Source organism: Diadema antillarum, unplaced genomic scaffold (assembly GCF_040938485.1).
Source record: "Diadema antillarum isolate AM-2024a unplaced genomic scaffold, OU_Dant_1.0 scf00000064, whole genome shotgun sequence".
Classification (NCBI taxonomy): Eukaryota; Metazoa; Echinodermata; class Echinoidea; order Diadematoida; family Diadematidae; genus Diadema; species Diadema antillarum.
The window spans coordinates 296,194-368,282 of NW_027270953.1; the positions used below are offsets into that span (position 1 = coordinate 296,194).

Genomic DNA, 72,089 nt, shown 5'->3' on the forward strand with positions numbered 1-72,089 from the left:
ACTTTCTATGAAATAGGTCCCAGACAGCCTGGCCTTTCTGTCGTGAGTGCTCTATTTTCCAGCGCGCCCTACCTCGTATTGCAGTTCACCGTGATACACTTCCTGCTCCCGATCTCACAATAGCTTATTTGCTCTGTGGCCTGAAATTGATTTTCCACAGACAGACGTGTTAAAAAAAAATATGCAAAATTCGGTGTCTTGCGTGTTTCATGATGTAGGTTTTCTCGTTCAGTTTCATCAGATTTGCGCTCAATTTAACTATGCGATTATAAACGTCTGAAAAGGGCGTTCAAATTAAACATGCACGTGCCACGCATTCGATTTCCCATCGGCTCGGTCGTGCATGATAAAGCACACATTTATAACATATATGGGCAGTCTTTTTCGTTGTTGCTTATATTCGTTGTAGTTACTCATCTGTTTGATTACGCAAACTCAATGTATATTGAAATGGAACTTTTCCCTGATAACAGATTTTAGGTCGTATAACTCCACTTTCAAACACATATATACACATTTTATTCATACACGACGTATATATCCTTAGCACAAGATATTCATGTACTCTGCTAGAGCAGAGGATACATAAATATCTCGAATATGGACAGAGTAAGTGAATGAAGGATTTGGCAACCAGCACGACTATCATCGGCGATAAAACCCTTATTGGGTGAAACAGGTCTGCTGCTGAGCCGATTGTGGTAACTCATGACATGGACACGGGAAGGCAGGAAAGGAATGCAAAGTTTGAATATAGATGTGGACATACATGAAATACAATATAGCCATTTCCTATAAATGTTACATCCATACTGTCAGGGGATAGATTGAAAGTGGAATAAAGGTCGACAGGAAAGAAACGCATTCAATGCAATTAAACTGAAAGATTAAATGAAACTTTGATGTGAAAATGAAATTATTCAATGCAATATACATGACAGGGAAAAGGGACCCGTAGAAACGCGTTTAAACTTGTGTATGCGAATTGAATTTGAACGTTCAAAATGCAAGTTGTGTTTTTGTTAATGAAATTGGTAGGCCTACTCGGGATGAAACTGAACGTGTACCCAGATGGCGGGAAATTGCATGGCAACTTTGAGTCGTTGAATTGAAAATACACCCACTTTATCTAAACTGAATGAAAAAGAATCTAAAAAGAATGACATGAAACGATAGTGAATGCTCAAAGAATGAAAATGAACCATATTTTAGATCATTTTTTTTTCCAGATTTAGCACTTTTGGTACGAAAAGTGATGGGACTCGGCCGGTTGGTCCGCTTTATTTACAGGTGTGAGACCAAACAACTTTTTTTCCCCTGTTTTTTCGGGGGGGGGGGGGGGTCATGTATGTCAGCAACCGTGATTGATAAATACCTGAGTTGTAGAGACGGGGTGTAAAGGTCTTCTTACCAAAGGTAGCCTTTTCAGTGTCGTTACTGGTCTACCAGAGAGCCCTTCCATTTATGTTGCCAGGTACCAGTTTATACAACTGGGTCGATAGTGCAAGGTAAACGCCTTGCATGAACCTTTACATGAACTCCAGCCTTAAAATTGTCAGAAACAATGCTGTTTATGACATTAGAATATAATGGTATTATTATCATCCTTATCATACGGAAGGAAGCACACTGTTAGGGTGCTGCCGCCCCCAAGGTTGCTGCACGGATAGCTGGATTTAAGTTATTTTATATTATTATATTATTGTCTTTACCTTTGCACTCAGTTGGTATATTCTAACTGATGATGAGTCGTGTGTGCGCTTTGCCATTCATGCACTCTACAATGTTGATGCGGCATTTCGTCGCACACAATTGATAACTTGATCGAAGACCAATGAGTTCAATTCAGCGTTTAAACACAGAAACATGTAGGTCTGTAGCATGTACGTCTTAGTTATTCCGTTTTTAGTTTATCTGTTGACATCAACAATATTTACATGCGTGTTCTGTAACTAATAGTAACGTTGTCCTGGTCGTTTATATTACTGAGGGACCTACAAATAGGTCAAAACACGGTATCCAATTTGTAACGTTGAAATAGAATGCATGCAGGTTTTGCTCGAGTTATACAAAACAATGTTGCAATAATAGCACTTTGTACAGATTCATCGAAGCAGAACGGTTACTCTCGTACCTCTCCTCGTCATCTGCGTCTCTGCAACTCATGCAGGTATTTATCAATCACGGTTGCTGATCTAAATGACCCAAAAGTTGTTTGGTCTCACACCTGTAGATAAAGGGGATCAACCCAAGTCCCATCACTTTTTCGTACCAAAAGATCTAAATGTGGAAAAGTTGATCCAAAACACGGTTCATTTTCATTCTTTGAGCATTCATGTCATTCTTTTTGAATTCTATTTCATTCAATTTATTCAATTTAACGACTCAAAGTTGCCATTCAATTTCCCACCATCTGGGTAGACGTTCACTTTCATCCCGAGTAGGCCTACCAATTTCATTTATAGAAACACAACTTGCATTTTGAACATTCAAATTAAATTTGCATAAACAAGTTTAAACGCGTGTATACGGGTCCTTTTTCCCTGTCATATATATTGCATTAAATAATTTCATCTTCACTTCAAAGTTTCATTTAATCTTTGAATCTAATTGCATTGTATGTATTTCTTTTCTGTCGACCTTTATTCCACTTTGAATCTATCTCCTAACAGTCAGGATGTAACATTCATAGGGAATGGTCATATCTTAGAATTTCTCGTATAAGATTATGTCCGTATCACCATTCAAATTTTGAATTCCCCGTGGCCATATCAAAAGTTACCACAATCGACTCAGCAGCAGACCTGTTTCACCCAATAAGGGTTTATCGCCGGTGATAGTCTTGCTGGTTGCCAAATACCTCTGTCCATATTCGAGATGAAAATGTATCCTCTGCTCTAGCAAAGTACATGAATATCTTGTGCTATGGATATATACGTCGTGTATGAATAAAATGTGTATATGTGTTTAAAAGTGGAGTTATACGAGTTATTATAGCTGTTATCAGGCAAAAGCCCCATTTCAATATACATTGACTTCGCATATTCATACAGATGAGTAGCTGCAAAGAATATAACCAACAACGAAAAAGAAAACTGCCTCTGCATTTTACAAAATTGTACCTTATCGTGAATTTGAATCCTTAACGTTTTTCACGGCCGAGCTGATGGGAAATCGAAAGCGTTGCACGTGCATGTTTAGGATGAATGCCTTTTTTGCACGTTTATTCGAGAAACTCATGAAATCGCATGCTGATGAAATTAAGCTGAATAAACTAATTACCTTTTGAATGTTGATATTGGTGATCATTCAAATTCACTCGAACTTGAATTGAATGATCGCATAGTTAAATTGAATGCAAATCTGATATATCTGAATGAGAAAACCTACATTATGAAACACGCAAAACACTGAATCTTTCGTGTACGTACGCATTAATTTACCCTAACACGTCTGTCTGTGGAAAATCAATTTCAGGCCTCAGAGCAAATAAGCTATTATGAGTTCGGGAGCAGGAAGTGTATCACGGTGAACTGCAATACGAAGTAGGGCGCGCTGGAAAATAGAGCACTCACGACAGAAAGGCCAGGCTGTCTGGGACCTATTTCATAGAAAGGTTATATGATAGCAAATCTTGCTGGAGTGGCAATTGTTACGGTAATGACAAGAATTCGGCTTCCTGATTGGTTGTCGCTATGGGAAGTTGCCATTCCAGCAATAATTGCTATTCTTAAATCTTTTATGATATGGGTCGCGGTGTGCACGCATCGCCACTTCTTCGATATCGATAATGATACCTGCAGAGATATATTATATTTGGTCAGTGGTGTAAAGCAGAGCTCAGTCGTACAAGAAGAGACAAAGGAAAGGTCACCGCCCTGTTCACTTCATAACTCGCACAGAAATTCAGAGCAAATCGTCATGGCGGAATCTATCATCAAGTCCAGCCCATATAAAATCGACACTGTAGAAATGCATTCTGGCGGGGATCCATTCCGCATCATAGGCCTACATTCTGGATTCCCAAAGGTCTTGGGCAATACGGTTGTAGCAAAATTTGTCCTCGTTCGAGACCACTTAGATCATTGAGACGGGCGCTAATACTTGAACCCCGAGGAAATAATATTTACGGGTTGCTAACCGTAGAACCAGACCAACATGAGGCAGATTTGGCAGTAATGTCAATGTACAACGACGGTGTGGGGCTGGTAATATTGTTCTTGGCCGCTATGCCCTGGAGTACGGGATCGTCAAAGCGGTGGCGCCTGAAACGCAAGTCAACATACAATGGCCCTGCGGATTGGTCAAAACTTTCGTAGAGTATAATGGTCAAACCAAGAGATCTGGAAGAACAAGATTCCTCAGCGTTCCCGCGTTTGCATTCAAAACTGGTAAGGAATATGGCATCTCAGTATGTTATAATAAGATTTTACTGCGATGTAGATACGAGTTGCATCCCCTTTATTAAGCTTTCGGGCTAATCGCCTCCGTCAGAAAATTTACAATGACAATATTCAACGACAATATCCATCCACAATTAACCACGGTGTAAAATAAACCTTACTCAAAATAACCCTAATTAGAAAAATTAGAAATTACTTAAACATCCTAACGATAACTTGAGAGGGCCAAATAAGCTAAAGTTGTATATCAAAGTGACAGCAATTGCACTTTCAAGCGATCAAAACCTGACCCGCTATTCCAAACAAGTTCTTTCGACAGCGATAAGATAACATGTCACATAATCGCATGGGCCTATAGTATGTTTCCCATGGTGACAACTTTGTCGGCAAAGGAAATGGAACATTTTCATTTTATTTTTATTTCTTGTTGCAGGGCAGTTCATAATACCGATGACAATGCACGTGGGTGGAATGAGGAAGCAGAATAAAAGTGGTGAAACAAACACAATGAAGATAGAATGATGCTCATGAAATGTTAATCGTGCAAAATTCTTTCAGGAGTTGCGTGCAAAGTAACTCTCACGTGCTACTATTCTGTTTGCCTGGGACATATGAATACTTTACTTGTCCCAAATCGCAAACGCGTCAAGGGCATGCCTTTGTTGTGTGTCCTATCCTATTATAACTTCGGCCAAAATAACGAACAATGATGTGGTCATAAAACCGTCTGGGAGGAGGGGTGGGGGGGGGGGGGGGTGGGGAGAGTTAGGGGAAGAAGTTTTGACCCTTGCTAACAGTGAGAGCTACCAGAGCAGCAACCGCGGCTAAGTCCTTAAATGAAGACCTAGTATAATAACCGTGAAGTACAAAACCCTCCTCAAGTTCTTTTCTACGCTGAACAATTGAGGGTCAATTCATTTTTTTTTCTATTTATTTCGTTCTTGGAATGTTGTTTAGATATTGAAGTCGACGTGCCTGGATATGGGGCGGTAACAGTAGACATCGGTTTCGGAGGAGCATATTATGCTTACGTCAGCGCAGACCAGTTGGGACTCGACGTTTGCAAATCACCTATGCCAGACATCCAATCGGCAGCGGTCGCAGTGGCTAAGGTAGTAGGATCAGCGGTGAACCTGATTCATCCCACTGATCCGGATCTGGACTTCCTGTACGGGACCATAGTTACGGCTGGAAAGGACGAGTGGAGTACGGAGCCCTCTGCAAACTTATGCGTGGCGACTGGTGCACAGGTATGCGATGTGTAGTGGCTAGAACTTTCGGGTGCACGTCACGAGTTTGACACCCAGGAGTCATACAGCCAAGGAGTCATACAGACTAAGAGCTATAAGCATTAAGTGAATTGAAGCCCCATGGGCTCGACATCAAGTAACATAGGTCCACTAGCTATACGGTCCACCAGCTTGACTCTTAAAGCAAATTATAAGGCCTATGAGCGAGACACTTGGCAAAAAAGGCCCACGAAACTGACATGGCATCACGGGACTTAATGTTGAGCTCTTGGGCCTTTTTTGCGTAGTGTAGAGCTCTAGGGCTGTATGTCTGGTGGGAAGACCTCGAACTTTATGCGTTGTGATGTGTACTATTAAAACAAGTTGTCATTCAGTACGAGACCTTGGCACATACAAATGGCCCTAAAACCAACCCAAACTCCAAACCTTCCTCTGTACCCTATGGAGGGTCGGCGTAACCCTACCGGAAATAAACAGGCTCCGTATAAGTACCAGTACCAAAACGATCACACAGACAAACACAAACACACACACACACACACACACACACACACAAATAGCTCAACACTTGCTTAAGATTCAGCAATATGGAAACAAACACATATCTACACAAAATAACTTCCAAAAGCTATAATGACAATATGAATATAGAATCTAAAGCAGCGTAAATCATCCCTAATCGAGAAGAGAGAGAGAGAGGAAAAAAAAAGCTCTTGAAAGTCTATTCTGATATTTTTCCTTGAAAATCATCATCATTCCAGTTGGCGCGAAGCCCGTGCGGATCGGGAGTGACCGGTCGAATTGCGGTGCAGTTGCACAAAGGGCTCATTGACCTGAATCAAGTATGGCGATTCCAAAGTGGACTCAACGATTCGGAGTTCACGGGGAAGGCGGTGGAGAGGACCAAAGTAGGGAACTACGATGCGGTGGTGGTGGAGGTTGCTGGAAAGGGCCACTTCATCGGGAGAAGCACTTTCTTTACTGAAGAAGGAGATGCACTTGGTGAAGGGTTCGTGGCGCAGTGAAGTGACAAGCTGCGTACTTACAGGAACGTTTTTGGTTTTCATAGTTAAGTAGTCCAGCTAAATTCTGAGAGTTCAAGAGAGATGAAGTCTTATTAAAAAAAAAAAGGTTTAGCTACTCCAATTTGACGTAGGAACTTAAAGTCATATCTACTATAATCATATCTTAAAGTAATTTTAATGACACGTTGTATCGATCTGTCGATAAACATTCACTACTATTGATCACAGGTGAATGTTGACCCGGACACTTAAATGGTAAGACGCACAAAATCATGATATATTCCTATTCACACTTTTATGGGCTATTTAAGATTTTTGAATTACATAAATTGCAATGACTTATTAGCGTTCAATATGATGTACCTTGTTTTTCTTTTAAAGTCCTTTATGAGTAAGTATATATTCACTGAATGTTAAAAAGGCAAATAACATTACTGTCAGAAAGAGTCTAAGAATTAAATCGCAACTTTTTCAGTTCATTAGTGGAAAAATGAGCAAAGTTTGCGTTTATCAATTCGTGTTAGAAAATGCATTTTGCATACAAAAATCCATATCAAGAAGGACGAGTGAACTTCATCAGCCAAACTATTTTTATCCTATTATCTAACCAAGATTATTTTCTTATAATTCTTAAATACAATCGCACTTCTTGTTTTCCTATATTGCTTTGATAAATTGCATCAATTTCATACTCAAGATTACGAAACAAAAGGACATTAATGCCAAAGTCACCTCGCACAATTAAAATTTTTCTAAGTTTGGCAACTCAACTGTCATATGTTCGCTGTATTGAATTCGAAATCCCTTTTATCACGTTATCAAATTTTCAATGGGCATTAATACAGCTATGTAGGTGCAGACTTCCCACCGCCTTAAGCACGTTTTTACATTATCTTGCCCTGCCACATATGCCCATGTTGTCATTTGTTTTTTACCCTTTTCCTTTAAATTTTAGTGCAACGTTTATATGCAATTCCTCTACTTTGCTGTGTGTTATGGTATTGGCGTTAATGGGTATACTTGTTGCATGACTAATGAATATTCCAGAAATATCAAATCTTATATCTTTGCTATTTCGCATACTTTTGTATTTCATCTGTCGATGAACGTAGCTAAAGAAAAATTATGTATACAAATAGAAATAAAACCGAAAGAAAGCAAAGTAGAAGGTTGTTTATCATTTCTGTCTTATAAGACCTTTACTGTCATTTTGAATCTTTTTTATTTTCATATCTTCAGTATACGTCGCAATGAAAACAAAGGGAATGATACAAGTTTATCTTATATGGAGAAAGAAAAACCAAAGGTCACTATCATACACAATGTCATAAGTAAGGCCTAATACTTTTGGGATAGCCTCAGCATTAAAGTTGATATGTGTTGATTTACGATACCCTTAACATCCCTTTTGCGATGAAACGAATATCTAGAAATATTCCATATAATTATTTTCAACTATTTTTCCCTCTATTCTTCTTCAAATTACTGGGATACGCCTACACACACACACACACACACACACAAACAAAAAAATCCTTCCAAACCAATATTCGTGTTGTGACCTCATCTGTCAATCATAGCTAAAGTACTGATGTGTGTGACCAAAGACATTTGAATGCACCTTCCCCTAGACTCAGCATAACTTCCATGTTTCTATGACATCAATGCGACTAACAAAATACATGACATTTTGATTTGGATTTGACGGAAGATTCTTCATTTTCTTCTGTTATTTTTTCAGCCTTTCTTTAATCTTTGTGGCTACGAAGACATTTTATAAATCATAGGTTCATTTTTGCAAAAAAAAAATCACATTTCTTGTTGTGATAAATTTGTCTGCTGTTGTCATTGTTATAATAATTATGAACGATCACTTACCCATAAATGACACCTTGTACATTCTTGCAACGTTTACTTTTGTGCCCTGGAAGAGAAAAAGAGAATGTGTTCACTCATGGTATACGTAAATTTTCAGGTTGATAGCCAATTAAATTGCCTTCAATATGGCATATAATACATTGATTTTGAGCCAAACATTTTATGAGAAATATTAAGTTCAAAAAGTATTTACTTTCTGTGCTGAATATAATATATATATATATATGCAGTGTATATATATATGCACAGCTGCAGGAGTTGCCGGAAGGTAACGCAATACGTTGCTCGACCGCCTTAGGGACTCCACTCCGGATTTCTGTAGGGTTTACTCCTTAGCCTTTTCTTCTCCCGAAGATAACCACAAGGCAGTGGGACCACGCGGCAGGTTGTACTAGGTTACGTGGTACTAGTAGCAGGGTTGATTATTCCTGACCTGACCTATACTAAACACTACTCTCTGCTAGCCGTTTCGCACGTAAGTGTCAACATAATCCCGCGATAGAAGCGATGGAATTCACACGTTGTTTTACGTTTCTTTGACTCCAATAACGTCACAATTAAAGATTGCGTTGATTCCTTCAAATCCAATGATGTCACAATGGAGGTGCGTCACTGCACACTGGTAAAGTGCGTTATACTGAGATCGCGCAACAAGCTGACTGCGTTTCCAATGATCCAGAGAGTGCGCACGCTTGAACTACTAGTAGAGGGCTTAAACAGTGAAAAACAGTGATGAAAACAGTGATGAAAACTCCTTCCAAAAGTGCTGGTGCCAAATTGTATTGGTTCATCCTTTCCTTTGGACTACATCAGCAACGCCGAGAGGGGGAACTTGACGTATGGGCAGCACAAGTTCTCCATTTCACATCAGCCCAGGCTCGTAGCACTCTGGAGAAGACACTCCAGCGACATCTCAAGACGTCGACACAATGTAAGAAGGAGAAGTTAAGAAGTGAAAATGAAGACTCCAACTCTTCGGCTAGCAACCTGGAACGTTCGAACCATGTGCCCTGGTTTTAATAACGACATCGAACAGAATAATGATGCCCGAAAGACTGCGGTTATCGACAAGGAACTATCAAGACTAAATGTTGACATTGCCTGTCTACAGGAGACCCGTCTGGCAGACAGTGGTTCTATCAAGGAAGCCAATTACACCTTCTTTTGGAAGGGTCTGTCACAGGACGACCCAAGACAGCACGGGGTGGGCTTCGCAGTGAAGAACTCTCTGGTTTCCACCATTGAACCACCAACTGGCGGGACAGAGAGAATACTCACTCTGCGTTTGTCTACAACAGTGGGCTTCATCAACATCTTCAGCATTTACACACCGACACTCTGCTCCACCTCAGAGACTAAAGACCAGTTCTATGAAGAATTGGATGAGATGATATCCAGGATCCCCAGCACTGAAAGACTTTATCTTCTAGGAGATTTTAATGCTAGAGTGGGAGCTGACTACAACACCTGGTCTTCCTGCCTCGACCACAAAAAAAAATCAAATCCAAAAAAATTTTCACCAGCCTTAACAAATTCAGAAGCATCAAAATTTCTAAAACTCCTAAGTTTAGAAACCAAAGGCTTACATTTGACTCGTAGTCCTTTGAGGTTGACATACACAAGTGAGTGGTCGCTTAAGCCTATTGATGCTATGCCATAATCTACCTCTTTCAGTAATGTTGATACAAAAATCAAATCAATACAGCTACTACTATGTGGAGTACAACGAGTTGCACCTTGTATCAACTGCTTCAGATTAAACATGGAACACATTGCCTTCAGCTTAGAGTGTAACGGATTATCACTCAAAACATTACAATTGAAATCACCGATTAAAATAAAATTCTGAGTTATCTCACTACCTTTCTCAATATTGTTTTCCATACTTGTGAAAAAATCAGCCTTGGAAGATGGTGGTCGATACACAATACCAATCAACCGAGATGATGAATTCGGTACCCTAATTTCAATCCACATGACCTCAAGCTCACCACATTCAAGGTCACTTCTACGTGAATAAGAAATAGATGATTTAATGTAACAACCTATACCACCACCTTGACAGTTTCTGTCTTTTCTCTCAAAAGAGTACCCACTGACCACTAAACTCAGACTGACACTTTCATCCACCCAAGTTTCGGACACAGAAAATATATCTATCTCGTTGACAGCCAAATACTGTGTGATCTGATCGACCTTATTCCTCAAACTTCTCACATTCAAATGAGATATTATAAAACCATTTTTCATCCCTATTCTAACAGTACTATTTAACTCTTCCAACGATTTTTGATTATCATCATTAAGATCAGATCGGACTTCGTTTCTGGGAGAGACCGTTTCATGGTCGATATCAAACAGAGCTAATAAATGTGAGTCACTATCATAATAATCCAAACTGTTATGAAATGGCAGTTCAGTGAATGTACATAATTTTATGGCAAATCCAGTCCACGTCACTTTCAAAGTCAGTAATGGGGACTCCACATTTGACGTGACACCACATTTGACACCCTGCACAGAGGGCAGCCTTCTGATTCTTTCTAACTGAAAGGTTACACATTAAACAAGGATATTAAATATTTGCCTCTTGAGAAATATTTGATTTGTGTGCAATCATTAAAAAAATATTCTATATATTACTACACATTTAACATACAAACGATACATAACGATCAGTCTCACATATTTTCGATGTCCTGTGCAGATGAGATTCTGACTCGCTTGGCGTCTTTGTTGAGGGCGAAAATGATGTCGTCTTGTGTCCAGCAGGTCTTCGCCTTTCTGCTACTGACAAGCTTCCTGTAAAGTGCGGCTCAGCTAGCAGTTAGGTCCTCTTAGGCTGCGTTTATCAACTTTCCCCAGTTTAAACGACTTTCGAAAGCCCTTTCCATAGCCCTTTCCATAGCCCTTTCGAAAGCCCTTTCCATAGCCCTTTCGAAAGCCCTGTCCACTCCCTGTACTATTAATGTGCCGCTTTTTTTCGTCGGCTGCGTTTATCAACTTTCGATAGCCCTTTCGATAGCCCTTTCCATAGCCCTTTCGAGAGCCCTTTCCAAAGCCCTGACTGCCTGTACTATTAATGTGCCGCTTGTTTTCTAAGAAGGGACGGCGAAAAGCAATTACCATCATAAAGACATAATCTTCCTTTGAGAGTGACGAGTCATGATACAATGCCACATGAATCATTGTCTTCCTATCTGTGAGGCAGCTCCAGTTTAGCACATACTTCAAATATTTCTGAGTGGCGGCATGAGACATGGGATCAAAGGGAATGAGACTGTTGTTACTCTATTTCTCAAACCTTGTTGGTGAAAGAAACACCTCCTTGTTCCAAGCATATGCGTGCATTACACACAGCTGTATGTATACACCTGTGTACACGTACTCGTGTGCACTTTACGTGGCGCGCGTCTTTTCAGAAACTGGAAACGCATGGTTGCGTAACCGCAGTAAGGCGACCTAAAGGGCTTTCAAAACAGCTTTGCGTTTATCAACTCGTGAAAATTCCTTGAAAACTGTTTGGATAACCTGTTTCTGCCGAGAAAGGAGAGTTGATAAACGCACCCTTTCGTAAAAGGCTTTCCTAAAGGGCTTTCAAAACAGCTTTGCGTTTATCAACTCGTAAAAATTCCTTGAAAGCTGTTTGGATAACCTGTTTCTGCCGAGAAAAGGAGTTGATAAACACAGCCTCTGATGAAGATCTTGGGTCCTTGTATGTCCTTCAGTCGAGTGCGGGCTTTGTAGACATCGCTTCTCGCGTTGTAGCGGCTGAACTTGATGATAATCGCTCGAGGTCCCTTCCTTCTGGTTGCATCTGCGTACGATGGGGTTGGATCGTAAGGCGCGCGTTGCGATCATCGGCGGTGTCGTCCTGCCATGGCCTTGGAGTTATACGATGGCTGCGGTCGATCGCATCAGGAAGTATTTGTAGGCCCATTTTGGAGTTGAAGAGATCAAGCAGCAGTTTATCAGTGCGTTCATTTGGGTCCTCTCTGACGCCGTATACTCGCAAGCAATTCCGCCTGCTGTACTGCTCGGCATCGTCACTCTCGTCGTTGAGTTTTTGGATGTCTCTCTGCATAATTATCTGAGATTTTCTTTTTCATGGCATTAAGCTCGTCAGCGTGCTTCTGAAGGTCCAAGGACACAGCATCATACACTTTGGACGTTACACGCTCTTCAAGCTTCGCAGCAATTACCTCAAAAACTTCGTTGGCAATCTGTTTGACAAACTCCGATGAGCGCAGAGAATGCCCAATTTGGCGTTCAATGGCGTCTTTCAGCGTGCTGTCGAAGCTATGGCTGCTTGACTGACAAGCCGGAGTTGACTCCTCGTCTGAGCTCAAGTTCGATTCATCGGCCCCGGGCTCACCGGCGGGGGTCTTGTCCCTTCGCCGGTCATTCTCTGACAACTTGCCCCTTTTGGTCTTCCGAGACTTTTCTTGAGTTTTTCCACCTGCAGGCATATCGGTTTTATGAAGAACCTATATTTCGAAGAAATGTGTCCTCATCCTTAGTATTCACGACAAAAATTTCCAGTTGAAATGTCCTCAGAAAGGTATAATTTATACTTGAACAAGACTTGACACACAACCGCACTCAACAGCAGCAGATGTCGTTTATGTTCACTGATAGTATCGATGTAAAACATTCATAAGGTATGAACATCTTATAGGTCTGACATTGTGCAAGGTATCATGGCTGTATGGAGAAACCAGCGAACGTGTTTTTTGTTGCCGTATACTACAAAGAGTCATGTGTGAACGTATGTGTGCTTGGGTGTGTGTGCGTGTGTGTGTGTGTGTGTGTGTACGTGTTCTATTGTGCCTGGTCAATTTTTGTGCCTGCAATCTACCCTGGGTTCCAAGGTATAACGGGTAGTTTGCAGGCACAACCCTTTTTGGGTGTAAGGGAGTATGCGCCAATACTACCACATTCACTAACTGGTAGTGTCCCCTCGGGTGCTGTTCGTTATTCTGAAGGTTCGTTATTCCGAGGGTTCGTTGATCCCAAGGTTCGTTGATCCGAAACACGCAAATTCCCTATACCTAGAAGTTCGTTAATCCGAAAATGAAAAAGGGTTCGTTATTCCGAACATTTGTGGCGTTAATCCGAAGGTTTGTTATTTCGAAGGTTCGTTAATCCGAAAATGAAATAGGGTTCGCTATTCTGAAGGCTCGTTTATCTGAAAATGAAATAGGGTTCGTTATTCCGAAGGTTCGTTCATCCGAAAATGAAATGGGATTCGTTATTCCGTAGGTTCGTTGATCCGAAATGATATAGGGTCCGTAACGAACCATCGGAGTAAAGAGCTTCGTTTCATTTTCGGATTAACGAACCTTCGGAATAACGAACCTTATTTCATTTCGGATTAATGAACCTTCGGGATAATAAACCTCATCACATTTTCGGATTAACGAATCTTCGGAATAACGAATCTTCGGAATAACGAATCTTCGGAATAACGAACCTTCGAAATAACGAATCTTCGGAATAACGAACCTTCGAACTAAAGAACCTTCGAACTAAAGAACCTCCGGAATAACGAGCTGTAACCCTGTCCCTAAGACTGTTGGGAGACGCTACACTACAGGGCCTATGGGACAGTGTAGTCTTGGCGCAGACTCCTTGATCCAAAACAAGGTTCTGTGCCTGCAAACAAGCGGTCTGGCAACCCCTTTCCCGACCAGATATTTTGTCAGTTTTTATGTTTTGATTATGAACACCCATAGGACATTCACTTAGGCCAAGTTTGGTCCATGGGCTCCATGGGGTACACCGGAGGGCCTTTTCGGGGGGTCCCTGGGGCCGAACCCGCCCTATGGGACCAGGCTGACGCGCATTTTGTTAATGAGGAGGGTGGCCCCAGCAACTGTGAGGGGTCAAACCTTTTTGGCTTGATGGGGTAAATTGACCAGCAGCCAGCTCTCAGACTACGAGGTTTCCATGATTACCGGCGGCGTGCCTGAGGTTGCCCCGAATGCAGAATTCTGTTTGTTGTTATAATGTGTTGTTGTACGTCGGGTTCAAATTGACTGGATGACTTGTTGCCGGGGGGGGGGGGGGGGGGAGGGGGTGATCCATGGGTTTATTGACTTGACGTCGATGCTAGACCAGAGTGTACTTACATTGATTTCTCGTTGCAATTTTGAATTAGGTTTCAAACTTTATTCCTAAAATATCTAAACATTCTCTCTCTCTCTCTCTCTTTACCAATCGCGGGTTTTGCCGGTATTCAGTGGTAAAATTTACGTGAAACTTTGCTGTTCATGTGTGTCACTCTCAGTACCGAAATCATAGTATGTTGACTTACGTTTCAGGCGCCACCGCTTTGACGATCCTGTGTTCTAAGGCATAGCGGCCAAGAACAATATTACCAGCCCTACACATCGTACCACAACCGTTGTTGTACATTGACATTACTGCCAAATCTGCCTCATCGTGGTCGGATTCTACGGTTAGCAATCCGTAGCCTACTTATTCCCTCGGGGTTCAAGGACTAGCGCCCGTCTCAAGTGGTCTCGAACGTGGACAAAGTTTGTTATAACCGTATTGCCCAAGACCATTGGGAATCCAGAATGTAAGCCTGTGATGCGGAATGGATCCCCGCCAGAATGTTTTTCTACAGTGTCGATTTTATATGGGCTGGTCTTGCTGATAGATTCCGCCATGACGATTTGCTCCAAATTTCTATGCGAGTTATGAAAATCTCAACGAGAAGTGAACAGGGTGACAATTCCTCTACTTGTACGACTGAGCACTGCTTTGTACAACTGACCAAATCATATACCTCTGCAGGTATTAATAATGATATCGCAAGAGTGGTGATGCATGCACATCGGGGCCCCAATTCATAAAAGACGTTAGGATAGCAACTCTTGCTGGAATGGCAACTTCCCATAGCGACAGCCAATCAGGAAGCCGAATTCTTGACATTACCATAACAATTGCCACTCCAATAAGATTTGCTATCATATCAACTTTCTATGAAATAGGGCCCAGATAGCCTGGTCTTTTTGTCGTGAGTGCTCTATTTTCCAGCGCCCCTTATATCTCGTATTGCAGTTCATCGTGATACACTTCCTGCTTCCGACCTCATAATAGCTTATTTGCTCTGTGGCCTGAAATTGATTTTCCACAGACAGACGTGTTAAAAAATATGCAAAATTCGGTGTCTTGCGTGTTTCATGATGTAGGTTTTCTCGTTCAGTTTCATCAGATTTGCGCTCAATTTAACTATGCGATTATAAACGTCTGAAAAGGGCGTTCAAATTAAACATGCACGTGCCACGCATTCGATTTCCCATCGGCTCGGTCGTGCATGATAAAGCACACATTTATAACATATATGGGCAGTCTTTTTCGTTGTTGCTTATATTCGTTGTAGTTACTCATCTGTTTGATTACGCAAACTCAATGTATATTGAAATGGAACTTTTCCCTGATAACAGATTTTAGGTCGTATAACTCCACTTTCAAACACATATATACACATTTTATTCATACATGACGTATATATCCTTAGCACAAGATATTCATGTACTCTGCTAGAGCAGAGGATACATAAATATCTCGAATATGGACAGAGTAAGTGAATGAAGGATTTGGCAACCAGCACGACTATCATCGGCGATAAAACCCTTATTGGGTGAAACAGGTCTGCTGCTGAGCCGATTGTGGTTACTCATGACATGGACACGGGAAGGCAGGAAAGGAATGCAAAGTTTGAATATAGATGTGGACATACATGAAATACAATATAGCCATTTCCTATAAATGTTACATCCATGCTGTCAGGGGATAGATTGAAAGTGGAATAAAGGTCGACAGGAAAGAAATGCATTCAATGCAATTAAACTCAAAGATTAAATGAAACTTTGAGGTGAAAATGAAATTATTCAATGCAATATACATGACAGGGAAAAGGGACCCGTAGAAACGCGTTTAAACTTGTGTATGCGAATTGAATTTGAATGTTCAAAATGCAAGTTGTGTTTTTGTTAATGAAATTGGTAGGCCTACTCGGGATGAAACTGAACGTGTACCCAGATGGCGGAATATTGCATGGCAACTTTGAGTCGTTGAATTGAAAATACACCCACTTTATCTAAACTGAATGAAAACGAATCTAAAAAGAATGACATGAAAAGATAGTGAATGCTCAAAGAATGAAAATGAACCATATTTTAGATCATTTTTTTCCAGATTTAGCACTTTTGGTACGAAAAGTGATGGGACTCGGCCGGTTGGTCCGCTTTATTTACAGGTGTGAGACCAAACACCTTTTTTCCCCCTGTTTTTTCAGGGGGGGGGGGGTCATGTATGTCAGCAACCGTGATTGATAAATACCTGAGTTGCAGAGACGGGGTGTAAAGGTCTTCTTACCAAAGGTAGCCTTTTCAGTGTCGTTACTGGTCTACCAGAGAGCCCTTCCATTTATGTTGCCAGGTGCCAGTTTATACAACTGGGTCGATAGTGCAAGGTAAACGCCTTGCATGAACCTTTACATGAACTCCAGCCTTAAAAATGTCAGAAACAATGCTGTTTATGACATTAGAATATAATGGTATTATTATCATCCTTATCATACGGAAGGAAGCACACTGTTAGGGTGCTGGCGCCCCCAAGGTTGCTGCACGGATAGCTGGATTTAAGTTTAATCTACTGTCTTTACCTTTGCACTCAGTTGGTATATTCTAACTGATGATGAGTCGTGTGTGCGCTTTGCCATTAATGCACTCTACAATGTTGATGCGGCATTTCGTTGCACACAATTGATAACTTGATCGAAGACCAATGAGTTCAATTCAGCGTTTAAACACAGAAACATGTAGGTCGGTAGCATGTACGTCTTAGTTATTCCGTTTTTAGTTTATCTGTTGACATCAACAATATTTACATGCGTCTTCTGTAACTAATAGTAACGTTGTCCGGGTCGTTTACATTACTGAGGGACCTACAAATAGGTCAAAACACGGTGTCCAAAATTTGTAACGTTGAAATAGAATGCATGCAGGTTTTGCTCGAGTTATACAAAACAATGTTGCAATAATAGCACTTTGTACAGATTCATCGAAGCAGAACGGTTACTCTCGTACCTCTCCTCGTCATCTGCGTCTCTGCAACTCATGCAGGTATTTATCAATCACGGTTGCTGATCTAAATGACCCAAAAGTTGTTTGGTCTCACACCTGTAAATAAAGGGGATCAACCCAAGTCCCATCACTTTTTCGTACCAAAAGATCTAAATGTGGAAAAGTTGATCCAAAACACGGTTCATTTTCATTCTTTGAGCATTCATGTCATTCTTTTTGAATTCTATTTCATTCAATTTATTCAATTTAACAACTCAAAGTTGCCATTCAATTTCCCACCATCTGGGTAGACGTTCACTTTCATCCCGAGTAGGCCTACCAATTTCATTTATAGAAACACAACTTGCATTTTGAACATTCAAATTAAATTTGCATAAACAAGTTTAAACGCGTTAATACGGGTCCTTTTTCCCTGTCATATATATTGCATTAAATAATTTCATCTTCACTTCAAAGTTTCATTTAATCTTTGAATCTAATTGCATTGTATGTATTTCTTTTCTGTCGACCTTTATTCCACTTTGAATCTATCTCCTAACAGTCAGGATGTAACATTCATAGGGAATGGTCATATCTTAGAATTTCTCGTATAAGATTATGTCCGTATCACCATTCAAATTTTGAATTCCCCGTGGCCATATCAAAAGTTACCACAATCGACTCAGCAGCAGACCTGTTTCACCCAATAAGGGTTTATCGCCGGTGATAGTCTTGCTCGTTGCCAAATACCTCTGTCCATATTCGAGATGAAAATGTATCCTCTGCTCTAGCAAAGTACATGAATATCTTGTGCTATGGATATATACGTCGTGTATGAATAAAATGTGTATATGTGTTTAAAAGTGGAGTTATACGAGTTATTATAGCTGTTATCAGGCAAAAGCCCCATTTCAATATACATTGACTTCGCATATTCATACAGATGAGTAGCTGCAAAGAATATAACCAACAACGAAAAAGAAAACTGCCTCTTTATTTCACAAAATTGTACCTTATCGTGAATTTGAATCCTTAACGTTTTTCACGGCCGAGCTGATGGGAAATCGAAAGCGTTGCACGTGCATGTTTAGGATGAACGCCTTTTTTGCACGTTTATTCGAGAAACTCATGAAATCGCATGCTGATGAAATTAAGTTGAATAAACTAATTACCTTTTGAATGTTGATATTGGTGATCATTCAAATTCACTCGAACTTGAATTGAATGATCGCATAGTTAAATTGAATGCAAATCTGATATATCTGAACTAGAAAACCTACATTATGAAACACGCAAAACACTGAATCTTTCGTGTACGTACGCATTGATTTACCCTAACACGTCTGTCTGTGGAAAATCAGTTTCAGGCCTCAGAGCAAATAAGCTATTTAATTGTGAGATTGGGAGCAGGAAGTGTATCACGGTAAACTGCAATACGAAGAAGGGCGCGCTGGAAAATAGAGCTCTCACGACAGAAAGGCCAGACTGTCTGGGACCTATTTCATAGCAAGGTTATATGATAGCAAATCTTGCTGGAGTGGCAATTGTTACGGTAATGACAAGAATTCGGCTTCCTGATTGGTTGTCGCTATGGGAAGTTGCCAGTCCAGCAATAATTGCTATTCTTAAACCTTTTATGATATGGGTAGCGGTGTGCACGCATCACCACTTCTTCGATATCGATAATGATACCTGCAGAGATATATTATATTTGGTCAGTGGTGTAGAGCAGAGCTCAGTCGTACAAGCAGAGACAACGGAAAGGTCACCGCCCTGTCCACTTCATAACTCGCACAGAAATTCGGAGCAAATCGTCATGGCGGAATCTATCATCAAGTCCAGCCCATATAAAATCGACACTGTAGAAATGCATTCTGGCGGGGATCCATTCCGCATCATAGGCCTACATTCTGGATTCCCAAAGGTCTTGGGCAATACGGTTGTAGCAAAATTTGTCCACGTTCGAGACCACTTAGATCATTTGAGACGGGCGCTAATACTTGAACCCCGAGGAAATAATATTTACGGGTTGCTAACCGTAGAACCAGACCAACATGAGGCAGATTTGGCAGTAATGTCAATGTACAACGACGGTTGTGGTACGATGTGTGGGGCTGGTAATATTGTTCTTGGCCGCTATGCCCTGGAGTACGGGATCGTCAAAGCGGTGGCGCCTGAAACGCAAGTCAACATACAATGGCCCTGCGGATTGGTCAAAACTTTCGTAGAGTATAATGGTCAAACCAAGAGATCTGGAAGAACAAGATTCTTCAGCGTTCCCGCGTTTGCATTCAAAACTGGTAAGGAATATTGCATCTCGCTATGTTATAATAAGATTTCACTGCGATGTAGATACGAGTTGCATCCCCTTTATTAAGCTTTCGGGCTAATCGCCTCCTTCAGAAATTTACGATGACAATATTCAACGACAATATCCATCCAAAATTAACCACGGTGTAAAATAAACCTTACTCAAAATAACCCTTATTAGAAAAATTAGAAATTACTTAAACATCCTAACGATAACTTGAGAGGGCCAAATAAGCTAAAGTTGTATGTCAAAGTGACAACAATTGCACTTTCAAGCGACCAAAACCTGGCCCGCTATTCCAAACAAGTTCTTTGGACAGCGATAAGATAATATGTCACATAATCGCATATAGTATGTTTCCCATGGTGACAACTTTGTCGGCAAAGGAAATGGAATATTTTCATTTTATTTTTATTTCTTGTTGCATGCCAGTTCATAATACCGATGTCAATGCACGTGGGTGGAATGAGGAAGCAGAATAAAAGTGGTGAAACAAACACAATGAAGATAGAATGATGCTCATGAGATGTTAATCGTGCAAAATTCTTTCAGGAGTTGCGTGCAAAGTAACTCTCACGTGCTACTATTCTGTTTGCCTGGGCATGCCTTTGTTGTGTGTCCCATCCTATTATAACTTCGGCCAAAATAACGAACAATGATGTGGTCAGAAAACCGTTGGGGAGAAGCGGGGGGGGGGGTTGGGGAGAGTTAGGGGAAGAAGTTTTGACCCTTGCTAACAGTGAGAGCTACCAGCGCAGCAACACCGGCTAAGTCCCTAAATGAAGACCTAGCTAGTATAATAACCGTGAAGTACAAAACCCTCCTCAAGTTCTTTTCTACGCTGAACAACTTAGGGTCAATTCATTTTTTTTCTTTTTATTTCGTTCTTGGCATGTTGTTTAGATATTGAAGTCGACGTGCCTGGATATGGGGCGGTAACAGTAGACATCGGTTTCGGAGGAGCATATTATGCTTACGTCAGCGCAGACCAGTTGGGACTCGACGTTTGCAAATCACCTATGCCAGACATCCAATCGGCAGCGGTCGCAGTGGCTAAGGCAGTAGGATCAGCGGTGAACGTGACTCATCCCACTGATCCGGATCTGGCCTTCCTGTACGGGACCATAGTTACAGATGGAAAGGACGAGTGGAGTACGGAGCCCTCTGCAAACTTATGCGTGGCGACTGGTGGACAGGTATGCGATGTGTAGTGGCTAGAACTTTCGGGTGCACGTCACGAGTTTGACACCCAGGAGTCATACAGCCAAGGAGTCATACAGACTAAGAGCTATAAACATTAAGTGAATTGAAGCCCCATGGGCTCGACATCAAGTAACATAGGTCCACTAGCTAAACGGTCCACCAGCTTGACTCTTAAAGCAAATTATAAGGCCTATGAGCGAGACACTTGGCAAAAAAGGCCCACGAAACTGACATGGCATCACGGGACTTAATGTCGAGCTCTTGGGCCTTTTTTGCGTAGTGTAGAGCTCTAGGGCTGTATGTCTGGTGGGAAGACCTCGAACTTCATGCGTTGTGATGTGTACTGTTAAAACAAGTTGTCATTCAGTAAGAGACCTTGGCACATACAAAATAATGGCCCTAAAACCAACCCAAACCCCAAACCTTCCTCTGTACCCTGGAGGGTCGGCGTAACCCTACCGGAAATAAACAGGCTCCGTATAAGTACCAGTACCAAAACGATCCCACAGACAAACACAAACACACACACACACATACACACACACACACAAATAGCTCAACACTTGCTTAAGATTCAGCAATATGGAAACAAACACATATCTACACAGAATAACTTCCAAAAGCCACAATGACAATGTGAATATAGAATCTAAAGCAACGTATTCATCCCTAATCGAGAAGAGAGAGAGAGAGAGAGAGAGAGAAAGCTCTTGAAAGTCTATTCTTATATTTTTCCTTGAAAATTATCAACATTCCAGTTGGCGCGAAGCCCGTGCGGATCAGGAGTGACCGGTCGAATTGCTCTGCAGTTGCACAAAGGGCTCATTGACCTGAATCAAGTACGGCGGTTCCAAAGTGGACTCAACGACTCAGAGTTCACGGGGAAGGCGGTGGAGAGGACCAGGGTGGGAAACTACGATGCGGTGGTGGTGGAGGTTGCTGGAAAGGGCAACTTCATCGGGAGAAGTACTTTCTTCACTGAAGAAGGAGATACATTGGGTGAAGGGTTCGTGGCGCAGTGAAGTGACACGCTTTTTGGTTTGTTTGTTTGTTTGTTTGTTTGTTTTTGGTTTTAACATAGTTAAGTAGTCCAGATAAATTCTGAGAGTTCAAGAGAGATGAAAGCTCAATTTTTAAAAAAAAAAGTTCAGCGACTCCAGTTTCACGTAGGAATTTAAAATCATATCTACTATAATCATATCTTAAAGTAATGATACTAACACGTGATCTACTAGGGTCTGTCGATAAACATTCACTACTATTGATCACAGGTGTATGTAACCCGCACACTTAATGGTAAGACGTAAGAGATCATGCTTTATTCCTATTCACACTTTAATGGGCAATTCATGATTTTTCAATTACATGAATTACAATGGCTTGTCACCATTCAATACGATGTACCTCGTTTTTCTTATAGAGTCCTTTTTTAGTAAGTATATATTCACTGAATGTTAGTAAATGCAAATAATTCTGCTGTCAGAAAGAGTTTAAGAATTAAATGCGGACTTCATAAATTCATTAGTGGAAAAAAATTTGCATACAAAAATCCATATCAAGAAGAACAAGTGAACATCATAAGCCAAGCTATTTTAATTCTATAACTATATAAGATTATTTCGTATAATTCTTACATCCTATCACACTCAATCTTGTTTTTCTATATATTGCTTTGATAAATTGCATCAATTCATACTCAAGATAACGAAACAATATATATATATATATATATATATATATATTCATATATACTTTTTTATGCCAAAGTCAACTCACACAATTTATTTTTTAAGTTTGGCAACTTAAGTGTGATAATATTGTTTGCTATATTGAATTCGACATCTCTTTTGTCTCGTTATAATACAGCTATTAAGGCGCAGACTTCCCACCGACTTAAACATGTGTTTAAATCATCTTGCCCTACCACACTTGCCCACTTTTAGTGCAACGTTTAGTGCAACGTTTATATTTAGCAACGTTTATATATGCAACATATTATATATATATGTTTACATTTAGTGCAACGTTTATATGCAGTTCCTCTACTTTGCTGTGTGTTATGGTATTGGCGTTAATGGGTATACTGGTTGCATGACTAATGAATATTCCAGAAATATTCAATCTTATATCTTTGCTATTTCGCATACTTTTGTATTTCATCTGTCGATGAACGTAGCTAAAGAAAAATTATGTATACAAATAGAAATAAAACCGAAAGAAAGCAAAGCGGAAGGTTGTTTATCATTTCTGTCTTTTAAGACCTCTACTGTCATTTTGAATCTATTTTCATATCTTCAGTATACGTCGTAATGAAAACAAAGGGAATGATACATGTTTATCTTATATGGAGAAAGAAAAACCAAAGGTCACTATCATACACAATGTCATAAGTGTTATAAGGCTAATACTTTTGGGATAGCCTTAGCATTAAAGGTTTCCTGAAATGCAAATGCATGTTGATTTGTGTTAATTTACGATACCCTCAACATCGCTTTTGCGATGAAACGAATATCTAGATACATTCCATATATTTTCAACTATATTTTTTCTTCTATTCTTCAAATTACTTGGATACGCCTACACACACACACACAAAAAAAAAAAAAAAAATCCTTCCAAACCAATATTCATGTTGTGACCTCATCTGCCAATGATAGCTTAAGTACTGATGTGTGTAACCAAAGACATTGGAATGCACCTTCCCCTAGACTCAGCATAACTTGCATGTTTCTGTGACATCAATGCGACTAACCAAAGACTTGACATTTGAATTTGGATTTGACAGATTCTTCATTTTCCTCTGTTATTTTTTCAGCCTTTCTTTGATCTTTGTGGCTACGAAGACATTATATAAATCATACGTTCATTTTTGCAAAGAATTCATGTTTGTTATTGTGATAAATTTGTCTGCTGTTGTCATTGTTATAATAATCATGAACGATCACTTACCCATGAATGACACCTTGTACATTTTTGCAACGTTTACTTTTGTGCCCTGGAAGAGAAAAACAGAATGTGTTCACTCATGGTATACGTAAATTTTCCCTTTTAATTGACCTATCAGGTTGATAGCCGATTAAATTGCCTTCAATATATGGCATATAATACCTTGATTTTGAGCCAAACATTTTATGAGAAATATCAACTTCAAAAAGTATTTACTTTCTTTGCTGAATATTATATATATAAATATATATATATATATATATATATATATATATATATATATATGATATGTTTATGTGTGTGTGTATGTGTGTGTACTACACATTTATGTCACTTTAAGTTAACCATGATAGTGACCAAAATTCACACACACAAAAAATCCAAAATTAGCTACTAATGGCCGATCGTGGCGTTCGTATCCGCCTCGCACGACAGTGGGATCACATTTCATTGCTATTGATATTACTTTATATAATTTCGACAATAAAGACAGTAGATGTCGCACGATGCCGGCTGGTGTTAAAAGCTTTTGACCTATCATCAAAAAGCTGACAAGGACCTGAGGTCGAGAGCTTCTACCTTTACATCATTCTTCCCAAGATGACAGAAGTGTTGGGTAAGAATATCAGCATCATCCCAATATATACATATATATATATATATATATATATATATATATATATATATATACCGGGTGTCCCAAAAAAAAGCGGAACGGTGGATTTTCAGTACCTTGCGTTCTAAAAGTGATATACTTTTTGACATCATTAGAAAGAGCATCTTCCGCAGAAGACCACGATACCAAAATCATTAAATTTGGTTCTGTACTTTTTATTCTACGCCAATTTCTGTAAATGCAGTCATTTTCAATTTTTTGCGACTTATGAGATAATAATTTGGGTGCGAAACGCGTTCCATACGGTGAATTGTGTAAGCTCGGTGATCCATGTCAACAAAAGATAACGCTTTCATATTGGGCGCGCACACACACACACACACACACACACACACACTGTTTTTTTTTCCTGGCCCGTGCCCAATGTGAAAGCTGTATCTTTTGTTGACATGGATCACCGAGCTTACACAATGTTCACCGTATGGATCGCGTGTCGCGCTCAAATTATTATCTCATAAGTCGCAAAAATCCGGCGAAATTTGACAATGATTGCATTTTCAGAAATTGGCGTAGAATAAAAAGTACTCAACCAAATTTAATGATTTTGGTATCATAGTCTTCTGCGGAAGATGCTCTTTCTAATGATGTCAAAAGATATATAACTTTTAGACCGCAAGGTACTTAAAATTCACCGTTCCGCTTTTTTTGGGACACCCGGTATATATATATATATATATATATATATATATATATATATATATATATATATATTTGTGTGTGTGTAAATATATATATATATATATGTATATATATATATATATATTATATACATATATATATATATATATTTATATATATACATTTACACACACACATTCATATATATATATATATATATATATATATGTATATATATATTCACCCATTATATCCTTGCAACAAAAGACTGGGGCACAATCTCTGTGAACACTCAACATAGATGTATTTCCACACAAAGGTCTATTTAAATTCATTAAGGCACATGGCAGGAAGATTTCACGAAAGGATAATTTTTTACTCCAGCAATAACACAAAGGTCAGCAGGTCAGCAGTAGAGTGTGACATTATACGGCAACAGAATTTGTTAGATATATTGTCATGATTGTCCCTTTAGCAGTTCGCTTCATTTTCATCTCTCAAATATTGCACGTATCAGGCCTTTCCTCGATAAGAAAGCTTGTGAGCATGCTGTGAGAGCTCTCGTTACCTCAAGAATAGACTATGCAAACTCCATGCTGTCAGGTACTTCTTCAAGTAATGTCCAGCGCCTTCAACGTGCTCAAAACCGTGCTGCAAAGCTGGTTTTTCTAGCCAAGAAGCGTGACCATGCCTCTCCTCTTCTTCAGCAATTACACTGGCTCCCTGTGCAAAAGCGAATCATCTACAAAATCCTGTCAATCACGTACAAATGTCTTCAGAATTGTGCTCCATCTTACCTCATGAGTCTACTTTCACGTCACCAATCTAAAAGACAAGGAATGCGGTCAGGCCAAGACCCAACCCGGCTGTCTGTCCCTATGACTCTTACTCGGACAGGAGACAGATCCTTCTCAGCAGCTGCCCCACGCCTATGGAATCAGCTCCCTCAAAGTATCAGGGAATCACCATCTCTGTCAGTTTTCCAGAAGTCGTTGAAGACTTTCCTTTTCAATAACTGATTGATTCATTATGTACTTTATTTTCTTTCTCTCCTTGTTTGTTGTATTTTTTTTCCTATCTTTCTTTTCTCCTACCTCCCGAGTGAAAGATGGATTTGTGAAGCGCTGTGATACATTTGTACTATTTGTAAGAGCGCTATAGAAATACTAATATTGTATTGTATTGTATTGTATAGAGTATAAGCCTGCCCCCCCCCCCTCACGTTGTGATGTACATCGCAATATACACTGACAGGAATATGAATGCAAATAACACAACTCAGTTCACTGAACACATAATCAATGAGCGTATGATGAGAGCATGAACTACAAAAATACTCCGAGTCAAACCAATTCTATACTTTTCCAAGATCAATCAATACACAATCGAAGAAAACTTACATCACAATTCACAAAGAAAATGACTTGTCCATTGTCACTGTGTACAGTTGTATTAGAGAGGGCGTGCGTGAGAGGCGCTATAGGGGCATATTAAGCTTTGTACTTTTCTTGCAGTTTTGTTTCTGCGTCAATGAGCCAAATAAACAGTCACAAGTTAAACTACATGTACAACTTCACTTTGTACGGAATCAGCAAAGCATTAAAGCGCGTTTTGTCTGCGGCTGTGTTTACTTCCATTACTATCCGCGCCTCTTCGACACAGAAAATCATTTGAGGACGGGATCTCGTCAGGATCACTTCTAATCAATCAAGTTATAGCCTGAGCAAGTGGTATATCGTCATGGCGGAATCTACCATCAACACCAGCCCTTATAAGATTGACACGATAGAAATGCATGCTGGCGGGGATTCGTTGCGCCTGATTCTTTCTGGCTTTCCTAAGAACTCTGGAAACACGATGATGGAAAAATGGCGTCACGTTCGAGACCAATTCGATGACTTGAGAAGGGCACTAATGCTCGCACCCCGAGGTAATGGTTCCTACGGCTTACTAATCGTAGAGCCAGACCACAATGAGGCAGATTTAGCAGTTATTTTAATGTGCAACCAGGGCTTTGGTGCTATGTGCGGCTCTGGAAACATGGCCCTTGCCCGTTACGCCGTGGACTTCGGGATCGTTAAAGCGGTGGCACCCGAAACGCAAGTCAACATACAGTGGGTCAGCGGATTGGTCAAAACTTTCGTGGAGTATGATGGCCAAACCAAGAGATCTGGGAAAGCAAGATTCCACAGCGTTCCAGCTTTTGCGTTCAAAACTGGTAAGGGGATTGTCTCGCTGGGTATTCTTCATTGCGTACACGTATATCGTAATATGTACAGATATTTGTTATTCATTTTATAGCGCTGAACATTGTACGCACAAATTGGTTCCACATCGCCATTTACACACACACACACACACACACACACACACGTACTCACACGCACAAAGACAAATAAATAATAATGACAAATGTACAATAATGATGGATGCACATGTATCTTGGATGAGATTTCATTAATAAGTTGCATGACATCATGTTCATTTTTTTTTTGTTGATTTTCACATGATTTATCAATGTTGTGCTAAAAAAATCTTTGTGTGCGTGTAGGGCCCTAAATGGTTGTGTGAGCTGAGCCATAGCACAATATTCCAAGACAATATTTGATGAATTCAATCCCTCTGAGGCTCAGCTGGTATTCACGTTTTCCGTCCAGGTCTAGGACAGACGAATTATTCATCATTAATATTCATGACTAATCCTCCTTTCACTGCTAGCCTTCATTCATACCCTTTCAAAAATCATTAGTAGTCTAAACTATGGCACGCTGACAGGAAGGCAGAGCTGGCCTTACCGAGTCAATATTTTTGACAATAATGGAAAGCTGGACACCATCAGCACAATAAGGTGAAAGCCAAGGGTGCGGAGGTTCAACGACATTTGCTCCTGGATATTGCTCCTACGAAATATCTGCACGCTAAGCTAAACACATTCTATTCACAAACATGACCCTAAAGGCCCCGTCACACCAGTCCGGGCAAGCTACGCGGGCTTGTGGCGAGGAGGTAGTTTCCAGCACGTAGAAGATTTTCAGCGGGCGAACAAGAATGTTTGCAATTTTCATTCATGCCTTGTCATACCGTACGGGGGAACTTCTGCGGCTTGACTTGCGGGGAAACAAATAAATTTACTCCCCGGAGCTCTCCGCAGTTGGTCCGCACCTGACAGTATCTAGCGCGTAGTTGCCCGGAGGTGCTCACGCAAGTCCGATTTAACCGCAGCCAAGTTTTGAGCATGACCAAAACTTTTTCCGGGTGAGTCACGGGAATGCCCGTAGAGGTCCACGCAGAACGCCAGTAGGAGACCCTTAGCGGCAGTACTTCCCAGGCAATTCCCACGCAGGTACTTCGCAGTCCCGTATGCAGCCAAGATAATGAAATTCTGTGAGATTTCAGCCATTCCATTGAGAGGAATTCCTTCACTGAGTTGTCAGCCCCCACGCGACTGGTACAAAGGTCACACAGTATACTCGCAAGTATAACGCGTCCAGCAAGTAAGACACATACGCTGACTCGCACAAATCCTTTTCCGCAATCATGAATGTCCGGTATGCTAGAAAATCCCTACACGTAACAAGCCCGAGTAGCTTGCCCGGAAAGGTGTGACAGGGCCTAAACACGGTTGCGGGTATAAAAATATGCGTGCGCACCTCCGGGCGACTACTTTTGAGATACATGCTAGGTACTGTCATGTGCGGATCGTCTACGGGGACTTCCGGGTAGTCAAAATTGTTCTTTGCAAGTCGCACGCAAGGCTGGTGTGACACGGCCTTTACCTCGAGCCTTAATCATAATCCTAATCCTCACATCAAACTAGATCTAAAAACCCCAGCACAACCTTAAAGGGTGCACGTCACGAGACCGACACCCACGAGTCATACAGCTCACAAGTCAGACAGCCCATGAGTTATATACAGCTCACGAGTCATACTAATAAGGCCCACGAGTCCGACACATTAAGCCCCGTGTTGTATCTGTCGAACTCGGGGGCTGTTTTTCCCTAGTGTCGAACTCATGGGCTTCATTTGCCTAGTGTCGAACTCAATGGCTGTATGACTCGTGAGCTGTATGACTCATGGGCCTGTTTTCAATGTCGAAGTCTTGGGCTGTATGAATCGTGGGTGTCGGTCTAGTGGGATGACCCACCTTAAAGGGGCATTCCAGATGATTTTCATTATTTAACATCATGTAGTACATAAATCAACAGCTCCATGCTATATATTTGTGGAATTTATTGTGGTTCTTGAGCAGAGAAACAATACTTTGACAAACCTTAAACAAATAGCATAAACACTGAACAAGGATGATGACGTAGGAGGCTCACATATTTCAGAAATGTAGAAGTGTAATTTCATTACAATACAACTGCTTGCTTGCGAGTTCACCTGTGTATAATCTATGCATGTCTTCTTCTGTTGTTCTGCTTTTTTAGCCGTAACTCATGCATTCTTATGGTGACCCTGCCATATCACCATCCTTGTTCATAGTAATTTGCTATGAATTTTGAAAATAGTATATTTTCTTCATCCCAATTATCATAAATTCTGAAATTCTGTCCTCAGTATAACTAAATTATAGTTGTTCAAATGTAAAAACCTGGAAATAAACCTATCCTTGGAGAAAGTTAAGGCAATAGCAATAATTTATTGTCTCAGGAGCAAAATGTCGTGTTACCGGCTAGGGAAGGGGGGGGGGGGGGGCTGAGGGGATGAAACCCTGCCCCTCCAATTACACACACAAAAAAAAAAACACATAAGGACTTATGTCTCTTGACAAGAAAAAACAAATCGTAAACTAAAAGCAAACATGAGAACCCATGATTTCCTGAGATTCTTCCTGAGGAAGGGGATGGTCTATCAGACGGTGAGAGTGTGCGTGGCTCTTCTATCACTGCTGAATGATTTTATGGTTTCCATATCATGGCTTTGGGTCTGGGGAATTCGACAACAAAGGACGGAACAAAGAAGCAATTATACTACTTCGAGTGAGAATCACATATAAGCTAGTTCACGTTGAAGGTTACTCGCATGCATGCACGCGAGAGAATTTTCTCCTCTCCACTGGGGAAAAGCTCTTTGAGTATAGGTCACCGTGGAACAACAGTGACATACTTGCCCTTACTAATACATGTACTTTAATGGAGAAGTAAGACTAAACATGATATACATTGATACATTGTAACACATTACGTTCGCAGAAAGACAACTTGGCAATCTAGGGGAACATACAAGTCTAGGAAAGGGGGGTCATCCCACGAGACCGACACCCACGAGTCATACGGTCCACGAGACCGACATCAAAAATAGGTCCATGAATCATACAGCCCACGAGTTATACGGCTCACGAGTCATACAGCCCATTTCATTTGAAACAGCAGCAGTTGTAGTTTGATATCCACTGCATTATATATCATATTACATCATGTCAATTTTCATAACGTTTCCTATTATGTTACGCGATAAGTACTATTGACATTTCTTTTGTATCAATCTCTTGTCAATGACTGTATTTTTTATTCATATGCTGTTATATGTAGATATACTTTTCTTTTTCTTCGTGATTTTTTTCTTTCTTTTTTGTTCTTATTTCAATCATTGCTATACGCTGTTGCTGAATCTATGTTTCGCTCTGTTATATTGTATACATGCACGGACTTGCAGAATAACGGCCGATGGCTGAGCAAGTTTCCTTTTTATTACCGTGTTGAAATAAAATGAAAATGAATGAAGTGAGTAATCAAATGCCGCTTTCCCTAGCGCGACAGAACTGCCCCCCCCCCCCCAAAAAAAAAAACCACACGTGTTGAAACACATACATGATGTCGTTGATATGTAGGTGATTCTGTTCAATTAATTGCAATCTTTCGCTTTATAGCGTGACGAAATTGCACCCGCAAGTATGTTAATATTTTCCCTTTCATTTCCTTTATCATGTTTATACAGCTTTATTCAACGTCTGGACAGTGTGACGCCTTTCATGGAACACTGTACAGGTACATACCTGTTGACACGTAGATGGCGCTTTTCATTGGTCTCATGAGCCTTCTGTGCGTGGTGTCGGTCTCGTGGGCTTTATTTGCGTAGTGTTGGTCTCGTGAGCCTCTTTTGCGTACTGTCGGTCTCGTGGGCTTTGTTTGCGTAGCGTCGATCTCGTGAGCCTCTTTTGCGTACTGTCGGTCTCGTGGGCTATGTTTGCGTAGTGTCGGTCTCGTGAGCCACTTTTGCGTTATGTCGGTCTCGTGGGCTTTATTTGCGTAGTGTCGGTCTCGTGAGCCTCTTTTGCGTACTGTCGGTCTCGTGGGCTATGTTTGCGTAGTGTCGGTCTCGTGAGCCACTTTTGCGTTATGTCGGTCTCGTGGGCTTTATTTGCGTAGTGTCGGTCTCGTGAGCCTCTTTTGCGTACTGTCGGTCTCGTGGGCTTTGTTTGCGTAGTGTCAGACTCTTGAACCTCTTTGAGTAGGCCTATACTGTCGGTCTCGTGGGCTTTGTTTGCGTAGTGTCGGTCTCGTGAGCCTCTTTTGCGTCCTGTCGGTCTCGTGGGGTTTGTTTGCGTAGTGTCGGTCTCGTGAGCCTCTTTTGCGTACTGTCGGTCTCGTGGGCTTTGTTTGCGTAGTGTCAGACTCTTGAACCTCTTTTGCGTAGGCCTATACTGTCGGTCTCGTGGGCTTTGTTTGCGTAGTGTCAGTCGCTTGAGCCTCTTATGCGTCCTGTAGGTCTCTATGGCCTCCTTTGCCTTGTGTCGAACTCGCGAGCCTCTTTTGCGTACTTTCGGTCTCGTGAGCCTTCAGGCGGCTCATGGGCTGTATAACTCCTGGGTTTATTTTTACTTAATATCAAACTCGTGGGCTTTATATGCTTAGTGTCGAAGTCGTGGGCTGTATAACTAGAGGGCTGTATGACTTGTGAGCTGTATGACTTGTGGGCTGTATAACTCGAGGGCTATGTGGATCGTGGGTGTCGGTCTCGTGACGTGCAACCGGGAAAGGAGAGGGTGTTTTAAACTGCCAGCTTTGTTTGTTTCTTTGGTTTTACCCACGAAGACATTCATTGAATAATTATATACACCAACAGCTATGGTCAGCCACTCTCCAGGGAATCGAAACTTCCCGTTCCACTATCACGATCTGGATCCCGATCTATCCTGTTCTAGCAGATCTGGAGAGAGCGGCAAAAGCGTATGGGAATCGGAAGCATCGTATAGCAGCAGCGCTTGGAGGACGGGGTTGGAGAGGGCACTTTTTAAAATCGGGAAGAAATTGTGAACCTGTGGCAGAGTAAACACCGCGGTATGAACGCAACGAGGTCTTTCTGAGCGTAAAGTGACATCGGCACAAGAAGGGGAAGTAAACTAGACACCGACGTGGTCCCGCTGCTGCGCCGCTCTTCCCTGATCAAAGCACGACCTTCCCGCTTTAACACCACTTTCACTATACATTCTCTTCTCTCGTACAGAATCAAGGTCTGTTCCGACGACACTCTCAGTATGTACGCTTCATTCCTGCTTTGCTCACGCTTCTTCCGCTTCAGCTACCCTATACGCACGTCTTCCGCCCTCGCCGTTCTAAGGGACCCAGCCGATTCGCTGGAAAATTCGTAGCCAAAAATGTCTGACAGAAGAAAGATGATTTCCTTTTATTTGATCCAGGCATTATAGGGACTGTACAGTACTGGTTGAGGTGGAGATTCATGTTTTAAACATTCCCAAGTGAGATAATGAGAAACCTCTTATGAAATATGAGAGAGCATGTAATTTTAAGAAAGATTCAACGTTTATCTTTGATGAAAATTGGTTTTCAAATAGCTGAGATATCCAAAAAATGATAATAATAAAAGGCGACAGGCCACGCCTTTTATTAGGATCTCCTTGTTTCACCTTGTTTCAGTGGATATATCAACCTTTTCAAAGCCGATTTCATCAAATAAACTTTTGATATCCCTTAGAATTGCATGCTCTTTGACATCTCATGGAGTGGTTTTTGAATATCTTGCAAAACGTTAAAAGCTAAATCCACACCTCAACCAGAACGGTACACAGCCTTTAATCTTTCTCATGTAAAGCTAACATTTCTTATTTCATAGATTTGATTATTGGTATTGAACCTTGAAAACAGAATTTAAGAAAACAAAGCTTTATCACATCGGCGTTTTTTCATTAACTATAAGTGATGGAGCTTTTCCCATGCAATTCCGGCATTCCTCATTTCGGGTAATTCGTGAAGGCATCGTAAGCCATCGTATGACCCCCGATAGACTATATAAATCTTCATGGAGCAAGTTGCGAGCGGTGGGAAAATCTTCTGGTCCCATCTTGTTTCCATCGTGTGTTCCTCGGGTAAAATTCTAAATGAAGATTTAGAATTAAACGATATATAGAATAACTCGATACGATCTGAGCAGACTTGGAACATTTCCTTTATCATGTTTATACAGCTTTATTCAACTTCTGGACAGTGTGACGCCTGCAGTAAATGAATTGCTTCTTTTATTTTCATTCTTGTCATGCCATCAGATATAGAAGTCGATGTAACGGGTTACGGGGCGGTAACGGTGGACATTGGGTATGGAGGAGCATATTATGCTTACGTCAGCGCGGACCAATTGGGACTCGACGTTTGCAAGTCATCTATGCCAGACATCCAATCGGCGGCCGTCGCGGTGGCCAAGGCAGTAGGATCAGCGGTGAATCTGACTCATCCAACCGATCCGGATCTGGCTACCCTGTATGGGACCATCATAACGGATGGAAAAAACGAATGGAGTTTAGAGCCTTCTGTTAACATATGCGTGTCGGCTGCTGGACAGGTATGCGCTGTTTGCATATACTAGTAGTATTGACTAAAATGTTGTAGTTATTAATCTACGTAATGTGTTGAAAGGTTCTAGCTATATGATCAGAGAACAGCTATACATACATACAACCCTTTCTCGTGTTCCTTCTGTGGACTTATAATAATCTTGTGTTTATGTTTCCTCTTTGTTGCCGTATTTGTAACTTTGTGCGTGTTAGTTTTTTACTCAAATTGTATATTTTGTATTTGATGGACTTATATAACCTATATAGTGTTTATGTTTCCTCTTTATTACCGTATTAGTAACTTGTGTGTGTGTGTGTGTGTGTTTGTTTCTATTTTACTCAAATTATATTTTGTATGTGATGCAAGGGGCCCCTTGGCAGAGCAGTTCTAAGTGAGCTAAAAGAAAAAGGAATAAATAGATAAAAATAAATATTGACACAATGACCCAAAATCACTGACCTTGACAGGGAATTAAAGTAGGACCTAGTTTGTTTGCTGTTCCCTATATGGATTTCATTCGTATTCGTATTTTGGGGATATATTTTGTGTGTACTTAAAAAAGAAATCCACCCCAACATTTTATCACTTACACAAGAAAGAAAACAGAAATTCCCTGCAGAATCGTGCGAAATGATCAAAACTGGATAAGATATAAGGAAATTATGACATTCTGAAATTTCAAAATTTCAATGATTATTCAAATCAGCAAGTTGACGATTTCATACTCTCACAATTTCTTATTCAGTTCATATGCAGAAATGACAAAAATCTCATATTTCAGTTGTATAGATACAAGACTTGACTTAAAACCGCCCAATATAAAAAAGCAAATGTTAACTCTGATATATTGTGGTATGGAAATATGCTTTAATTGTGTATCAGTTTGATATAAATAACAATTTTCCGAATTTGATATATAGCATACATGAAAAATTGTGAGAACATGACATCATCAACTCGATCATTTGAATATTCATACGGACTGGTTAAGAAATGTTTCCCGAAAAATGTGAAATTGCAGAGTGTCGTATCTTCCTTATTTCTTATCCGATTTTTGTGATCTTTAGGAACGTTCGGGGGGGGGGGGGGTCTTTTTCAGATAATTTATTAATCTATCTATTTATCTTATTATTATATTTTTGTTGATATCCTCTTTAAAAGGGACGACGGGTCTTGTGGAAAAAAATGTTTACCTGTTTTTGCAATAGAAACGCATGTCAACAAAAATTTAACCTATTCAACGTGGTTATGATTTCTGTGAAGAAAAGGCAAGAGATGATTAAACACGTTTACAGAATTTATCGACTACCTTGATGCATAAAATTGCATGGTCGACTTAGGCTCTGACAAGTTGTCAGTCTCTGACAGTCACTATAGTAACAGTCAGTGGCCATGCACAGCTTCTCAGCCAATCGAAACCAAGGATTTCACTGACATTGTTAGAGACTGACAACTTGTCAGGGCTGACAGCTTTCGTGAAACGGTGCCCTAGACTCAAGTCTCGTTTGTTGCATAGAGACATCTCCGCTACGTCTTCGCGACGTCACCGTGATGTACATCTTCTGGAGACAGCCGGATTTCCTGAGAGAACCGAACATGTTTGATTCTCTCAGGAAATCTTAGGTTCAGCGACGTCTCCTTATAAGTTGTGCACTAATGTTTGTCCATGACCTATGACGTCTTCGAGACCTCGCTGACATCCCGTCTTGTTTGGACATCGAGCTGATTATTTTACCATCTGGCAGTTTTTTTATCTAAACTACTGGATATCTTCAATCTTGTTAAGCAAATGATCATGTAATTTTTGATTGCGATGTTTCGAAACTGCATGGATTTCAAAACCCAAAGGACTGCAATTTCTTTCTTTCTTTTTTGGTTTCATCTATTAATCTTTTCTGCTGCTGTTGGAATAACGGCTCGTGTGCTCACTAATTACTCTTTCCTCCGCGTATACTTCAATTATCAACTTCTAACGTCTTGTCGTGTTGCGTGTGTTCCGATCTCCGTTGGGCATAACAACGTTCAGGCAAAGAGACTTTGCTTCCCTCCGATTCTAATTTGGTAACACTGAAACCACTACCAACACCATGGGTAATCAGCAAAGAATATGCCTTCCAAAGCGTGACCAAAGCATGAAAAATCTAAATTAAGCAATTATATCATACTGTTAAGTGTGATACTGAAAGGGGAAGCATTTTCTCCTTTTTTCCAGATTTTGACATCTTTTCTCCCCAAATCTCGTTGCAGGTTGCCAGAGGTCCATGCGCATCTGGAGTGACCGGTCGAATTGCGGTGCAGGTCGACAAAGGGCTCATTGACCTTAATCAAGTACGGCGGTTCCAAAGTGGAGTCTCCAGTTTAGAGTTCACGGGGAAGGCGGTGGAGAGGACCAAAGTAGGGAACTACGATGCGGTGGTGGTGGAGGTTGCCGGAAAGGGCCACTTCATCGGGAGAAGCACTTTCTTCGCTGAGGAGGAGGATGCATTGTGTAATGGGTTCCTATTAGAGTAATGTGACAAGTTACCAGCGTTTAGTAATGAGGGACTCTTGGTCGATAAAAAGAAGGAGTCTTGTTATGTATTATTTTTTTGGTGGTTGACGAGCTTGAAAAGAAATACATTCGTTATATTATGGTACTTTGGTACTTGAATTGCTATGCACAGCACTACCCATTGATAAACTGGGTAAGAGACGAAATAAACATACTCTACATATTATGTATAAAATTGCACGCAAGCTTTGTCCGAAATATTTGTTAGATATTTTTCAATTCAAAGTTTTAAGCCATAACGTAAAGAATTCATCATTAAAATTTTGTGCTACCTTTGATTGAGACTTGTTTCAAACATAAAGGTTTGACATATTCTGGACCAATACATATATTGAAATAAGTTACCATTGGAACTGAAACAAAAACCAACGTTTGTAAGTTTTAAAAATGCTCTTGACCGAAACTGTTACTAGACAACTTTTCTCAGTTTTCCCCTTTGCATGCGCTTCTCTCTCTCACTCTCTCTCTCTCCCTCACTCTCTTTTTGTCTGTCTGTCTGTCTCTCTCTCTCCTGAACTCTCCTTTGTTTTTGTCTCTTTCATATTAAACTACGGCGATGTACTTGTATAATAATTGCACATGGTTATCTTGGATTGATCATGTTTGTTTCTGTCGAAATGTGTGCCGTTTTTCTGTTTTCTATGTTTTTGTTTGTTTTTTATGTATGAGTTTTTTTTTCATTTCTGTATAGTTATCTATGTTGTATTTTGTCCGCACGGACCTGCGGAAGAACAGTCTTCGGACTGAAGTATGAATGAAATGAAATGGAATGCATATACATTTACATTTAAGATATCATGACACAAGAAAATACATTTTTACATTATTTTGTATGTGTGTTTTTATACAGCAGACCGCATGGTTCGACAAGAGTGAAAGGGCATAATTGTGTTTTGTTTTGTTGCCACCTGTCCTGTGATTAATAATAATAATAACAATATAATAATTTTATTATATATTATAATCATGATTATAATAATGATAATAATAATAATAATAATGATAATAATAATATAATGATTATCATGATCATATATCATAATTATGATTATAATAGTAATCATAATAATTAGATTAATAATGATAATTATAATGATAAGGCGTTATTCATCACGGCAGCATCTTCACTGTTGCCACTGCTCCATACGACAGAGGGCCCTGCCATAATTACTTTCCTGCCCGTTATATTTACATTACATGTGTATCAAAGGCAAACATCTTTTCTCCTCCGAAGTTCATGGGATCAAACATTATTGAAATATCCATCAGGGAAATCAAATGTTACTCTTGGTGACAGAGTATTTTTTCTGTGCTGCACCAAAACTATGGATTAATCTCCCTTTGTTTGTAAGACGAGCAGTTACAATTAATGAGTTTAAGGTCAGGTTAAAAAGTCATCTCTTGAAGTAATGTATTTTGTTTGAATTTTTGTATGTATGTTATGTTATTTTGTAATGCGCAGTAGAGTATATTATCATAGTAGCTGCGCAATATAAATGTCCTTTATTATTGTTATTATCATAGTAGTGCCCATGTACGTCATTAGATAACTTACATTGATGGATTCATATTTTACATGCGTTGACTTTTAATGTGTCACTCCAACCCATTTTTTTAAATATAGCATAAACATGATATTACCTATTACATTTTGGATCAAAAATTTGTCTTCCATTGATTGGTTAAAAGAGCTTCACGTGATTATAGGTATTTTGAACTATTTTAGAGTGTTGGTGTGTTTGACACTCCATGAAGTACTATTTGCAAAATGACGTCACTTTTATGACGACATTTTGCAAATAGTATTTGCAAAATGATGTCACAATCACCCTTCTTTACAATCAAGTGTACCCGTCCGCGTCCGGTCCCGAATTCTAGTGTTCAGCAGGCCCGTAGCCAGGATTTTTCAAGGGGGGGTGCGGTCACTAAAAAAACGGACCTTCGGTACCAATACCAATGATGACACACACACACACACACACACACACACACACAATTGTATATATATATATATATATATATATATATATTCTTTGGACGACCGAACTACAAAAGTTGTATAAGAATTTGCGCGCGAAGCGCGCCGCAAATTGTGAATTTTGACTGTTTTAATGACGTTTTAAAGTCTCGAGGAAATTTGTATTTTTGTCTGTTGCATGCAATCGCGTTACGGTATTTCATCTAGGAAATAGTAAAAACTCATTTTGCCAGGAAGTTGCAAAGTTTAATTGTGTTCGAGACTCTGCGCGCGTAGCGCGCCGCAAAATTGAGGATAGCGATTTTCCTGGTGTTGTTTTAACTTTTATTTTTTCTATTGTATACCCGCGTTAGCAGGCCTGAAGCCAGGATTTTTAAAGGAAGGGGGGATTGCGTTAATTAACAAAACGGTCCTTTGATACTGTCCCGGGAGGGGTAGCGACAATTAAAAGGTGGACACCATGCTCATACATGGACTTTCAAAATGGCCCCTAAACGAGTAATGATCATATGATTTTTTTGGGCCTTAAAAACAAGTATTCCTTAAATGTTTCCTGCACCGTAAAGAAGTACTTCATCGTGATTGAACAATATACCATTTTCCCAAATTTCGGCCTTTTTGATACCCTTTGATTATATACGCTCGTACATCACACTTTCCATCTAATCCGTGAGAAAGAACGACCCCTATTACGCGTTTTCTTTAGCGAGTATGGTCACGGTGTCCACCTTTCAGTTGGAGTTTTCCATCCCATTGGATGCTGTTTGGAAGATGAAACATTCACTTTACTATACAGTATATCAGCCGTTGGTATGCGAGTTTGTCAAAAACGAAAATAAATAAGAAAATTTTTAAAACAAAATGAATTGTAAATGTGAACCATTTATATTTTGCCTCCTTGTGGTAGGATATTTCCAGCATTTCCGAACTTTCAAATAATCATTTTAGATTTAATAATATTAAAGGTAGTAGATCCGATTCGCAAACATCTCCAATATCAGTCAAATGTCATATTAACCATCATGCTAAGAAGGTTTTCTTTGTGAAATTTGGAGGTCAGTGAAATTCAAAAATTAAACATCCGTTAGCCATTGGAAGAAGTTGAGTGCAAATTCAGACCTCAGGCTTAGTGCTCAGATGTTTTCCTATTTGATTTGATCTGTCTTACTGTGCACACTAAGATACATACTGGAATGGTTATTTCTTATTTATCAAATTATAGTAGCATATTTGGTTACTAGCTGTCTCTAGGCATTCTCGAATTTGGGCTGCAAAGAGATCCACTACCTTTAAGTTAGAAGAGAGATAAGTAAATAATGATAAAATAAACAAACAAAAAAGAATGAGTTTCTTTTGTAATACTATCTGACAAACTTTTTACTTTACCATTTTACTTCATAGCTCAGCACTTTCCATTCTCTCTCATACCCTCTTACCCATTACATTTAAATGAAATACAACTAAAATGAGTTTGCGTGCCTGCATAATACTCTTTGGAAATTATAAGTGAGAATGTTCTTAGGTTTTGGCTCACTTTAAAATGAGAACCAACAGAACTGTCACAACATGAGAAAATGTATAAGTAATAATCAACAGTACATTTCCGAATTTGGCCTGCAAAGAAATCCGCTACCTGTAAGTTAGAAAAGAGATTAGTAAATAATGATAAAATAAACAACAAAAAAGAATGAGTTTCTACCGCCGTATCCAGAACAGAGCCTGAAACGGTGCAGGCTCAAGAAATCGTTTGTACTAATACGTCTTGAAGTACTGTGTGATACTGTTGACTCAGACTTCTACAAAGCTCTAAGTGAGGATTTTAACCCAATCCGGCTCATTACCTGTGTTTTTTATGAAAAAATATGAATAAAGAATGTAAATTAAATAACGACGCGTCACAATGCAGTCTAACGCTCTCACAATGTTATCATACATAGGGTTTTTCCCTGACTGTTTTAACTCCGGAGCTCTTGCAATATTCAGGCTTTTGTAATACTATCTGACAAACTTTTTACTTTACCATTTTACTTCATAGCTCAGCATTCTCTCTCATACCCTCTTACCCATTACATTTAAATGAAATACAACTAAATTGAGTTTGCGTGCCTGCATAATACTCTTTGGAAATTATAAGTGAGAATGTTCTTAGGTTTTGGCTCACTTCAATTGAACTGTCACAACATGAGAAAATTTATATAATAGAGAACTGGAGTAAGACAGGCCTTTCATTTTGTTTTGTCTCTCCTGATCGTTCGTAAGAAATGCTAATTCATGACCACCTTTTCACAATTTGATTGGAGCATGCATTCATAATGGAAAATAGTTGACATAATAATCTATCCCCAGGCATTATCATGCCAACATGTACTTATATATACATGTACTATATCTTTGTGAGACGTAGATATAAAATGTCTCAGGTTTTCGATTATAGTAATTTCGAGGAAATTTCTTTAATCTTTATCATATATGTAAACTTGAGGCTATTAGATTTACATCCACTTACCTCTGTTCCTGTGAAAAAATGCAAGTGTCAACCTCAATGTCATCCACGAATCGCACGTACTCGGGCGGCCAGTGGAAAAAAAAAAAAAAAAACCACCGGTCACACGCGCCAAGGGCCATGGCATGCAGTGCCAATATAATAATAGCTCGCACAAATTGATACATAACATCTGTGTTTGTGTGCATGGGGACGATCCGATGGTTCATACAACAAAAGGGTTTCGTACAATTATTTTAACATTGTTAAACGTACTCTTCCACATTTACGTAGCATATAATGTGTCTTTATATTTATTTGGATTGTTATCTTGAGAATTGCTAAAAACCGTTATTATGAAAAAGTGGACCTTTCAGAATTTGGGGGGTGCGTACGCACCCGACGCACCCCCCCTGGCTACGGGCCTGTTCAGGTTTGCAGCGGCCATATTACGAGCGCTTGGATACATGCGACGGGCAACTCTGACGGTGCCACGGCTACTACGTTTTTCAATTTCCGATCTCTCGTACTGTTGCGTATTGCAGGCGCTGCGCTGCCGCCGCAGTGCGGCTAAGCCTATATAATGATTTTCACTTTTTATTCAAATTTTTGATTCAAAATATAAAACAAATATACTTTGCCTAGTTTCGAGTTTCTTGTTAAAACTATGGGCCTCGGTGACTCCAAACTAGTACTACTAGGCCTAGTACTAGTTTGGAGTCACCTCTGCCCATAGTTTTAACAAGAAACTCTCAAGGCCAAGTATATTTGTATACTATTCTGTTTACTAAAGAAAAATGAAAATGATATGGTGTTGTGTGCCTTTAATTGCACTGAATCGTAATTATTATCAATCAGCTATTTTTCTTGACTGTTGTTCTGCTAGCAGATTAATTTGGATTAAATTCGTTTGAAATAATTCGCAGGCTCCCTGAATATACGGTTCTTGGATTTTGTAAGTGTTCGGTTTTGGATGGTTTGAATTTATTTCTGTATTATTATACCCTTGTACAGTCCATCAAAACGACGTCTGTATAAACAAAGTATAGTATGAAGGACCAATGTAAGAGGTGTGAATTCCGTTACGTCGGTGGTCATGGTGATCACAGTCCCAACATAACTACTTATATACATTATTGACAAATTTTGTCCTTCATCATCGTGACTAAAGAATTACAACTACATGTATAAGCACTAGCTGTCGGACGGAAGTTCAGTAGTACAGTCGATACAATGCCTGTCTAAAAATTAGATTGTTGATTCAAGTCCAACCTTATGCACTGATCAAGTTTAGCGGTATTTGAACTTTGACCCCGTGCGCACTATAAAGTTTCATCAACAAGTGTAAGGGTAAATCGACAGAATCAGCAGTACATGTATTAACAAACCATTGATATCGATAAACATGATGCACAAACGTCTTTTCAATTTCAGAGACGGTCTATTTCACGATAGGATTGATAGATGGATGATCAGTGTGAGTTTTCCTTTTCATTTTTTATTGTTCATCAGTATAAGAAGTCTTAATATTTCATAGATCCGCTCATTCAAGTGCAAAGTCATTCATTTCTATGCAACCTGGAAGAAAAACAGTGTGCAATGCTACAGAAATCGTATTTAGTCACATCGACATTCAACTCTCTCTGTTTACTGGAAAAATTACTTATCATGTATCTTACTGACATGTTTTGCTATATTTTTACTGCGCAATGAGTATATTGCTTATGTTTGTCTATTAGTATATGCTAACGTTATGTTATCATTTTAAATCATTGCACTTGTTAGCATTTGTCTTTGTGTCTCTGAAATTTGTATTGAATTTGTATTTGATTGAATGGGGAAATAAATGAAATCAAACCAAACCAAGTATCTAATGACAACTGATCCATTAAACGATGTGGACAACTAAATATTAGTTATTATGATAATGCTAACAATAATGATAATATGGTACATTTATATTGCGCAGCTACTATAATAATATACTCTACTGGGCATTATAAAATAAAGTACATAATTCAAACAAAGAATACATTACTTCAAAAAGACCTTAAACTCATTAATTGTAGCTGCAAAGCATGTAAAAATGACAGGTGATGTGAATTTTGAAAATCATTATCGCATAATAAATGAGGGGCCCTACCATGAATCCCTATAAGGGACGCCTGTTTATAGCTGTATTAAGCGTTAAAGGAATGGCACAGTTTCGGTTGAGATTTCATTTCATTTTATTTCATTTATTTCCACATCCTGGTAAAAAGCATTTACAAAGAATACTGGGAACGATACATACACAGTTGAACATTGGAACAAGACAGGAGAAAAAAAGTCCAACTTACAAAAATTTTACAACAGACAAACACAAAATAAAGGCTGCGTTCACATAGAAGTATACTATTCGGGTATTCGGGCTCGTTTTTCGAGGGCACGCGAATAGCTTGAATCGAACGATAGGATTTCCCACAGAACTCTGTGGGATTTCCTCACACCGGTTCACATTAGGCTGCGTTCACATAAAAGTATTCGGTATTCGGTATTCGGTATTCGGTATTCGGGCACCGAGTACACCATCACCTGCACCGTCAACTCACCATCCCATGCAGTGAGGATTTCTTCCTCCTACATCCCAGCAAATCTTATTAACAATTTCTAAACTGCATCAGAATGTCAGTCTACATGCTTATTTTTGCTAAAGGGCAAATCCAGACCAAAAGTGTCATTATTTCATAAACGAGAGACGGTATACGCTGCAAGAAAATCGAACAAGCTCGATTCCCACTTTGCTATACTTTTCGCAGCTATTCGGTACTTTCGAATAGTGCCCTCCTATGTGAACCGGTGTGAGGAAATCCTATCGTTCGATTCAAGCTATTCGCGTGCCCTCGAAAAACGAGCCCGAATACCCGAATAGTATACTTCTATGTAAACGCAGCCGGAGGCGCTGGGGCTTGTGCTTATCTTTCAATAAGCCGGTTCGTAATTAGCTCATGTACACCTGGGTACAAATGACCTTTCCTTTTTTCCTCATCTGGTTAGTACTAGGCACTTCACCTGTTTTCAAAGCAGCCTAATACATAAGCTTGCCCGACGTAACAATTTATGGGATTCATGTTCAAACAAGGAATGAACTTGCGCTTAGTTCAGGTGGTCAGAATACTCCATCAGTTGACAATTTAGCAGGCATCCATTTCATTGTTTTGTATTGATAAGAGCCTACTGCCTTTATTGCAAAATACATTCTTGCTGCCAGGTGGATATGCTGGCAAGCGTCATTTAGATAAGGATCAATTGAATAGACCAGTTCGTAATTCCACTTTAGTCTAGCGGGCGACGTATTTTTAGCCTGAATCAGTCCTTGATTGGCAGTCAATAAAGGGCGCGACGATGTGGAAGTCAATAGAGTCCCTCAATAGAGAGAGTTACGACATGGGAGGTCCGAAATTGAACGCCTTTTGGAAACAAAATGGAGGTTCAAATTCTTTCTTTTCAAAAGAAACAGATTCTCACCGCGCGTGAATAGAAAAGTTACGTAATAGTGGAATTTCTGGAAACATGGCGGCGTTCAAATCTATGGTTGTCGCAACTCTCTCTATATAGGAACTCTAGAAGTCAAGTTGAATAAAATACGTCTAGTAAGAAACCTCCGAATAGAGGCGTGAAACCGGGCGTGGCATGCTAGTTGCAAGTCTTCAATATTAAAGTTTCATTGGCTGAGCACCAATGTCAATCAAAATACATTGCAGAATCCAAAGGAATTCTAGTCTACTCTCCTAGGTATAATAGATTATTGTCTTTTAGGGAAAATAGACTGTCCCTGTCTCTTTCACATTATCATAGTATTTTGCCATTCTTTCCCATTCATTTTGAGGTGTATAACATCTTATCTTACTTCAAATAAGAGAATGATAGCAGTCAATGCGACTACATGCATTTGAAAATTCATGAGGGTTCTGCACATGGAAACTACTCCAAAATTACTGCCGAATGCAAACCTCTCACTGTTGTTGTAAAGTCTACGAGATATTCACTGTCATTGTCGGTTTTGAAAGTGTGATTTATGAATTTTTCCCACTGACATGTTTTTCACTTTAAAATACTTTATTTTCTCATATCAAAGCTACTAAGATATTTGCTAAACATCAATTAAATCTGCCGTCAAGATAACAATCTCTATTGACAAGCACCATCTACATTAAACAGACATTTCGTGGGTGATCACACTGTCATAGGAAAATCCGTCCGTGGTACATTTCCTGTGAAAGGGAAAAGAGAAGATCTGCGACACAAAAGGATTCCTGCAAAGCCAAAGGCTCGGGGAAACATAGTGCATTCTCTGCAATCCGTAATTAAATGACGTCAGTCTTACAGATGGCTGTACAGTTATAGTGAAGGGAAGTCGATGCTGATTGACATTCTCTATACACAAATAATTATGGAGATGACGACATCTTTTTTTTTGTCCATTCGGAATGCATGCTTATGCAGAAAAACGTGAAGCTCAATTGAGTAACACCAACAATAGTCCATGGGCCAGGACAGATATTGGTACCATCTGAGGTGGCAAAACCTTTTTGGTGTCATTTTGTTTGTCGTGCATAGATATGCTTATCAAGCTATGATAGCATTTCCAAATGAGTAGCTTAGTCATAGTAAATGAATTTTTAACCAATTTGGTCTCGTTGTTATATCCCTATACTTCTGAATCGAAACTAACCGCTATACAAAGAAGAGCACTGTCTTCTGTATGTTCCGTAGAGCTGTAAAATGCAGCTCTATGGAATGTTCACAGGTGTTCTATAGTAAACGCGGTGCGCTTAGTCTTTATTCAAGGCAGCGAAGGGAATATCCAAAGGTTATGATGTCCACAGCGCTTAGTCTCTATTCTAGACGGCGAAGGGAGTATCCAAAGCGTATGATACAGTGTATATCCTTTTATCTAAAAACAACAACAACAAAAGCAATTCCTCGTGAATTTTACCGTACCTTTCAATTATTTATCATTTTCCGGCGAAAACGCTACGGTGAAAACGCTGACACCACGCCAATGTCGCTTTATTTCCCTCCAACAATATAAGATAATGCAAAAACAATGTACCGGTACACTACGATACATTATTGTAAATGAACAGAGTGATTTTTGTTTAAAACTGATGTATTTGTTGATAGGGTAGTATAAAAACAGTATAGATAATCCCTTTTATGAGGAACTTTAGATATGATAACGGTACATTGGTCTAGATAAAGACTAAGCGCACCGCGTGACAGCTGTGGACATCATAACCCTTTGGATATTCCCTTCGCTGCCTTGAATAAAGACTAAGCGCACCGCGTTTACAACAGAACACCTGTGGACATACAGAAGGCAGTGCTCTTCTTTGTATAGCGGTTTAGTTTCGATTCAGAAGTATAGGGATATAAAAACGAGACCAAATTGGTTAAAAATTCATTTATCATGACTAAGCTACTCATTTGGAAATGCTATCATAGCTTGATAAGCATATCTATGCCCGACAAACAAACTGACACCAAAAAGGTTGTGCCACCTCAGATGGTACCAACAACCCATTTTTCGGGTCTTGGCCCATGGACTACAAGTTTGTGGATGATGCACCAAAAAACGACATGTTGGGAAAGTGGGGTGCAACACGCAAAGTCTATGACTGAGTCCAAAGCACCCATCAAGATCCGTGTGGCTCAACTGAAGCGTTTGGCACCTTTTTCACCAGAAATATCTCGTTTAGAGGAAAGCTATTGTGGATTACGTAGAGGCACTTATTTGTTTAGATCTGTCAGAAATAAACTTTTCCCATCTTTCTCGACATGATTTTATCAATACTGTGTTCTTTCATTTTCTTTGTCGAAGGTATTCGAAGGATCGTTAATTCGAAAACGAAAAAAGTTCCAATTCCGAAAATGAAGTGAACTTGTTTTAGAGACAAAAGACTGTAATAATTTGTTATTGTTACTCCAAGGTTCCGCAATTATATTTCCTCAATTTACTTTGTTTTGATTATGCAATCTTATTCTCTGTTACCCAAAAAGTTCAATGTTTATGTTCTTTTCGGAAAATGAAATAAAATTCGAATCAATTTGAACATAACAACAGGCGTGATAGTCCTATTACGCAATGAAAATTGAACAAAAACACAGAGAGAGAGAGAGAGAGAGAGGGGGGGGGGGGGAGGAGAGAGAGATGGAAAATACACAAACTCCCCGAAACACTCACTGGCGAACTGGAACACAATCGTACAATTTGCAAATTGCATTTTTCATGGAAACATGAACAATTTATCCCTCTCCGCCGTATGCTCCCATAGTCATCTATGGCATCATTATGATGACCATGCATGACGTATTATTATAGAAACAAATATTACAAGAGGCCACCTAAGGGCTCTCCCCACCCCCACCCCCCCCCCCCCAAAAAAAAAGTCACGCATGCGTGTACTGATGATACCCTCTGAAAGACTACTGTGTACACCCTTGATCATTATCAGCCACCACCCACCCTCAAATAACTAATCTACAGAAACAATGACCCTCCCTCTTCTCGACAGTACCAGCTTCTCCACAAATGGATATAGTGTTCGGATTAACGAACCTTCATTGTTGGATTGACGAAGCTTAATTCATGCTGGGATTAACAAACCTTATTACATTTTGAATGAATGAATCACTGGAAAACCGGACCTTGTTTCATTTTCGTATTAACGAACCTTCGAAAAAACAAATGCAATTTCATTTCAGGCCATCACACCTTCGGAATATCAACCCATATATCATTTTAGATCAACAAATAAACTTTAGGAATTATGAGCCTTATTTCATTTTAGGTATATCGAAAGGGTCTATAAACCCTTTATTATAGCAATATTCTGGATGAAACTGATTTTGTCAGCCTCACGTGAAGGGTTTGAGTTCAAACAGGGTAAGATCCAAAAAGTATGATTTTACGACATTGATTTGGTCTAGAATAATGCTCAAGTGATATAACTTGAATACCAGTTAATTGATGCACGTTCTCAATGTGCGATATCACGAAGTTTCCACCAAGAGACATGCGTTATGGGTTACTCTCTATAAAAAAAAAAAAATCGAGTGACAATTTTCACTCTTGAAGGAGTGAATACAAAAAAGAGTGAATTTAGAGTGAAATTGGAGTGAATTTTGAGTGAAAATGTTCATCTTCACTCATTTTGGAGTGACCTCAGGGATCACTCGAAAATTTTGGAGTGATCCCTGACGTCACTCTAAAACGAGTGACAATGAACATTTTCACACAAAAATTCATTCCAATTTCAATCTAAATTCACTCTTTTTTGTATTCACTCCTTGAAGAAAAAAAATTTTCACTCGATTTTTTTTTAGAGAGCTTATAGAGGAATCAAATACATGAGACACGAAAAAGGTGAAAACGGTGACGTCAGATCCGTAACATAAATTTCATATTAATTCGAGGTTATTTGTTACCATCGCTCATTAGGAAGAATGGAAATCAGATATAAATGTTAGTGCACCAATATAAAGGGCGAAACTGCTTTCGTCATCCGTGCCGGCCTGCTCTCGAAAGTCTAAAGCTGTCCTTCTGCTACCCAATGGGAAATGTCAATTCTTAGCGTTGATGAAATGATTTATCGAATGGAGATTATTTCTTGTTATTACCTATTCAAAACCGTACATCCTTGGAACTATGACAATACTCCTTTAGTTCGCCATATTCTGGGAAACATTATTTCTTCGCAAAATTTCTCCTAAAGTCCGGAAACATTCTTATTATAACTACTGTTCACGTTTTGTATATTTAACAATACTTAACTCTGATTTTACTGTTTCAAATTTTTACTGTGGTTGTTTCAATCCCTAACTCACATTCTAGAACTATTTTAAGCACTACTGCCAAGTTATTGTTTCATCTGCAAATGGTAAATCATGACTTAAATGAAACTTGACAGCCATATATATGTATGAGTTGGTGACGTTATGCCTATCAACTGTCAACTCTTGGGCCCACGTGCTCAAGGTCAAAGGTCAAAAAGGTCAAATGCCAAAAAAATTAATTACAGTATTTCCCCCATATATATGCAATGCCTGAAGGTACTTCTTGAAATTTCGTGTATACATGAACTACGACCAAATGAAGATTCTCCAGAGAGAGTTTCGTGTCGTGAGGTCAAAGGTCAAAGTTCAAGTGAAAATGTTAACTTAGATTTCACTTTCTCTCCATATCTCACAAATGGTTCAAGATATCTTCATGGAATTTAGTACATATGCATGCACTGACTTGCAGTTATTATGAAGGCAATGTAGGGGTCATGGTTCAGAGGTCAAGGTCAAATACTCTTAATTTCACTATTTTCCTCTTATCTCCCCATATGCGATGCTTGCAGGATTTTTCTTGAAACTTAATGTATGCGAGTATTACCTAAAGAGATTCTGTTGGAAGTACCTGGCCATGAGGTCAAAGGTCAAAAGGTTCAAGGTGTAGTGAAAGTGCAAAGTTTCACTTTTTCCCTTAACTTATATGAAAGGGTCAAAAGTTAAGTAAAAATCCTCGAATCTTCAAATACACGCGCTTTTAGACAATAATAGCCATTCATCCAATTAAACCTACTTCAACGAAAGTGAGCATTCAGCATATTTTGTGACAAACCTGTCATTTTAATGTTTTCTGAAAGGTATTATATGAAACTGTCATCACACGTCAAGACATTGTACATGTACTATAAACTTACAAGGTGAACCATGCATTATGGCGGAAACATACTAGTCGTCAGAGCAGCATTTCTATGTGTGTGTGTGTGTGTGTGTGTGTTTTATTTTGTTTTAGGTGGCCTCTTAGTGCAATAATTGTTTCTACATATGGCTCATCCTGATGATGGGTATACAGAGGAGAGGATAAAAATACCTAATTTTAATTCATAATACAATTTACAAAATACGATTTTATTCCGGTTCGCCAGTGAGAGTGTGTATCGGTAGTGTTTGTATGTTTTTAAATACGTGTGAGTGTGTGTATGTGTGTGTGCGTGTAAATGTTAAGTACTTGACCATGTTTTTGTTTAATTTTCACTGCGTAATATCCTATCCTTCCTTGTTATATCGACATATTTTGTCACTAAACACAGCTTAGTTTATTTCATCTTCGGATCAACGATCCTTCGAACAACTTCGGAAAGGACATCAAGAAACACAATTCTTAATTCACAAATCTGGAATCTTGGCATAAAAGGCAGACAGTGTTTATCTCTGACAAATCTAAATTAATGTGTATATAATGCGTTATCAACAATTCATGGCTTTCCTCTAAACGAGATGTTTCTCATGAAAATGGTACCAGACATTTCATTTGAACCATGCATGGGTCTTTTCTGGCGCTTTTGACGAGGTCATAGATTTTGTGCATTGTGCTCTAGTTTCGTAACATATCGTGTTTTTGCTCATTGTGTGTGTGTGTGTGTGTGTGTGTGTTTACACCATCCACATAGGATAGCTCGTTAATGCTATTTCTTTTTTTTTAGCTTCACATTTTCTACATAGGCATGCATTTCGAATTGCCAGGAGGGATGTCCATATCTACATTTGAGTTGTAGATGTTAATCAGTACTTATACCGGGTGTCCCAAAAAAAAGCGGAACGGTGGATTTTCAGTACCTTGCGGTCTAAAAGTTATATATCTTTTGACATCATTAAAAAGAGCATCTTCCGCAAAATACTATGATACCAAAATCATTTAATTTGGTTCAGTACCTTTTATTCTACACCAATTTCTGAAAATGCAGTGATTGTCAAATTTCGCCAGATTTTTGCGACTTATGAGATAATAATTTGAGTGCGACACGCGATCCATACGGTGAATATTGTGTAAGCTCGGTGATCCATGTCAACAAAAGATACAGCTTTCACATTGGGCGCGGGCCAGGAAAAAAACAGTGTGTGTGTGTGTGTGTGTGTGTGTGCGCTCCCAATATGAAAGCGTTATCTTTTGTTGACATGGATCAACGAGCTAACACAATTCACCGTATGGAACGCGTGTCGCGCCCAAATTATTATCTCATAAGTCGCAAAAAATTGAAAATGACTGCATTTACAGAAATTGGCGTAGAATAAAAAGTGCTCAACCAAATTTAATGATTTTGGTATCATGGTCTTCTGCGGAAGATGCTCTTTCTAATGATGTCAAAAAAATAAATCACTTTTAGAACGCAAGGCACTGAAAATCCACCGTTCCGCTTTTTTTTTTTTGGGACACCCGGTATAATTAAGTCTTCTGTGAGACTGGCGTCTCGTAATTTCATGATTGCAAAGAATGCACAATATTCCCCTGGCACTTTGGCTTAGCAGGAATTCTTTTGTGTTGCAGATCCTCTCTTTCCTTTTTCACAGGAAATGTACCACGGACGGATTTTCCTATGATAGTGTGATCACTCACGAAATGTCTGTTTAATGTAGATGGTGCTTGTCAATAGAGATTGTTATCTTGACGGCAGATTTAATTGATATTTAGCAAATATCTTAGTAGATTTAACTTGAAAAAATAAAGTATTTTAAAGTGATAAACATGTCAGTGGGAAAAATTCATAAATCACACTTTCACAACCGACAATGACAGTGAATATCTCGTAGACTTTACAACAACAGTGAGAGGTTTGCATTCGGCAGTAATTTTGGAGTAGTTTCCATGTGCAGAACCCTCATGAATTTTCAAATGCATGTAGTCGCATCGACTGCTATCATTCTCTTATTTGAAGTAAGATAAGATGTTATACACCTCAAAATGAATTGGAAAGAACGGCAAAATACTATGATAATGTGAAAGAGACAGGGAAATTCTATTTTCCCTGAAAGACAGTATGTATTATACCTAGGAGAGTAGACTAGAATTCCTTTGGGTTCTGCAATGTATTTTGATTGACATTGGTGCTCAGCCAATGAAACTTTGATATTGAAGACTGGCAACTGTCATGCCACGCCCGGTTCCACGCCTCTATTCGGAGGTTTCTTACCAGACGTATTTTTAGTCAACTTGACTTCCACATCGTCGCGCCCTCCATTGACTGCCAATCAAGGACTGATTCAGGCTAAAAATACGTTGCCCGCTAGCGTGTTTTTTTTTAGACGGCACAGATTGGGGACCCTATCCCTAAACCTAACCCTAATCCTAATCCTAACCCTAACCATCAAACCCTAACCCTAACCCTAACCCTAACCCCTGACCCCAACCCTAACCCTAACCCTAACCATAACCATAACCATAAACCCTAATCCAACGTTTTTCCCATAGGTTTAACACGCGCCATGCCCCAATCTGTGCCGTCTTTCAAAAAAACGCTGCCCGCTAGACTAAATTCCACTTTGCGCATGAGCAGAAAAAGGTCATTTGTACCAACAGGCATTTTGGTTTATTAATTCACCGAGATGAGCATCTGTGATGTGATGATTATTCATGTGATGCTTATCTAATTAGTGCTTGCCAGCACATCCACCTGATAGCAAGCCTGGCATTTGCAATATCAAAAGAAAAAGGTTGTTATTGCATTCCATACGAAACAATGAATTAGATGCCTGCTAAAATGTCAACTGACTGACTATTCTGGTCACCTGGTCTAAGCACAAGCTCATTCTTTGTTTGAACATGAATTCCACAAATTGTTATGTCGGGCAAGCTTATGCATTATACCGCTTTGAAAACGAGTGAAGTTCCTAACCAACTGAGAAAAAAAGAAAGGTCATTAGTACCAAGGTGTACATGAGCTAATCACGAACTGGCTTATCTAAGTGAATTTACAAATCATAATGCCTATTGGTACAAATGACCTTTTTCTGTTCATGCGCAGAGTGGAATTACAAACTGGTCTATTTTGTTTCTGCTTCAATGAGCCAAATGACCAGTCACAAGTTGATCTGCGCCTCTGCGACACAGACAGTCATTTGAGGACGGGATCTCGTCTGGATCACTTCTAATCAATCAAGTTATAGCCTGAGCAAGTGGTGTATCGTCATGGCGGAATCCACCATCAACACCAGCCCATATAAGATTGACACGATAGAAATGCATGCTGGCGGGGATTCGTTTCGCCTGATTCTTTCTGGCTTTCCTAAGAACTCTGGAAACACGATTATGGAAAAATGGCGTCACGTTCGAGACCACTTCGATCACTTGAGACGGGCACTATTGCTCGCACCCCGAGGTAATGGCTCCTACGGCCTGCTAATCGTAGAGCCAGACCACGATGAAGCAGATTTAGCAGCTATTTTAATGTGCAACCAGGGCTTTGGTGCTATGTGCGGCTCTGGAAACATGGCCCTTGCCCGTTACGCCGTGGACTTCGGGGTCGTTAAAGCGGTTGCACCCGAAACGCAAGTCAACATACAGTGGGTCTGCGGATTGGTCAAAACTTTCGTGGAGTACGACGACCAAACCAAGAGATCTGGGAAAGCAAGATTCCACAGCGTTCCAGCTTTTGCATTCAAAACTGGTAAGAGGATTGTCTCGCTGGGTATTCTCCATTGCATACACGTATCGTATGATCATTCATTTGAATAGCGCTGTTACACATGCAGATTGGTTTTAATTTTATAGCCATTTTTACACACACACACACACACACACACACACACACACACACACACACACACACAAACAAACCCACGAATATATAGGCCGTGTCACATCTTTCCGGGCAAGCCTTGCGTACGACTTGCAAAGAACAATTTTGACTACCCGGAGGTCCCCGTAGATGATCCGCACATGTCATGACAATACCTATAGCATGTATCTCACCCGTAGTCGCCCGGAGGTGGGCACGCATATTATTTTACCTGCAACCGTGTTTAGGCTCTGTCACACTTTTCCGGGCAAGCTACTCGGGCTTGTTACGTGTAGGGATTTTCTAGCATACCGGACATTCCTGAGGGCGGGAAAGGGTTGAGCGAGTCAGCGCATGTGTCTTACTTGCTGGACGCGTTCTACTTGAATTATCCTTGCGAGTATACTGTGTGACCTTTGTACCAGTCGCGTGGGGGCTGACAACTCAGTGAAGGAATTCCTCTAAGGCTGCGTTCACATAGAAGTATACTATTCGGGTATTCGGGCTCGTTTTTCGAGGGCACGCGAATAGCTTGAATCGAACGATAGGATTTCCTCACACCGGTTCACATAGGAGGGCACTACTCGAAAGTGCCGAATAGCTGCGAAAAGTATAGCAAAGTGGGAATCGAACTTGTTCGATTTTCTTGCAGCGTATACCGTCTCTCGTTTATGAAATAATGACACTTTTGGTCTGGATTTGCCCTTAGGCTGCGTTCACATAGAAGTATTCGGTATTCGCTATTCGGTATTCGCTATTCGGTATTCGCTATTCGGGCACCGAATACACCGCCACCCGCACCGTCAACTCACCATCCCATGCAGTGAGGATTTCTTCCTCCTGCATCCCAGCAAATCTTATTAACAATATCTAAACTGCATCAGAATGTCAGTCTACATGCTTATTTTTTGCTAAAGGGCAAATCCAGACCAAAAGTGTCATTATTTCATAAACGAGAGACGGTATACGCTGCAAGAAAATCGAAGGAGCTCGATTCCCACTTTGCTATACTTTTCGCAGCTATTCGTACTTTCGAATAGTGCCCTCTTATGTGAACCGGTGTGAGGAAATCCTATCGTTCGATTCAAGCTATTCGCGTGCCCTCGAAAAACGAGCCCGAATACCCGAAAAGTATACTTCTATGTGAACGCAGCCTTAAGGCTGCGTTCACATAGAAGTATTCGGTATTCGGTATTCGGTATTCGGTATTCGTACTCGATATTCGCTATTCGAGCACCGAATACACCATCACCCGCACCGTCAACTCACCATCCCATGCAGTGAGGATTTCTTCCTCCTACATCCCAGCAAATCTTATTAACAATTTCTAAACTGCATCAGAATGTCAGTCTACATGCTTATTTTGTATAACGAGCAAATCCAGACCAAAATTGTCATTATTTCATAAACGAGGGACGGTATACGCAGCAAAAAAATAGAACAAGCTCGATTCCCACTTTGCAATACTTTTCGCAGCTATTCGTACTTTCGAATAGTGCCCTCCTATGTGAACCGGTGTGAGGAAATCCTATCGTTCGATTCAAGCTATTCGCGTGCCCTCGAAAAACGAGCCCGAATACCCGAAAAGTATACTTCTATGTGAACGCAGCCTTAGCTTACAATTTCTAAACTGCAGCACGAGAATAGCTTGAATCGAACGATAGGATTTCCTCACACCGGTTCACATAAGAGGGCACTATTCGAAAGTACCGAATAGCTGCGAAAAGTATAGCAAAGTGGGAATCGAGCTTGTTCGATTTTCTTGCAGCGTATACCGTCTCTCGTTTATGAAATAATGACAATTGGTCTGGATTTGCCCTTTAGCAAAAATAAGCATGTAGACTGACATTCTGATGCAGTTTAGAAATTGTTAATAAGATTTGCTGCGATGTAGGAGGAAGAAATCCTCACTACATGGGATGGTGAGTTGACGGTGCGGGTGATGGTGTATTCGGTGCTCGAATAGCGAATAGCGAATAGCGAATACCGAACACCGAATACTTCTATGTGAACGCAGCCTAAGGGCCTCCTACTGGCGTTCTGCGTGGACCTCTACGGGCATTCCCGCGACTCACCCGGAAAAAGTTTTGGTCATGCTCAAAACTTGGCTGCGGTTTAATCGGACTTGCGTGAGCACCTCCGGGCAACTACGCGCTAGATACTGTCAGGTGCGGACCAACTGCGGAGAGATCTGGGGAGTAAATTTGTTTCCCCGCAAGTCAAGCCGCAAAACTTCCCCCGTACGGTATGACAAGGCATGAACGAAAATTGCAAACATTCTTGTTCGCCCGCTGAAAATCTTCTATTAACGTGCTGGAAACTACCTCCTCGCCACAAGCCCGCGTAGCTTGCCCCGAACGGTGTGACACGGCCTTATTGATATATTAATAATAACGAAAAATATATTCAATCATATTGAATGAATATGTAGTTTAGATATGATTTCATGAATACGTTACATAAAACTTTGAAGAATGCAAATATTTTTGAAAGAAACCTATGTCAACTGACATGAAATAAACTTAGGAAGGAAAAAAAAAATGGTCTTCCGCTCTCGCCGCTCTAGAGTAAAAGGGACGCAGCTGATTCGCTGGAAAATTCGCAGCCAAAATGTCAGACAGACGAAAGATGATTTCCTCGTTTTGATCCCACCATTAATCTTTCTCATGTAAAGCTAACATTTCTTATTTCATAGATTTGATTATTGCCATTGAAACTTGAAAATAGAATTTGAGAGAACAAAGCTTGATCACATCGGCGTTTTTTCATTAACTATAGTGATGAAGCTTTTCCCATGCAATTCCAACATTCCGTGAGGGCATCGTATGCCATCGTATGATCCCCAGTCAGTGCCAGTAGACTACAGGTACATAAATCTTCATGGAGCAAGTCGCGAGTGGTGGCAAAATCTTCTTGTTCCATTTTGTTTCCATCGTGCGTTCTTTCGGTAAATTCTAAATGAAGATTCACATCTTAGCTTTTAACAAAGTTGGGGCAAACTTCGTATTTTGAAATTGAAAATTTCATGTTCGGATGATATTGCCATCTTAATGTCAGTTTTGGGATACGTGATGCCATCCTAGACTGACTTCATACTGTTCCGAAAGTGACAGAAGATGACCATACGAATTAGGCCAATGGAATTTGCAATTTCCGCAAAATTTACCCTGAACCTGGTCGAAAGCTGATCCATAAAACCCAAAGCAAGTGTAAACTTTTGTTAGCAGCATGAGAAACGCCACCGGCAATATTGCCTCACGAATAACCCGATACGATCTCGGGAAAGTTGAAACATTTCTTTTATCAAGTTTATACGGCTTCATTCAACTGCATAAATAAATTGCTTCTTTTAATTTCCATCCTTGTCATGCTGTCAGATATGGAAGTCGATGTAGCAGGTTACGGGGTGGTAACGGTGGACATTGGTTATGGAGGAGCATATTATGCTTACGTCAGCTCAGACCAGTTGGGACTCGACGTTTGCAAGTCACCCATGAGAGACATCCAATCGGCAGCCATCGCGGTGGCAAAGGCAGTAGGATCAGCGGTGAACCTGACTCATCCCACTGATCCGGATCTGGCTACCCTGTATGGGACCATCGTAACGGATGGAAAAGACGAATGGAGCTTAGAGCCTTCTGTTAACATATGTGTGTCGGCTACTGGACAGGTATGCGCTGTTGATACCACTATAGTATTGACTAAAAATGTATCATTTAATGTACGTAATGCATAAAATGGTTCTGGTCATGATCAGAATGCAAGGGAACATCTACATCATACTGACATAATGTCACAAATAACTGACCCTAACAGAGAAGTAGTTTGTTTGCAGTTCCATGAGGCTGCGTTCACATAGAAGTATACTATTCGGGTATTCGGGACTCGTTTTCGAGGGCACGCGAATAGCTTGAATCCAACGATAGGATTTCCTCACACCGGTTCACATAAGAGGGCACTATTCGAAAGTACCGAATAGCTGCGAATAGTATAGCAAAATGGGAATCGAGCTTGTTCGATTTTCTTGCAGCGTATACCGTCTCTCGTTTATGAAATAATGACAATTTTGGTCTGGATTTGGCCTTTAGCAAAAATAAGCAGGTAGACTGACATTCTGATGCAGTTTATAAATTGTTAATAACATTTGCTGGAATGTAGGAGGAAGAAATCCTCACTGCATGAGATGGTGAGTTGACGGTGCGGGTGATGGTGTATTCGGTGCCCGAATAGCGAATAGCGAATAGCGAATAGCGAATACCGAATACTTCTATGTGAACGCAGCCTGAGGCGATGGGTTTCATTCGATTTATGTGACTACTTTAAAAAAGAAATCCACTCACAAATGTTGTCAACTACATTAGACTACAAACTACTTGATTTATATATAATGTGATATAATCTGTTTTGGTGTTGTATTTTCTGAACTTGCTTCTTTTCATCGTAAATGTTGCGATTGCATGCCCAGTATTGATTTTCAATTGTTTTATCTATTCTTTGGATTTGCTTTTGAATTTTTGTCATTTATTTACTTATGATTTTAACCCCATGTATATATATACATTGTATGCAATCCGTAATCTTATTATTTTCGTTTTTCTAACAACTCATTACATCTGAAATTTTGAATGAGCTTTCCAATTTATTCCATATTTCAAAATATTTCTTAAAACGTTTTACTAATTGTTCTTGTTTTTAACCATTGAATTATTATTCTTTGATTTTGATACAATCATTATATACCTCACCTTTAGTTTTCCGTAATTGACATATCACTTGCCATGAATTTTACTTTTCTTAAATTGTCATAGATTCATCTAAGCATTTTACACAAGTCTCCAGTTACTTTTTGTTTCGTTACTACGTATTTTTGTCTAAATTTATCAAAGTAATTATTTTACAACAATCTGTTTTTTTCTTTCACTGCATAGTGCCCTAGATATTTTTGAGGGTTTTATTTTCAAACACTCCATTTTATATCTAAACATATTCTGATTTGGTCATTGTTATATCTAATTGCCTTTAAGACTTTTCTATTATCGGTTGTTCTTTTTTCTCTCCTCATTTCACTGTATGTGTTTCCACCTGCATGTTTGTATAATTCGTTTTGTACGTGTCCATAATTATTGTACTCATTGTATGTGGACCCCATGGAAGAACAGCGTTGCCATTAGTCCATGGGCCAGGCCAGATGTTGGTACCATCTGAGGTGGCAAAACCTTTTTGGTGTCATTTTGTTTGACGGGCATAGATATGCTTATCAAGCTATGATAGCATTTTCCAAATGAGTAGCTTAGTCATAATAAATGAATTTTTAACCAATTTGGTCTCGTTGTTGTATCCCTATGCTTCTGAATCGAAACTAACCGCTATACAAAGAAGAGCACTGTCTTCTGTATGTTCCATAGAGCTGTAAAATATAGCTCTATGGTATGTTCACAGGTGTTCTGTTGTAAACGCGGTGCGCTTAGTCTTTATTCAAGGCAGCGAAGGGAATATCCAAAGGTTATGATGTCCACAGCGCTTAGTCTTTATTCTAGACGGCGAAGGGAATATCCAAAGCGCATGATACAGTGTATATCCTTTTATCTAAAAGCAACAACAACAACAAAAGCAATTCCTCGTAAATTTTATCGTATTTTTCAATTATTTATCATTTTCCGGCGAAAACGCTACGGTGAAAACGCTAATACCACGCAAATGTCGCTTTATTTCCATCCAACAATATAAGATAATGCAAAAACAATGTACCGGTACACTACGATACATTATGATGAATAATACTGTAAATGAACAGAGTGATTTTTGTTTAAAACCGATGTATTTGTTGATAGGGTAGTATAAAAATAGTATAGATAATCCCTTTTATGAGGAACTTTAGATATGATAACGGTACATTGGTCTAGATAAAGACTAAGCGCACCGTGTGACAGCTGTGGACATCATAACCCTTTGGATATTCCCTTCGCTGCCTTGAATAAAGACTAAGCGCACCGCGTTTACAACAGAACACCTGTGGACATACAGAAGACAGTGCTCTTCTTTGTATAGCGGTTAGTTTGGATTCAGAAGTATAGGGATATAAAAACGAGACCATATTGGTTAAAAAATCATTTATTATGACTAAGCTACTCATTTGGAAATGCTATCATAGCTTGATAAGTATATCTATGCCCGACAAACAAACTGACACCAAAAAGGTTGTGCCACCTCAGATGGTACCAACAACCCATTTTTCGGGTCTTGGCCCATGGACTACATGTTGGCAACGCTGAATATGGGCAATCCACTCGTTTTTATTTTTATACGGAACTAAATACCATACCATACCATACCATACCATAAGAAAGAAAACAGAAATAATTGTGCAAAAGTTATGACATTCTAAAATTTTTCGGAAAACATGCACGTCCTTACCAGTCGTTATGACTATTGAAATCAGCAAATTGATGATGTTATGCTCTCACAATTTCTTATTCAATTCAGATGTATAAAATATGACAAAAATCTCATATTTCAGCTTTATAGATATAAGACTTGCCTTAAAACCACCCAAAATAAAAAAGCAAATGTTGATTCTGATATATTGTGGTATGGAAATATGCTTTGATTATGTATAAGTTTTATAGAAATAACAGTTTTCGAAGTTTGATATAAAACATAGTATAAATTACAGTTCAACCTTGATTATCCGGCCATGTCGCGACCGGCGCTCATCCGGACACGCGAATTGGCCGGATATTTATAGGAGACACAATTAACCGGAGGGCCAAACCCCAAAAAGTCGCTTACTTAACGAGTGAGTTGCACTCTCTCTACAAACTAAGTAGACCATGCTTATTTTCAAGTTTTTATTGTAACAAACAATATTCCACTGGTCTACCTCAAAAAATTTGTTGCGAAAGCCTCCAAATCCAAGATGGCGTCCAAGATGGCCGCCATATTTACTGAATTTGTTATTTGAAACATAGAATTTGATTGAAACATCAGATTTCAACAAATGTGATGTCATGTGAAAGAGAATAAAATTTTCTACAAGTTGATACCATTTTTGTGGGTTATTGTGATAATTGAATTGAGATTTTAAGGAAAAAACACTCATTTTTTGATATTTTTCTGAAAAAAAGAAAATCATGAAAATGCTTGATTCAGCATAAATCAAAGAAAGACTGAAGGATTATCTTGAAACGTTTCAAGAATTTTGTTTGACATATAATTAATATTTGAAGAAAATTAGGGGTCAGTACCATTTTCGGTTCAGGAGTTATAATGTCTCAAACTTGAAAACTCACTATGTAAAAATGGCCACTTTAGCTGTGACAAGACCTTGTTGGTCGTAAAAAAAGCCTGCGCGCGCCAAGACTACTACACGCACCACTGGCACTGGCGCTTGTAGCAGTGCCGGTGGTGCATGTAGTAGTCTTGGCAAATGCAGACTCTTTCTTTAACAAACAAGGGTTTGTGCCTGCAAACTAACTTTTCATACCAAGTGGTAGCTCAGGTGACGCTGATTGCTATTATTTCAAAGTAGATTGTTCTGAAGCAGATGAGATGAAGCAAAAAATATCTTTCAAATAGAGGTAGAAGCTTGAAACAACCTTACTTAGGTTTTTATGGAGACATTTTTCAGAATGCACCATGAATATTTCTCTAAAAAGTAAAAAAAAAATGAAATTAAAAATGTTTATGAAAACCATGCACAAATTAACATCTTTCCCATATAATCAATATTTGGAGAAAATTAGAGGTCAGTATTGTATTTGGTTCAGGAGATATAATGTCTCAAACTTGAAATCCCATTTTACATATTATGTTATTTACACGCATCTGTTCCCAAAGACGTCACAGAGGGTCAAATCCAAGATCGTGCTTACTTTTCGAGTTCCACTCTCTCTATAAACAAGATCATACATAATATTAAGCATACTAAGCAATGTTCCGTAAGTACACCTCAGTAGATTTGTTGCAAAGTACAGATGCGGTCCAACAGGGCCGCCATTTTATTGAAATTAACATTTCAAACATAAAATTTGATAGAGACATTGGATTGCAACAAATTTGATGTCATATGAAGGAGAGTAAAACTTTCTAAAAGTTGATACCACTTTAGCTGTGTCTTGTGATAAATTGGGGGGGGGGTTGTTTGCTTCTCTTTTTTGGGGGGGATCCGTATTTTCATATTGTTTAGAAAAAAGGAAGAAATGTAAAAATGCATGATTTAGTATTTATCAAAGAAGAACTGAAGAATTATTTTGAAACCTGCGATTGAGATTTAGATTTACTGAGATTGAGACATAATTCATATTTCTGGAATTACAGGCAATATCATACACTGTTGACAAGTTAACATCTAAAAGTTGAAAAAATTATATTTATGCATTATAAATTTTGCTTACAATGTGTTTACATGGTCACATGTAATACTGTAATGGTCTAGTGACTTGCTAGTACTGCAAACTAACTTTTCATGCCAAGTGGTAGGTGACGCTGGTCGCTATTACTGTAGCATTTCATCATAGTAGATTGTTCTGAGGCAGATAAGATTGAACAGAAAGTATTTTCCAAAAAGAGATAGGAGCTTAAAATTTGGCACAAATTTTGCCAATGTGTAATATTTAGCGATAAAGATAGTATCCACACAAAATTCAAGATGGCGGTAATTAATCGAGGTTGTCGTTCAAGGCATTATTTACCATTGTGCACGTAAAACAAAATCCCAGCTTTACTTAATTCCTCAAACTAGTTCTAAACTGTGAGTTAGGGATTAATGTACAAACTTAAATCAGTATAATTAATGCTAAATATTGTTAGATATACTAAATAGATCTGATAAGAATGTTTTTTATGTCAACAGTTATCATGGTTATGGTTTCTTGAAAAGAATGTATGTTTTAGGCTTTATTATAATTTTTTTACATGGTAGAATGTTTTGTAATACAACTAACCTGCACATATAAATCGAATGTGATATCTCTCACAATGGTAAACAATACCTTTAGTGTGTTGCGTCAAAGTTAAATCTCAACTTATAACTTATAATTTGATATGTTTTTTTTTAAATCTTCTTATATTGCTGTCTATTACATGTTTCTATACATCCGAACGATATTGTACTAGTGTAAACCATATTGAGGGTCTTTTTTTTTTGGGGGGGGGGGGTGGAGCTCATTCCAGTGTTTGGGTAAGGCCCAATCTTTGATAAAAAAGAAATGCTTCTGTATCAAAGATATGCTTTTTTACTTGTATGTTACTCTGCTGTTGTAGAAACGTGAATGATGATGGTTTATGTGTAATAATGTCTGATCCGTAGATGTCCTTGAAAGCCCTTCTGATCCGAACCCCACCCCCCCCAAAAAAAAAAATCCAACATGGCGGCAATTTCTCAACTTTGCTCTTAAATGTGTTGTGCGAAATTACTTGTCAGTATATTGTTCGAATAAAATTGTCCAAATTGATTATTCGTGCTGTATATTCACATTTACAAATAAGCATGTTGAAACTGTATTTTCCGTTATAGTGGAGCGGCATAGCCGAACAATTGTGCATTTTGTGATAAAAACACCAAATTTCGTACACAGGTTGACAATCACGTTCAGATTAAATTTAGATATTGGGCCATCGTAAATAGCGCCCTCAACGTCCATGGCAGCCATTTTTCAAAATGGCTGCCATAAATGCCATGTTTTCATAAAATTTGCTTATTTTAGGAGAGAAAAGTCAATAAGGTTTTGGCTACAAATGGGAAATTACATTCAAAATAAATCTAGTTATTGGGCCATTGGAAATAGCGCTCTCAACGGCCATGGCGGCCATTTTTCAAAATGGCCGCCATAAATGCTATTTTTCAAAATGGCCGCCATAAATGCCATTTTTTCAAAATATTTGCTAATTTCAGAAGAGAAAGCCAGTAAGATTTTACAAACAAGTGGGAAATTACATTCAAAATGAATTTAGATATTTGGCCATTGTTAATTGCGCCCTCAACGTCCATGACAGCCATTTTTTTTCAAAATGGCTGTCTAATGTGCCACTTCTTCGATGATTTTGCAAATTTCAGAAAGGAAAGTTAATAAGATTTTGCCCATAAATGTTAATTACATTCAAAATAAATCTAGATATTGGGCCATCGGAAATTGCGCCCTCAACGGCCAATGCCATTTTTTGTTAAAAAATGCAAGTTTTAGAAGGGAAAACCATTTTTTTTTCTTTTTTGCAAACAAGCGGGAAATTACATCCAAAATAAATGCAGATATTGGGCAATTGAAAATTGTGCTCTCAATGGCTATGGCAGCCATATTTTTTTTTTAATGGGCACCATAAGTGCCACGTTTTCATTAAAAAAATGCTAATTTCAAAAGGAAAAGTCAATGAAATTTTGGTTACAAATGGGAAATGACATTTAAAATAAATCTCGATATTGGCCCATCGGAAATTGCGTCCTCAACGGTCATGACAGCCATTTTTCAAAATGGCCGCCATAAATGCTATATTTTCGAAAAGATGTACTAAAATCAGAAGGGAAAGCCGACGAGATTTTGCAAACAGGTGGGAAATTGCATTCAAATGTAAACTTATTTGGCCATTGCAAATGGCCCCCTCAATGGCCATTCCAGCCATTTTTCAAAATGGCCACCATGAATGTCTTTTTTTCGTAAAGTGTTGCAGACGTCAATCAGAATTTCCACAAAAGTGGAAAATTACATTCAAACTGAATTTGATAATAGGCCATCCAAAAGTGCACCCTCAACAGCCATAGCAGCCAAGTATCAAAACAGCTGCTATGGATGCTCCCCCCTTTTTTTTTGCAAAAATTTGCTGACGTCAGAAGGAAAAGTCAACAAGACTTTGCAAACAAGTTGAAAAATATTTCTCAAAATTAGATTTAAGTATAAGGTCTTCTTAGAAGGCGCCCTCAAGGGCCATGCTGACCGCCATGGATGTCTGCTTCTTCTTTTTTTGGAAAGATTTGCTAATTTCAGAGAGAAAATCAATGAAATTTGTACAAATGTTGAAAATCATATTCAAAAGAAAATAATATATGAGGTCATTACAAATGGCACCATCAACGACCATGGCAACCATTTTCCAAATGGCCACTATAGATGCTATTTATTTCTTGAAAATATGATAATGCCAGAAGAAGACAATACAATTTCTTGGGCAAATTGACAAAAGACATTCAAATAAATTCAAGTTTGAATATGAATTTGAATTTGAAATGAAGATATTGAGCCACCAATTAAACATCGTCCCCAACGGCTATGGCAGCTCTTTGTCAAAATGGCTTCCACACACTCCTCTTTTTATTTGCTTATTCCAGAAGGAGAAAGCAATAGAATACTGCCAAACAGCCATTATATCTAATGCAATCTGGTGCTCGAAGAAATTTAAATCTAAAAAAGGGTTTCATTGATGGGTTAGTTCTAATTTCATGTTTTCAGTTTAGTTCTAATTGTAGTATTTCGCGTGTCACTGCTAACAGTATGGATATCAAAGGTATGTCTTTTTATGGAAGCATAGCAAGTAAATTAACCTTTTTTCGTAAAATAAAAGGCCATTTTTTCGTATCTGTCTTAAGAATATTTAGGAAGTTACATTTTAGAATAGATACACGTCATATAGTCCCATATATTCAATGATATGGTGTTACTGTCAAAGTTAATACATGGCGCCATTATCCCTGGATATTCATATTACTCTTTTTCGGAAATTTTTCATGTTTGCCACCTAAAATATGCATTCATCATTGGTGAGATATAATCGCTAAGCATTTGCCTTGTTTATTTAGTTGTTCCTCAAATGATTTCTTTAACATCATATTTCAGATTATACAATGTCTCTGTGAGTATTCTACTGTCTTCCCCTTCTGAAGTTAAGCAAATTTTCAATACAAAAAAAAAAACAAGAGTGTACTGTAGCCAATTTGACAAATAGCTGAAATAGACACAATTTCTAGAGTTAATGCAATCTAGATATATTGTTTGATTTTAAACATGATTTTCAATTTATGTACACATTTGTTGACTTTTCTTTCTGAAATTACCATTTTTTTAAACAAAATGATTATGACAATGGCAGCCATTTTGGAATATGGCGGCCATGGCCGTTGAGGGCAGTATTATAATAATCTAATACAAATATTTATTTCAAACATAATTTTGAAATTGTGTGCAAAATCTTATTGACTTTTCCTTTTGTGAAATCAGGAAATAAAAAAAAAATAATGGAATCCATGGTGGCCGTTTTCAAAAATGGCTGCAATGGCTATTGGGGGCACTATTTACAATTATATAATACACAGGCGCAAGATATATTTCAAACGAAATTTTTAAATTGAGTGCAAGATCTTAATGACTTTTCCTTCTGGAATTAGTAAATTCAGAGAAAAAGGTGGTATTTATGGCAGCCAACTTTAAACATGGCCGCCATTGGCGTTGAGGGCGCAATTTGCTATGGCCCAACATCTAAATTTATTTTGAATTTTATTTCCCACTCGTTAGCAAAATCTTATTGATTTTCCCTTCTGAAATTTTTAATTGTTTTCCAAAAAATTGCATTTATGGCGACCATTTTGAAAAAAATGGCTGCAATGACCGGTAGGGGGCGCAATTTGCGATGGCCCAATATCTGAATTTATCTTGAATGTTATTTCCGACACGTTTGCAAAATCTTATTGATTTTTCCTTCTGAAATTTGTAAATTTTTACGAAAATGGCATTTATGGCGGCCATTTTGAAAAAATGGCTGCAATGGCCATTGAGGGCGCAATTTGCGGTGGCCCAATATCTAAATTTATTTTGAATGTTATTTCCCACTCGTTTGCAAAATCTTACTGATTTTCCCTTCTGAAATTTTAATTTTTTGCGAAAGATGCCATGTATGGCGGCCATTTTGAAAAATGGCTGCAATGGCCGTTGAGGGCGCATTTTGCTGTGGCCCTATATCTAAATTTATTTTGAATGTTATTTCCCACTCGTTTGCAAAATCTTATTGATTTTCCCTTCTGAAATTTGTAAATTTTTACGAAAAATGGCATTTATGGCGGCCATTTTGAAAAATGGTTGCCATGGCCGTTGAGGGCGCTGTTTACGATGGCCCAATATCTGAATTTATTTCAAATGTAATTGTCATCATGTGTGCGAAATTTGGTGCTTTTATCATAAAATGCACAATTCCTCTAATTTTTCAAGCTATATGCCGCTCCACTATTATCAGATTTTTCTTACATTGTTTTTAGGCTGATTTCATGTGGGTTATAGTGTCACAATTGATCTGAACTTATGCCATTGGTAGATGCTTTCCTATATTAGATATCAGGATCACTCGAGAGTGAAAATGTTCATTTTCATTCATTTTAGAGTGACCTCGGGGATCACTCGAAGAGTGACGAGTGATCCCTATTAAAGGCAGGGCTCGACACTAACGGTGGTCCGGTGGCCCGGGGCCACAAAAAACGCACGTCGGGCCACCAAAATATCAGAAATGAAGAATTTGGTGGCCTGATCGGGCCACCAAAAAAGGTCGGATATTTGCCTTTGGACCACCAAATATAAAAGTTAGTGTGGAGCTCTGCCTAAGGTCACTCTAAAATGAGTGAAAATGAACATTTTCACTCAAAAGTCACTCCAATTTCACTCTAAATTCACCGTTTTCTGTTATTCACTCCTCACATCAGAAGTAAAAACTTCCACTCGATTTGTTTTTTTCTTTTTCGGAGAGTAAAATATCACTGGTTTAAAAAATGTGTCCATAAAAACTTAAGACGGTTTAAGATAGCAGAAAAGACAAATTTGTATCAAAAACGAAATAATACATTTAATTTGGCGTAATACACTATGTCAACTTTGATGGCTGTCATCTTGATTTTTTTTTTGAGCGGTTGATCTAAATTCTGTCTTAAACTATCTATAACAAGATTGGTGCCAAGTTTCAAGCTACTACCTCTATTTGATTTTTTTTTTTTTTGCTTCATCTGATCTGCTTCAGAACAATCTACTTTGAAATAATAGCGATCAGTATCACCTGAGCTACCACTTGGTATGAAAAGTTAGTTTGCAGGCACAAACCCTTGTCTGTCAAAGAAAAAGTCTGCATTTGCCAAGACTACTACACGCACCACTGGCACTGCTGCAAGCGCCAGTGCCAGTGGTGCGTGTAGTAGTCTTGGCGTACGCAGACTTTTTTACGAACAACAAGGTGTTGGTCACAACTGAAGTGGCCATTTTTACATAGTGAGTTTTCAAGTTTGAGACATTATAACTCCTGAACCGAAAATGGTACTGACCCCTAATTTTCTTCAAATATTAATTATATGTCAAACAAAATTCTTGAAACGTTTCAAGATAATCCTTTAGTCTTTCTCTGATTTATGCTGAATCAAGCATTTTCATGATTTTCCTTTTTTCAGAAAAATATAAAAAAAATGAGTGTTTTTTCCTTAAAATCTCAATTCAATTATCACAATAACCCACAAAAATGGTATCAACTTGTAGAAAATTTTATTTTCTTTCATATGACATCACATTTGTTAAAATCTGATGTTTCTATCAAATTCTATCACTTAAATAACAAATTCAGTAAATGTGGCGGCCATCTTGGACGCCATCTTGGATTTGGAGGCTTTCGCAACAAATTTTTTGAGGTAGACCAGTGGAATGTTGTTTGTTACAATAAAAACTTGAAAATAAGCATGGTCTACTTAGTTTGTAGAGAGAGTGCAACTCGACCTCTGTTTTTAGCTTTTGGCCCCCCGGTTAAATGTTAATGTGTACTGTATAGCTGCCGTCCAAGCTGCCTTCCCAGTGCACTGGCAGCTAGGCAGGTAGCGTACCCGCAACGGTGGTGTAATCTATGCTAGCCTGCGCAAAATTGTCCCTTTTTCACAAAAAATAAAGTATATCTTTATGTGAAAATCATACATGTTTTACATCATTAGATATTTAGCAACCTATCATGCACATCTTATGAAATTAGTTAAATAGATCCATGAAAAGATGTTAAAGTCACTGTTTTTTCTCAATTTTTGGATGAAAAAAAAGTCCTTCACCGCGTGAACGCGTCCGGATAAAAGTGATTTCCGGATTAAAGGAGGCCGGATAATCGAGGTCGAACTGTGCATGAAAAATTTTAAGGACATGACATCACTAATTTGAATATTCATAGGAACTGGTTAAGAAATGTTTACGGAGAAAAGAATGTGAAATTACAAAATTTCATATTTTCTCTATTCTTATCCGATTTTTGTCGTTTTTTTGAAACGTTCTGTCGGGATCTTTACTCTTTCTTTGTTCATTTTAGTCTTACTTTATTCCATTTTTTTTTGGAATATCCACTTCAAAGCGAACGGCGGGTCTCGGGGAAAAAACGAAAACTTTTGTTTCTCTGTTTTTGTTATCAAAACACATGCCAATGAAAAAGAAATCTTTTCAGCGTAACTTTGATTTCTGTGAAGAGGAGGCAAGAACGTGTTTGCATAATTTATCGACTGATAATTTTTGATGCACAAAATTCCGTAGCCGACTTAGGCTATTGTGTGTGTGTGTTTATTACTGGTAGGGTAAATATTTATTGGTTTTAATGATAGAATTCACTGTTTACATGGGCGCGTGTATTCATTGGCTCGGAGACTAGGCGACCAAGTGTCGTTAATTGCAGAGACGTCTTCGTGACGTCACCGGGACGTCTTCGCGACGTCACTGGGACGTCTTCTGGAAACAGCCGGGTTTCCTGGGAGTATCAAACATGTTAAATTTTCGGGGCCATTTTCAAGACTTCAGCTGGTCTCGGAGACGTCTCAGTGACGTCTCCTATAGTAGGTGTTTCAAAAACATTTCCCACTTATGATCATTAATAGTTCAAAAACTATTCGTCCGATAAAACTGTCATTGATATGAGTAATAGCTGAATAGTGTAGGCCTACAATTTTGTTGGAGGTGATTTGAATGTGAAAGCATAAATCAGTCTCATTAAATCTAAGATTAATTTTGAAGTAAGGTTTCAGAATTTGGTCAAATTTTAACCCACTGTTCAAAAATTGAACTTTGCACTGGAACCAAAGATGTGTATCTGAGTGTGTGCTGACAATGGCCCTGAACAATGGACATGCCTGAACCACCCGTTGACAAGGCGTCAGTCTTGCACTCCCAGGCACATGAATGCTTAATCAATAATTCATATGGATTGCCCTGGGCACTGCTAGTCTTAATTCATGCACGTTAAAGGGTAAAATGCATGCACACGGAAAAAGTAAGCACATGTTTCCATGTGCTTGCAAGCACCATATTTCATTCCAGCTGGCAATCATTTTCAAATTTTGCTTCACATATCACTAAATTTGGGATATAAATAAGCATAAATTAATGATCTAAAGTTCTTCATTTTAATACAACTGTCTACTAATAGTCTCACAAATTTGTCTCTTTTCGATAAAAACAGATCATTTTTGGTATAAGAGTTCAGCAGCATTTTTCATTGGGGCGATTTGTTTCACAGTAGATTTATTTAAAGGGAACATAAACCCAAAGAGCAATGTGGATTGAGTGAAAGCAGCAACATTGGTAGAACACATCAGTGAAAGTTTCAGGAAAATCGGACAATCCATGCAAAGCTTATGAATTTTTAACGTTTTTGGTGTTGGAACGGCTGGATGAGAAGACTACTAGAGGTTATGACGTATGAGTGGACAACAATACAAAGAAAATACAAAGAAAATTCAACAAAAATTCACTTTTCTAGCATTATGAAAGAGCACTTGACTAACCGCTTTCAGAAAGCAATGGGGATAATTGCTACCCTTAACATATTATGTCAGTTTCAAGTTGATGGATTTTGTAATTTTCATGAAATATGAATTTTGTGGAATTTTCTTTATATTTTCTTTATATTGTTGTCCATTCATACGTCATAACCTCTAGTAGTGTTCTCATCCAGCGATTCCAACACCAAAGCTTTAAATATTCATAACTTTTGCATCGAATCTCCGATTTTCCTCAAACTTTCACTAATATGCTCTACTAATGTTGCTGCTTTCACTCAATCCACATGGTCTTTGGGTTTATGTTCCCTTTAAGGCTCCATGTACACAATTGCATACTCAAATTGATTTTCTTTGCTTTCTGTCACCATGTTTACGACTGAACAGAAGATATCTATTGTAATTTCGTTTTTCAGAAGTAGGGAGAGCACTGTCGCGACTCAACGACAGTATCGGCAGGTGTTTGACTTTACACAGATACTGTCAGAGGCTGAATAAAGACTAGCTGTGATAGTGGAATTTCTCATGAATAAATAATGAAGCATTCAAACCCTGGCCATTGTTCAGGACCATTGTCAGGGTATTAACCACACACTCCCATACACACCCATTGACCCCTGTGCAAAGTAAAAGTTTTGTACAGAGGGTTGAAAATAGAACAAAATCTGGAACCTAACTGTGAAATTAATCATGGATTTCATGAAACTGATTTATGCTTTCATATTTAAAGCACCTTCAACAAAATTGTACGCTTTTCAGCTATCACTCATATCAATGACAATGCTATCTGATATATAGTTTTTGAATTATTGAGAATCAAAAGTGGGAAATGTTTTTTAAAACACCTAGTAGTTGCGGCTGCGTCCAGGGGGACTAATTTTTGTCCATGACGTCTTCGAGACCTCTCTGACTTCCCCTTTTGTTTGGACATCAAGCTGATTATTTTACCTTCGGGAAGTCTTGTGTTTAAACTGCTGAATATCTTCAATCCTGTTAAATGAATGACTTGTTGTTTTTGGTTGCGATGTTTTGAAACTGGATATTAAAACCAAAAGGACCGCTATTTCTTTCTCTCTTTTTTTTTTTGGTTTTATCTATCGATCTTTTCTGTTCCTGTTAGAATAACGTCTCGCGTGTCTACTATAGTAACTCTTTCCTCCATCAATACTTGATATTAACTCCTAACATCTTGTCGTGTTGCAAGTGTTCCAAACTCCCTTATGTTACAATATAATGTTCCGGCAAAGAGAATATGCTTCCCTCCGATTTTTGTTCGGTGACATTGAAAACCATCACCAACACCATAATCAGGAAAGAGGTATCATATACCGTAAATCATTGTGCCTATTTTCTCCTTCTTATCTTGTGCATTCTTACGGCACATGTACCCAATTCTTCGTAATATCAATCCAAGGTGCGTCTTGTCTTTACTCTTACATCATTTTGAATCCAGTTTGCTTGTGTCCACAATGGCGCGTGTTGTAGTTTCATTTTTTTTTCTTTTTCCTTTATTTCTTTCCTTTCTTATTTGATTTCATGTCAGTTGACATCGATTTCTTT

At 39.0% G+C, this 72,089-nt stretch overlaps 5 protein-coding genes and 1 pseudogene across 5 annotated transcripts in view; 5 read left to right on the plus strand and 1 right to left on the minus strand.

The window, feature by feature from the left end:
- Positions 1-4,178: 4,178 nt before the first annotated feature.
- On the plus strand, positions 4,179-6,678 carry LOC139716346 (trans-L-3-hydroxyproline dehydratase-like). Its single transcript, XM_071627894.1, has 3 exons — positions 4,179-4,272; positions 5,361-5,653; positions 6,415-6,678. The coding sequence occupies exons 1-3, from the start codon at positions 4,179-4,181 to the stop codon at positions 6,676-6,678; spliced, it is 651 nt and encodes a 216-aa protein (XP_071483995.1).
- A 2,881-nt stretch (positions 6,679-9,559) lies between these two features.
- Positions 9,560-11,093, plus strand: LOC139716348 (craniofacial development protein 2-like). The gene is made up of 2 exons (XM_071627895.1): positions 9,560-10,003; positions 11,079-11,093. Exons 1-2 carry the CDS (start codon positions 9,560-9,562, stop codon positions 11,091-11,093), a joined length of 459 nt encoding a protein of 152 aa, XP_071483996.1.
- Positions 11,094-11,237: 144 nt separating this feature from the next.
- On the minus strand, positions 11,238-13,025 carry LOC139716349 (uncharacterized; annotated as a pseudogene).
- Positions 13,026-19,737: 6,712 nt separating this feature from the next.
- On the plus strand, positions 19,738-22,169 carry LOC139716350 (trans-L-3-hydroxyproline dehydratase-like). The gene is made up of 3 exons (XM_071627896.1): positions 19,738-19,933; positions 20,848-21,140; positions 21,906-22,169. The coding sequence occupies exons 1-3, from the start codon at positions 19,738-19,740 to the stop codon at positions 22,167-22,169; spliced, it is 753 nt and encodes a 250-aa protein (XP_071483997.1).
- Positions 22,170-27,127: 4,958 nt separating this feature from the next.
- Positions 27,128-36,692, plus strand: LOC139716351 (trans-L-3-hydroxyproline dehydratase-like). Its single transcript, XM_071627897.1, has 3 exons — positions 27,128-27,605; positions 33,872-34,188; positions 36,429-36,692. The coding sequence occupies exons 1-3, from the start codon at positions 27,128-27,130 to the stop codon at positions 36,690-36,692; spliced, it is 1,059 nt and encodes a 352-aa protein (XP_071483998.1).
- Positions 36,693-53,190: 16,498 nt separating this feature from the next.
- LOC139716352 (trans-L-3-hydroxyproline dehydratase-like) overlaps positions 53,191-72,089 on the plus strand; it is a 22,094-nt gene continuing 3,195 nt past the window's right edge. The window contains exons 1-2 of the mRNA XM_071627898.1: positions 53,191-53,668; positions 57,157-57,449. Of these exons, the coding sequence (XP_071483999.1) occupies positions 53,191-53,668; positions 57,157-57,449 (771 nt within the window). The remainder of the gene's footprint in view (positions 53,669-57,156; positions 57,450-72,089) is intronic.

Excerpts from the sequence above, each read along its gene's own strand:
- LOC139716348 (XM_071627895.1), top strand. The coding sequence starts at position 9,560 with ATGTGCCCTGGTTTTAATAACGACATCGAACAGAATAATGATGCCCGA.
- LOC139716346 (XM_071627894.1), top strand. The coding sequence starts at position 4,179 with ATGTCAATGTACAACGACGGTGTGGGGCTGGTAATATTGTTCTTGGCC. Across the intron at positions 4,273-5,360 it reads AAAGCGGTGGCGCCTGAAAC|ATATTGAAGTCGACGTGCCT; the intron begins GCAAGTCAACAT and ends AATGTTGTTTAG. Across the intron at positions 5,654-6,414 it reads GCGTGGCGACTGGTGCACAG|TTGGCGCGAAGCCCGTGCGG; the intron begins GTATGCGATGTG and ends TCATCATTCCAG.
- LOC139716351 (XM_071627897.1), top strand. The coding sequence starts at position 27,128 with ATGGCGGAATCTACCATCAACACCAGCCCTTATAAGATTGACACGATA. Across the intron at positions 27,606-33,871 it reads AGCTTTTGCGTTCAAAACTG|TTTTCATTCTTGTCATGCCA; the intron begins GTAAGGGGATTG and ends TTGCTTCTTTTA. Across the intron at positions 34,189-36,428 it reads GCGTGTCGGCTGCTGGACAG|GTTGCCAGAGGTCCATGCGC; the intron begins GTATGCGCTGTT and ends ATCTCGTTGCAG.
- LOC139716350 (XM_071627896.1), top strand. The coding sequence starts at position 19,738 with ATGTGTGGGGCTGGTAATATTGTTCTTGGCCGCTATGCCCTGGAGTAC. Across the intron at positions 19,934-20,847 it reads CGCGTTTGCATTCAAAACTG|ATATTGAAGTCGACGTGCCT; the intron begins GTAAGGAATATT and ends CATGTTGTTTAG. Across the intron at positions 21,141-21,905 it reads GCGTGGCGACTGGTGGACAG|TTGGCGCGAAGCCCGTGCGG; the intron begins GTATGCGATGTG and ends TCAACATTCCAG.